At 34.6% G+C, this 72,089-nt stretch overlaps 2 protein-coding genes and 2 pseudogenes across 2 annotated transcripts; all 4 read right to left on the bottom strand.

Moving 5' to 3' along the window:
- Nucleotides 1–8,073: 8,073 nt before the first annotated feature.
- On the bottom strand, nucleotides 8,074–8,179 carry LOC137813191 (small nucleolar RNA R71; annotated as a pseudogene).
- A 15,524-nt stretch (nucleotides 8,180–23,703) lies between these two features.
- On the bottom strand, nucleotides 23,704–28,337 carry LOC137810691 (TORTIFOLIA1-like protein 4). The gene is made up of 5 exons (XM_068612081.1): nucleotides 27,204–28,337; nucleotides 26,951–27,053; nucleotides 25,980–26,545; nucleotides 25,068–25,570; nucleotides 23,704–24,257 (listed from the first exon to the last, which is right to left on the bottom strand). Exons 1-5 carry the CDS (start codon nucleotides 28,035–28,037, stop codon nucleotides 24,245–24,247), a joined length of 2,019 nt encoding a protein of 672 aa, XP_068468182.1. The 5' UTR covers nucleotides 28,038–28,337; the 3' UTR covers nucleotides 23,704–24,244.
- A 5,321-nt stretch (nucleotides 28,338–33,658) lies between these two features.
- LOC137809051 (uncharacterized) lies at nucleotides 33,659–34,768 on the bottom strand. The gene has a single exon (XM_068610193.1). It carries the CDS (start codon nucleotides 34,766–34,768, stop codon nucleotides 33,659–33,661), a length of 1,110 nt encoding a protein of 369 aa, XP_068466294.1.
- A 32,395-nt stretch (nucleotides 34,769–67,163) lies between these two features.
- LOC137810690 (ultraviolet-B receptor UVR8-like) lies at nucleotides 67,164–69,618 on the bottom strand (annotated as a pseudogene).
- Nucleotides 69,619–72,089: the final 2,471 nt, after the last annotated feature.

Below are 72,089 nucleotides of genomic sequence, written 5' to 3'. Positions count from 1 at the left end.
TATGAAAAGGCATCATTGTGGGAGGAAATTGTAAACACTAAGGAGGAAGAGGGAAGGAATTTGTGGTGTCTAGTGGGATATTTTAATGAAGTTAGATCAACTGAAGAGAGAAAAGGTGTTAATCAGGTTGGTTGCAATAACAGGAGAGAAATCCAAGGTTTTAATGTATTCATAAATAGATTGGAAGTGTTGGATATACCTTGGCTGGTAGAAAATATACTTGATATATAAGGCTAATGGATTGACTAAAACTATATTAGACAGAGTTTTGGTGTCTAATGCTTGAGAACAAAAATGGTTAAGAAGTACAATGAATGTATTCTTTTGAATAAAAGTATATCAGATCAATGTGCTTTATTGTTCAAAGTTGTCAAAGTAGATTAGGGACCCACACTGTTTAAATACTTAGACATGTGGAGGCATGATAGAGAATTTAAAGGTTTTGTTAAGTTAAAATGGAAGAATTATGAGGTTTGGGGGACAAAGATGATGTTGGTCAAGGAGAAGTTGAAAAGGCTCAAATATGATCCGAGGTTATGGAAAAAAGATGTTTTTGGTGTTATACTAAAAGAAAAACAAAGGTTAGTGGAAAAAAAATTAGTGAATTGGATAGAAAGGATGATGAAAGAAAATTAGAGGAAGACCTAAAAGAGCAAAGGATAAATCTTTTGTTAAAATTGGAAAAGACTAATCGCAGCCATGAAACATTAATGAGACAAAAATCTAGGGTAAATTGATGAAGGGGACCTAAATACTAGATTTTATCACCACACCACTAAATGGAGAAATGTTAGGATATTGATTAAAGGATCAAGGTATAATGGGTATGGAGGGAGGATCCTAGTGAGGTAAAAGAAGAAGTCAGGGGCATTTTGAAAAGTGGTTTAGGGAGGAGTTATATTTTGATATCAAGCGAGGCAAGGTAGAATTTAATACAACAGGGGAAGAGGATAACCAAGTTCTGCCTAAAGAGTTTACTAAAGAGGAAATTAAATTGGTTGTGTGGGAGTGTGAAGGCTCCAAAAGCCAATATGGTTTCACTTTATCTTTTATTAAGCAATTTTGGGAGACAATTAAAGGAAATCTAAGCGAATCATTTTTATGGTACAGGTAAATGTCCAAAGGATGCAATGCATTGCTCTTTTCCCAAAGTGTCAAAACCATCAAAGGTGAGTTTAGAGTCATCCACTATCTTAGTGTTGGTAAATGGGAGTCCAACAAAGGAGTTCATTCCTTTTAGCAAGCGATATTAGATATGGAGAACCTTTAACCCCTTTTCTATACCTTATTGTGGCAGAAGGTCTGGATGGTTTTCTTAGACAAGCTTTAAAGAAAAATATTTTGAATAGAATTAGGATGGGGAGTAAAGGGACAAAGATGTGTATGCTATAGTACGCAAATGATACATTATTTTTTGTAGAGTCAAACACACAAAACTTGCTAATTTTAAAAGGCAATATAAGATGCTTTGAATTGGCTTCGAGATAAAAAGTTATTTTTTTTTCAAAAGCAAATTAGGGGGTGGGAGTAGAGGATGATGACATATTGAGGCACATGGAAATGATAAACTATAATATAATGAGAATTCCTTTTACTTATTTGGGCATGCCAATTGGTGCAAATCCTAGAAGATTTCAAACCCAGATACTTGTGGTAGAAAGGGAAGGAATAGATTGAAGGCAAACATCTTTTCTTGCAAGGAGAATTTGCTTACTCAAATTACAGTCCTTTCTATTTTCTATCTATGTTTTTTTAAGATGCTTGTAATGGTTGAGAGGGAGATAAAACAAATACAAAGAAAGTTTTTATGGGGTTAGGGACACGAAGGGAGAAAGATCTCTTGGATTAATAACCTTGGATTAATAATGATGGAGGCTTGGAATGGGAAGGGAGAGGTTATGGAAGGAGATAGTTGAGTCCAAGTATGTTACTTTGAGAGAAATTTGTGTTAGGAATCACCCTACTAAGGAATTATGGTGGGGGAGAGACTACAAATGAAGGTGTGAATGATGATTAGTTTAAGCAAAATGTAGGATGGAAAGTAGGAAAAGGAAATACAATCCAGTTTTTGAATGACAGTTGGATTGAAGGAGAATCATTAATTCAAAGATACCTAATAATATATAACAATTCCAAAGAAAAATATGAAAGAATTGGATAGGTAGTGAGATGGAACAATGGGCTTGAGAATGGGAGTTGGAATGGGGAAAGGGTTGGTCCTAGTGGAAGTGATGTGAGTTGATTTTAAGATTGCACATTTTATTGATTTCTCTTTGTTTAATATTTTTGATTTAGTAATTATGGTGAGAACCCTAAGAAGATTCCCACTGGACACGAATTTAACCAAGTGGTTAAGTAAGTGTGAAGGTTCACTCCAGAAGGGGAAAAAGAAAAGACAATTATAAGGTGAAAAATGATTCAACAAAATTAAAGACAAGGAACAATTAAAGAAGAAGAACAAAGTAAAGAACAAAATTAAAGATCAGAAGAAGACATGTATGGAATGGAAGAAGGTGTAAATAAAATATAAAAGAGGAAAAGATGAAGATATCTTATGGGAAGAAAGGAAGTCATGCCACTTGGAGTAGAGGGACTCCAAGATGAGTGATGCAAAAGCCGCCACTTGAGATATTACCTAACCAAGATAAGACCCATATAAATTGAGCTGCCACTTGAGATATTACCCACCAGAGATAGGACCCAACATGAGAGCTCACAAGTCTCACAAAATCACTCCTGCAAAGTTTCTTTACTATTCAAAATCAAGTTGAAAATACATGAGGCAAGATACCTTATTTATAAGAAGTGGTGCCTTGGTGGGAAAAATGGGTAAATGGTAGAAATGGCAAGGGTGAGGGGTTGCCTAGGGTGTTGACCATGGTCAAAACTGCACCTTTAAGCGTAGCTTCTAGAAGGTAGGTTAAAAACCCTAATTCTAGGTGCCTTGTCTTGAAAAATGGGCTTGGTACAAGCCCGTTTTGCTAAGTACACTCCCTTTTATGCTATGTGAACCTACTCTAGCCTATTTTACTATTTGGACCCCAAAAGTGAGTCCAAATTATTTACAAACATGTTTTTGTCTTTTAAGAAGATCAGAAGAAAGAACAATTGATGTTCTGGTCTATGTCAAGTTCTTCTCCTAGTGAGGTCCGTCTGATATTTGGTGGGGCCTTGAATTTATTGTTGAGATGATTGCTCACAGTGTGAATTGTCTCTTGAGTCCTTGGTCATCTTCTTGGCTACTTGAATTGTATCATACCCCCCAAGTTGGAGAGAATTCGACCTCGAATTTAGAACTCCTGCAAATAACATAGTCAGTTTGTTCACATATAAAATATTGCGAGGTGGGGTATTTGAAGTAAAATTAGGTTCATGAAGCTTTGAGAGTTCATATGGGTAAGTTCTAGATACAAGCCATTTTTTGGAAAGAATGTTTGGGGGATAAAATGACTTTTTGAAGATAATCCTCTTAAAAGGTGAGAACCTTTAGGAGTTGTTTGAATTGCATCCCAAAACTTCTTTGTCCAAGATGTCAATTATTTAGATTTATTAGGTAATGAAAAAGACAAGGAAGAAGAACACCTTGGAGGTGTAGGGGTCAACATGATTGTTTTTATAGTGTAAGGTGGGATATTTGGACCCGGTTATCTTTTTATTTCTTTATCTTTTTCATTTTCTCTTTTGTTTTTCATTTTTATTTGGTCCTCATGAACTTCTTTGGGAGAGAGGGGTTTTAAGATAACCTTATGTCCTTGGAAGTTGAAAGGCATTTTATTGGTATGGCCATTATGTAAAACTTGTCTATCATATTGCCAAAGTCTTCCCAATAGAATATGTGTTGCTTCCATTAGCACAACATCACATAAAACCTCATCTTTATACTTTCCTATAGCAAAAGTTATGAGGAATTGTTTAGTAACCATGATTTCACCTTCGGCACTAAGCCATTGTAGTTTATAGGGCTTTGTATGAGAGATAGTGGGTAATACAAGCTTCTCCACTACTCTTGTCCTTGTCACATTAGCACAACTACCCCCATCTATTATCATGGAACATAACTTGTTGATAAGACAACGATTGTGGAAAATATTTTCTCTTTGGGTGTCATCCAAAGGTTTTGGAATTGTCCCCAACATTCGCCTACCAATAAGTCACATTCACAAGGTATCTCACATTCATTTTCACAAGGGGTTTTAGAAGGGGAAGGGGAGTTAGACCTAGAAGATTGATCACTATGGTCACTTACTACTTGTCCCCTCTTAACCATCATGGTTCTTTTGTTTGGACAATTGGCAAGTATGTGCCCAAACCTAAATATTTAAAACATTTTGTACTTGAGGTTTTGGTTGGGGATTTATGTTGAACTTGAAGCTTTGATGTCACCAAATACATAAAGATTGCTTGAAGACAAGGTTGCTGCTAGTGGGCATGGGTTCTGGGTAGATTGGAATTTTTCAATCCACTCTTAGCTTAATCCAAAACTGAATTTTCAAAAGAAAAGTGTTTTTTTAAAGTAGTGAAAAACAACTTGTTGATTCGTCGTTTCAATCGGTTGTTTTACACTTGGTGATTTTGGAAAGGGTTTGAAAAAGCTGAAATTGGCTGACCTCACAGTCAAGGTCAATTCAATCGGTTGAATCGAGCTTTCAATCAATTGTTTTTTAAAAAATCTTAACAAAATTGGTTAAGTCTGTTAAATATGTTTTTCATGATTCAAATTTGTTTTGGCCTCTGATTGAAAGTCTAAAACAACTATTTTTTAGGCTATATAACTGGTGTTTACATCTCTAAAATAAGAGAGATATCAGATTACCAAAAGGTTAAAAAGTTTTCCAAGATTGCAAGATTGTTTTAGGCTTTGCTTTGGTTAAGTGTGGAATAGGAACTACTGTAATCCTTTTGTATCAGGTGTGATCTTTCCTATTCTTACTTGTACTTCATTTCATATTTGTTAAACTTGAAAGGTATTGGTGTCTATAGTCAGAGGGTGTTCTGACTTGTAGTGTTTGTGTTTCAGAAAGGGTGAGTGTTCTTGAAGGGTTCAAGATCACCTCTTTGGTGTTTGTGTCGTGTAATTTGTGGTTGATTACCAAGTGGAATACCTAGGGGTTTCTGGGGACTGGATGTAGCTCAGGTAAAGAGTGAACCAATATAAGCATTGAGTGTGAATCTCCCTATCCCTCACTGCTTTAAAATTGTTTGATCCGTGTTTTTGTAGACTACTGATAAAAACAATCGGTTGATTCACACAAACAACCGATTGATTTTCTGGAATGAATTTAAAACAGTTTTGTTTCTTGGCTGATCTGATTGCTTCTTCTGTGATTCTGTATTAATCTTCATTCTTGTTCAGAATTTTCGAAAATCTTTCATTAAACAATTCACCCCCTCTTGTTTAAAGCCTTTAATTCTAACAATTTAGTCTTAGAAGGAGAAGGATTTTTAGAAATTTGTGGGGTAGATTCTTTGGAAGGATTATCTGGATTATCTTGTTTTGAAAATTTATTTTCACCCTTCCAAGATGAGTCATGGAAGTCATCATTATGAGTATGTTTGAAAGATGTTTTCTTAAAAAGTTGTGATTCAACCTTAATGGCTAGGTGAACCAATTTTTCAAAAAATGTATACTCATAAAGTTCTACAAAATTTTGAATTTCTCTTCTTAATCCACTCACAAATCTAGCAATCTTTGACTCTTTAGTTTCATGCATATTAATCTTTGTCAAAGTTACTTCTAAATATTTGAAGTATTCATTTACACTCCTAGGTCCTTGTTGAAGCCATTGGAGCTTTGATAAATGTCTAATTTTAGTAATATTTCATATTAAAATATAGACACTTGTGAGGATTTATTGCTAATTTACATATAAAATAATCCCTAATTTATGAATTTATACCTTTTTACATTTTTATGATCTTTATTTGAATAAGAGTATTTTATTCCCAAATTTGGTGTTAATTGCATATTTTTAGGGACGATTGAAGATTTGGAATAAAGGAGAATAATTTGAGCTAAAAAGAGAAAGTTGGAAGGTCCCAGAATGGCAAAAGATGCAAATAAAGATTGAGCATTTTTTTTATGTTTTATCACTTAGCCCATTAGCGCGACCCAGCAAGCCACCTAACCCTAGAAAATTAGGATAAATAGGGGGCTAGAGGTTCAACCCTGGTGTGCGGGATTGAGAGGAAAACACCATAGAGTGAATTGTAACCCAATTGGGAGAATGAAAGGTGCTAGAAGTATGCGTGGCTAATTCTACCCCTTGGAATTGGGAGTAATCTGCTCAAACTCTCTTATGTATTGAGGTGATATCTTATATATTAGTATTCAGTTCTTGATTGATTATTGGTATCGTTGTTTTACTTTTAATTTTCCGTGACAAATTGAGAATCTTAAATCTGACCGGGAGGTATTTTTAGGGTTTGGACCTAAACAACAATACTTAGCATATTTGAGTGCTAGGAATAGACTTGACATGTTAATTGCTATTAACGTCTGAACTTCGTTCTAAGTTGTTCTTATAATTATGCAAGAGATCGATAGTTAGGGAACATTCTTAAGAATTTTATATGCGAGGAATTGATATAAATGATTTTTATACGGGCATCAATTTCAATCAAAGAACTTAATACTGACATGCTAATCAAAATATATGAGAGTGAGATAGATGAAACCTAATCCCTATTTTTTCAACTTGAAGCAACCAATTCTTTGTCTGTTTTCTTATTGATCATCGTCAACCCAACCACTTTCAATACACTTTTAATTGTTTTGTTTTATATTTAGCGATTATTGAACTTGATAATTCACTGTTCCTTGTGGGATCGATATCCGTCCTTAGGGACAATTATTACTTCTGACAAACGCGGTGCACTTGCCGTAAAAAATCATCAAGTTTTTGGCGTCGTTGCCGGGAACAGGTTTGATTTGTTGAGTATAATTTCTCTAAATATTGTGAATATTTTAATTGTTTTGATTTCTTTTAATTTTGTGTTTATATTATTTACTGTTTTTATTTTATTTTAAACATATTTGTTTTTATTTTATTTGATTTTATTTTAATTTGCTGATTTCCTGCTATTATTTTAATTCTTATTTTGATTTTATTTGTTTCTATTTATTTTCAGATTTATTTTGATATTTATTTTGATATTTCTTTTGATTTTGTTTTGTTTTTATTATATTTTATTTTAGTTCTTTTTAGGTTTAGTTACGTAGTTTTAGTTAGGTTTAGGTAGTTTTATTTATTTATCATTACTAGTTTTAGTTTTTATTTTTACGTTAGGTAGTATTTTAAGTAAGTTGGTTAGTTTTTTACGATTATAATTATAATTTTTTGTTTTATTTTGTTTTAGTTTTATTTTATTTTGTTTTTATCTTATTCTTAGTATTTATTTATTTGTTTTAAGTACGTTATTTCTTATTTTTATTGTTTTCTTTTATTCTGTTTTTAGTTTTTATTTTATATATTTTTTTTCTTTTCTGAATATTTTTGTTTTATTTTCTTAGTGTCATTTTAGAGTTTTGTTTTTGTTTTTTTTAAGTTTTAATTTATAGTTTAGGCAGTTATTTATTTTATTTTAGTTAGCAATTTAAATTTTTGTTTATTTAAAAAAAAAATCAAAAAAAAAAAATAAAATAAAAATATACTCTATTTTTTTTCTTTTCCACTAATATTTTAGGAAAGCAACATGGCAGAAGAACAAGCCAAGAAGACACTTGGAGATTATGTCATGTACCAAGGACCAAGACATTATTCTAGTATCGCAATACCTATTACCGCTATGGCCTTGGAAATAAATCCCATTTTTCTCACTCTTATCAGTGCCCATCAATTCACAGCAATGGAGCATGAAGATCCATATTCACATTTGAATACATTTTATGAATTGGTGGAGTAATGGGCTTTTAATCAGATGATGTTGATAATGTTTGTATGCGCTTGTTTCCTTTTTCATTGGTAGGAAAGGCTAAGGATTGACTTAGTTCACTTCCAAATCAGAGCCTCATGAGCTGGAAGGATATAGAAGAAAAATTTCTGCAAAGATTTTGTCCAATCTCTCGCTACATTAAAGCTAAGTCTGAAATATCTATGTTCAGACAAGGAGCAGAGGAGTCTTTTTGTGAGACATGGGAAAGATTTAAGATGATATTGAGAAAATGCCCAAATCATGGGTTTGAAGACATTGCTCAATTGAGCATATTCATTAATGGTCTCAAATTTGATATGAAGATGCTCTTAGATGCCGCAGCTGGTGGCACAATGATGACTCTTGATGCTGAACAAGCAACGAGAATTATTAATGGATTGGCATCAACAGATTCTCAAGACCAGTATGATGGACGAAGTACTTGGAAGAAAGGATGGATTGAAGATACATTATTGGCTCAAAATCAAATTTTGACACAACAGATTGAGCAGTTAACCACACAAATGGCGAAATTGCCTCAACAATTACATGTTATTCAAAGGCAGAATCAAGAATTAAGGTGCGAACTGTGTGGAGGTGAGCATTCTAGTGAGCAATGTGCTTACCAAAATATTTCTTTTGAAGAAAAAGTGTTTTACATGGAAGATCAAGGAAAGCAAGGAACTTTTCAACAACTCCAACTATTAGATCATGTGCCCCAAGAGAGAATGAGCAAAATGGAAGATTCTACAGAAAAATGTACACACACCATGTTGGTTGCGCAGAAGAACGTTGAGACACAAATTAAGCAACTTACACAAGAGTTGAGGGAACTCAGGGAGAAATGTAAGTCAATCACTACAAGAAGTGGAGTAGTTGTAGGAAAGGGGATTGGTGATAATCTACAAAGTAAGGAAAGAGACATAGAGAGTGAGGAAATAAAAATTGATAGGGAAGAAAAAAAAGAAGAGGAAGAAAAAAACAAGAGTGAAGAGGGAGAAGTGAAAGAAAAAAATGAGAGGGTACAGGAAGAAAAGAAAAAAAAAAGGAAAAAAAGAATGAAAAAAGAAGTGTTCCAATTGTAGATTTACCTTATCCACATGCTCCCTCCAGAAAGAATATAGAAGGACAGTTTATCAGATTCTGTGAAATTCTAAAACAACTAGAGATAAGTATTCCGTTCACTGAAGCTTTGGAACAAATGCCTACTTATGCCAGATTTATGAAGGATTTGTTGACCAAGAAGAGAAGATTAAAAGAACAAGGAATTGTGGAGCTAGAAGCAGGATGTAGTGCCATTATTCAAAAATCATTGCCACAAAAATCTAAAGATCCTGGGAGTTTTACTTTGCTAGTCACAATAGGAAATTTTACAGTGGCCAAAGCATTACTAGATCTTGGGGCAAGCATAAATCTGATGCCACTATCTATGTTGAAGAAAATCGAGGATGTTGAAATTCTGCCTACAAGGATGACACTGCAATTAGCTGACAGATCAATAAAATATCCACATGGGATAGTAGAGGATCTTTTGGTGAAGGTAGACAAATTTTACTTCCCAGTTGATTTTGTGATCATGGACATAGAGGAAGATGTTGAAGTACCTCTTATTCTTGGACGCCCATTTATGAAGACTGCAAAAATTATGATTGATGTGGATGAAGGAAAGTTGAAGGTTCGAGTGCAGGATGAAGAAGTTAGCTTTGATGTATTTGAAGCAATGAAACATCCGATTGATCAAAATGATTTTTTTAGGATGGATGCACTGGATGAACTGTATTTGGAAAATCACAGAGAAATATTTATAGATGATTCATTGATGAAAGCAGTCTTAAATGATAATGAAAATTGTGAGGACTGGGGGGAGAAGGAAGTCAAGGAATGTTTGTTAGAGCTGGGAAAGGAAAAAGAAGTTCAACAAGGGATTTTTGATGAATTAGAACTGAACAAAGCCAACACCCCTCAGAAAATAGAGTTGAAACAGTTGCCAACTCATTTGAAATATGTTTTTCTTGAAGAAAATGGGGAGAAGCCAGTTATCATAAGCAACCATTTATCCAAAGAGGAACAACAAAAGTTGATAAAAGTGTTGATGACAAATAAAGAAGCTATAGGATGGACATTTGCTGGCTTGAAAGGTATAAGCCCAACATATTGCATGCATAAAATTCACATGGAGCAAGATTTCAAACCTGTGGCTCAACCACCAAGGCGCTTAAATCCTTCCATGAAGGAGGTTGTTAGAAAGGAGGTACAAAAGCTTTTAGAAGCAGGAATGATTTATCCCATTTCAGACAGTGCGTGGGTTAGTCCGGTACAGGTGGTACCTAAGAAAGGAGGTATGACAGTTGTTTATAACGAAAAAAATGAATTAATTCCTACAAGAACTGTTATAGGATGGAGGATGTGCATTGATTATATGAAACTGAATCAAGCTACGCGGAAATATCATTATCCACTACATTTTATGGATCAAATGTTAGAAAGATTGGCAGGTAAAGCATATTATTGTTTTTTGGATGGTTATTCAGGATATAATCAAATTGTGGTTAATCCAGAAGATCAAGAGAAGACATCATTTACTTGCCCATTTGGCGTTTTTGCTTATCGGAAAATGCCATTTGGTTTATGTAATGCGCCAGCAACTTTCCAAAGGTGTATGTTTGCTATTTTGGTAGATATGATTGAGAAATGCATTGAAGTTTTTATGGATGACTTTTCTGTGTTTGGATCTTCTTTTGATGATTGTTTAGCTAATCTTGATCTCGTACTGAAGCGATGTGTGGAGACAAATCTTGTGCTAAATTGGGAGAAATGTCATTTCATGGTCACTGAAGGAATTGTCTTAGGCCATAAAATTTCTCATAAAGGGCTGGAGGTAGATAAAGCACAAGTTGAAGTCATTGAGAAGTTACCTCCACCAGTCAACATCAAAGGAATCAGAAGTTTTCTAGGGCATGCTGGATTTTATAGAAGATTTATTAAAGATTTCTCCAAGATTTCAAAGCCCCTATGCAACCTTCTTAATAAGGATACTCCTTTTAAATTTGATGATAATTGTTTAACTGCTTTTAATATCTTGAAAGAAAAACTCATTTCCGCACCTATCATAACTATTCCTGATTGGAAACTTAATTTTGAGATAATGTGTGATGCTAGTGATTATGCAATAGGAGCAGTTTTAGGACAAAGGAAAGAAAGAATTTTTCAAGTAATACACTATGCAAGTAAAGTTTTGAATGAAACTCAAAGTAATTACACCACAACAGAAAAAGAATTACTAGCTATAATGTATGCACTTGAGAAATTTCGATCTTATTTGATAGGTTCTAAAGTCATTGTTTTCACTGATCATGCTGCAATAAAATATTTATTGAATAAAGCAGATTCTAAGCCAAGACTTATACGATGGATACTTTTGTTGTAGGAATTTGATTTGGAGATCAAAGATAAGAAAGGATGTGAGAACAATGTAGCAGATCATTTATCAAGACTAGCAAATGATGAGGTAACCACATTAGAGCCGGAGGTTCTTGCTGAATTTCCAGATGAGAAGCTACTGATAATCAAAGAGAGGCCATGGTTTGCAAACATGACCAATTTTAAAGCTACTGGAACAATCCCGGAGAATTTGGACTGGCATCAAAAAAGAAAATTTTTTAAGGATGCCAATCATTATGTGTGGGATGATCCTCATTTGTTTAAAATTGGTGCAAATAATTTGCTGAGAAGATGTGTTTCTTCAGATGAAGCCAATAAAATTATATGGCAATGCCATAATTCAGCATATGAAGGACATTTTAATGGGGAAAAGACAGCTGCAAAAAATTCTTCAATCAGGTTATTTCTGGCCTTCGTTGTTTAAAGATACACAAGGATTAGTACAAAGATGTGATAGGTGTCAAAGGACAAGAAGCATTTCTAGAAGACATGAGATGCCATTACAAAATATTCAAGAAATTGAAGTCTTTGATTGTTGGGGCATTGATTTTATAGGGCCTTTGCCATCTTCTTTTTCAAATGAATATATACTAGTGGCAGTTGAGTATGTTTCTAGATGGGTGGAAGCAATTCTAGCACAACATGCAAATTCCAAGACAGTCATCAAATTTCTTAAAAGGAATATTTTTTGCAGATTTGGCACTCCAAGAGTATTGATAAGTGACGGTGGGTCTCATTTTTGTAATACCCAATTGAAGAAAGTGTTAGAGCATTATGGGGTTAGTCATAAAGTAGCATCAGCCTACCACCCACAGACAAATGGGCAAGCAGAAGTTTCTAACAGAGAAATCAAGAAAATATTAGAGAAAACAGTGGTTGCATCAAGGAAAGATTGGTCAATCAAACTTGATGAAGCTCTGTGGGCGTATAGAACGACTTAAAACTCCTACTGGCCTTTCCCCATTTCAGCTGATTTATGGGAAAGCCTGTCATCTTCCGGTGGAATTAGAGCATAAAGCATATTGGGCATTAGAAACACTAAATTTAGATGCTAAAGCAGCTGCGGAAAAGAGAAAATTGCAAATCCATGAACTTGAAGAGATGAGGTTAAACGCATATAGTTCCTCAAAGCTTTATAAGGAACACACAAAGAAATATCATGACAAGAAGATTGTGGAAAGAAATTTTTACCCTAGGCAATCTGTGCTTTTATTCAACTCTAGATTGAAACTTTTTCCTGGAAAGTTAAAATCTAAATGGTCAGGTCCTTATGTTGTGAAAGAGGTAAAACCTTATGGAGCAATAGAGTTAGAAGAACCAAAATCACACAGAAGTTGGGTTGTAAATGGTCAGATGGTAAAACCTTACTTGGGTAATGAACAGGAAAAACTCACTACGGTAATCCTTTTAGATGACCCATAACATAGGCGTCAAGCTATATGACGTTAAAAGAGCGCTTACTAGGAGGCAACCCAGTCCACATTTTAGTTTTATGTTGTTTTATTATCTTTGCTGATTTTATTTAAACAATAAATAAATAAATTAAATAATATAAAAAATAAAAAATGAAATCCTATATGCCTCCTAATCATTTTGCAGGTTATGTATTTTTGACCTGGGGACAAGTTCTATTATTCAGGGGGCAGATCCAACAAATGAAGCAAGACTGTAGATAACGATTTTAACAAAAAGCTGGATGACTTCTTAGGAAGAGAGGATTGAGCAAAAATATGGTTTTATCTTTCTAATTCTCTTTTCTTTTCAGTTATTTGAATTTTGTCTTATTTTATTTATTTTATTTTTCGGTTATTTTGTTTTCTGTTTATTTGCTTATTTGTTTAGTTTGTTTTTATTGCTTATTTTGAATAAATTTCCTGTTTTGTTAGTTTTAAGTCTTGAATTATCTTTCTTGAATAAATTTCAGTTTTAATTTGTTTGTTTTCTAGTTTATTTTTTTCAAAGAAAAAAAAACTAGAATATTAATTTTGAATTGTGGAAAAAAGAATTTGTGTTTAAATATTAAATAGTGAGATGAATTAGACACAGGTTAGAAAAGAAAATATGATTGAATCCCTATTCAAATGTAGTTCAAATTATGATACATGAAAATTTAACAGGATGATTGATTAGGACAGATAATGACAAGACAAGGAATGAGACCATTTAAACCAAGTGAGTGTGTGAACCTTAAACAATTTTGAGAGTTTTACTGATGAATTGATAGTTGTGGTTGCTTAATTTTTATTTTTGTTGCATCATAAAAGAGCATGAAGATGATTGAGGCATTTGTTTGTGTTAATTAGGAGCCAGGGCCAAAAAGCCAACCTTTATATTAGAATTCCATTTTTTTTATATCCCCTTTGGGCCAAGAAATTTTTTGTTAATATTGCACCTTAACCTTTATTGATATAATTTCCTACCCTTTAACATGTTTAAGGAAGGAGAACATAGATGCAATACATATAGAAAAGGGAATGGTTGGTTCTGATTGTGAAAGTCAAAAAGTTGAAAATAGGAAGAATCTTTTCCTATTATTGAAAAGAAAAAAAAAAGGAACAGAAGAAGAAAAAGAAATAGAAAAGAAAGATAGAAAAAATTTCATGAAAATCATGAAAAGTCAGAAAGAAAATGAGGGAAAAGGTGACATCGAAAGAAAGTGGTAATTAGATAACATATATGTTCTCTATAATTGAATTGTAGGTATGTTCTTCTTCTTTAATATGTGTATTTTGTTATCTAAGAAAAACCAATATTTTTTGGAAGCCCAGCCTCATTACAACCCTGGAAAAGACCTCAAGATTCATGTTTCTAATATGTTTGTGATTTGAAGATGAAATGAAAAGCAACTGTGATTTGTTACGATTCAGTGAAAATAGAGAGAAACACTTACCCGTGAGCATATGAGAAGATATTCCTTGATGAATTGTCATTTATTTGTTTTGATTTGATCCTGGAAATTGAATGTGTCTATATTTTTCTATATTTGAATTTGGAAGCATCATAAGTTTCTAATTTGATATGTTGTTTAGTGAATTAAGCTGTTTGATATTTAAATTCAAATATATTCATTTACTTTGCTTGAGGACAAACAAGATTCTAAGTTGGGGAGAGTGATAAATGTCTAATTTCAGTAATATTTCATATTAAAATATAGACACTTGTGAGGATTTATTGCTAATTTACATATAAAATAATCCCTAATTTATGAATTTATACCTTTTTACATTTTTATGATCTTTATTTGAATAAGAGTATTTTATTCCCAAATTTGGTGTTAATTGCAGATTTTTAGGGACGATTGAAGATTTGGAATAAAGGAGAATAATTTGAGCTAAAAAGAGAAAGTTGGAAGGTTTCAGAATGGAAAAAGATGCAAATAAAGATTGGGCCTTTTTATGTTTTATCACTTAGCCCATTAGCGCAACACAGCAAGCCACCTAACCCTAGAAAATTAGGATAAATAGGAGGCTAGAGGTTCAACCCTGGTGTGCGGGATTGAGAGGAAAACACCATAGAGTGAATTGTAACCCAATTGGGAGAATGGAAGGTGCTAGAAGTATGCATGGCTAATTCTACCCCTTGGAATTGGGAGTAATCTGCTCAAACTCTCTTATGTATTGAGGTGATATCTTATATATTAATATTCAGTTCTTGATTGATTATTGGTATTGTTGTTTTACTTTTAATTTTCCGTGACAAATTGAGAATCTTAAATCTGACCGGGAGGTATTTTTAGGGTTTGGACCTAAACAACAATACTTAGCATATTTTAGTGCTAGGAATAGACTTGAAATGTTAATTGCTATTAACGTCTGAGCTTCATTCTAAGTTGTTCTTATAATTATGCGAGGGATCGATAGTTAGGGAACATTCTTAAGGATTTTATATGCGAGGAATCGATATAAATGATTTTTATACAGGCATCAATTTCAATCAAAGAACTTAATATTGACATGCTAATCAAAATATATGAGAGTGAGATAGAGGAAACCTAATCCTTATTTTTCCAACTTGAAGCAACCAATTCTTTGTCTGTTTTCTTATTGATCATCGTCAACCCAACCACTTTCAATACACTTTTAATTGTTTTGTTTTATATTTAGCGATTATTGAACTTGATAATTAACTGTTCCTTGTGGGATAGATATCCGTCTTTAGGGACAATTATTACTTCTGACAAACGCGGTGCACTTGCCGTAAAAAGTCATCAAGCTTCAACAAAAGTTTCTTCGTATAGTGAGGAGGAACAAACTGTGCGCTCATGCATTCCTTTAAAGCATACCAAAAGACCATGACTAACCTCTTGCTCAAACCAATGTCCATTACAACTTGATGTCACCACTGCATGGCATAATTTAAAAAATTCTAGGGTAGCTAACTTAACCTTTTGGTCCTCTTGGACCTCATACACATTAAAGATATGTTCTACTTTAGCTTCTCATCCTAAATAAACATTTGGGTCATTATCCCCACTAAAATTAGGTAACTTTACAAAAGGAAAATAATTCTTTGGTGGTGGGTGTTGATGGCGCCTTTCTTCAAAGTTATGCACTCTCCAATCTTGGTCTTCTTCTTAACTCCCATAGTGCGTGTAACTTCAAGAGGCTCTTCTTGGTTCCCATCTCCCTTTCTTTAATTTCTCTCTCTTGTGTCACTTCTAATCTTTGCAACTTTTCCACTAGTTGCCTTTTAGGAGATTGTGACTTTGAAGATTCTCTTGAAGACAAATGAGTCATACTTTGCACAAAAAGGAAACAAACAATTAGTGAAAAAAAATAACAATCTTATCCACTCCTCATGTGTATCACTCAGCTATTTAGTAAAGGAAGGAAGAATTGTAATGCACTCAAGAAGGATTTGCACTCTAAAAACAAAGGTCTATACTTGGTAGCAACACCTCAAGTGAAAGATGATAAAGCTCTTATACTTGCTCACCAAAGATCCCCACAACAAAACTTAAGAAAATTTGAAAGATAAGTAAGAAAAACTTAAAAGAAAGAAAGCTAAACCAAATGAGGAAAAAGATAGTGACAAAACTTTGAGAAGACAAACAAGAAAAGCACGAATAAAGACTCGAAGGAACTTACTTAAACTTTAAACTATGAAGTTTTAATTTTCTTAGATATTGTAAAAGTTAGAAAGATAAAATTCCACAATTATGAAAACAATTTGCCACATAAAAAGAATCCTCTTTTTAGTAATTTTGAACTTGAAAAGTGAATTGCACAAACTTTTATTTTGTTTTTGCTTTTGTTTTATTGATTTAAAATGTCCATAATCTTGGCATGCATATTATAATTCACTTTCAATTTTCACAAATAGATTGAGATTCGATTCATATGATGACTTGAATTCTTTGTTTGGAACTAAATCAACTTCTACTCAAACAAATTTCTAGTTGCTTTTAGTTCTTTACAATTAAAAGTAAAATAAGTATAAAGGATTTAAAGACTCCTAGAACACTAAGAACATAAGACTCAAGCAAATGAGGTAAGGAAAAAAAATTTACAAAAAAAAATTCAACAGCGGAATTTAAAATGCTTAATGAATAAAATTGCGAAATTGTAGATGACAAGAATTTAAAGGCGGAATTAAAATTTCTTGAAGGTAAAATCAATAATTTAAATGTGTTAGATTTTAAAGGGCCGAAATCAACTCAAAGCAAATAAGCACAAAAGAACCATGCTCTGAATACCACATGATGTGAGTTGATTTTAGGATTGCACATTTTATTGATTGCTCTTTATTTAATAATTTTGATTTAGCAATTATGGTGAGAACCCTAAGAAGATTCCCACTGGACACGAACTTAACCAAGTGGTTAAGTAAGTGTCAAGGTTCACTTCAAAAGGGCAAAGAGAAAAGACAATCAAATGATGCAGTGGAGTTAGAGACAAGGAACAATTAAAGAAGAAGAACAAAGTAAAGAACAAAATTAAAGATCAGAAGAAGACATGTATGGAATGGAAGGAGGAGTAAATAAAAGATAAAAGAGGAAGGGATGAAGATATCTTATGGGAAGAAAGGAAGTCACGCCACTTGGAGCAGAGGGACTCCAAGATGAGTGATGCAAGAGCTGCCACTTGTGATATTACCCACCCAAGATAAAACCCAAATGCGAGCTCACAAGTCTCACAAAATGAGATGACTTCTCACAGTTTAAATTGTCTCTTGAGTCCTTGGTCATCTTCTTGGCTACTTGGATTGTATCAGGGAGCTACTGCAACTAAAAGTTTTGTTGGAGGATATACAAGGCCATAATCTAAACCATGAAAAAGAAGGACATATGGGTATGAACAACAAAAATATTAGAAAAATATTCAGTGAAGTTTGCCTATGATAAATTACAAGACACAGGGGAGATGTGGGGGTACTTAGAAAATTTTGGGAGGTTAGGGCAGTGTGTGTTAGAATGGATGGCTTTAAACTAGAGGGGGGGGGGTGTGAATTGTTTAAAGAGGGTTTTCGCAAACTTTTAAGTCAAGAATGAAATTATCTTAAGAAACAATTGATAAAGATTTTAGTTTGCCAAAACAGCAAGCAAAAACTGCAGTACCAGAAAAACAATCGGTTGTTTCACAGAAACAATCGGCTGTTTATACCAGCAAACAACAAACAAAACCGAATTTAAAGAGATTAAGGATAGAAAGATTGCACACAAATGTTTATACTGGTTCACTCTAAACCAGAGCTACATCCAGTCTTCTCAGAAACCACTGAGGAAATCCACTAAGCAACCACACCTTGATCACTTACACCACAACCAAGAAAGTGACCTTGATCACCTCAAGACACACTCTTCTTGGCCAACACACCAACACTAAGATTGTTGATCTTGATCCCCTAAAGAACACACAACCAATCTCAGCAAACACAGAAACGAAACTTGTTTCACAGAGTACAAGGATTACACTTGTTACAAAAGATAATCTGAAATCAATACAAGCAGAATCCTATTCCACACACTTTGATCAATCACAAACTCTAAGCAATCTTAGCTCTTTGAAAAACTCAAAAAAATCTCTATTAAAAAACCTTGTAAAAGATTGTTACTCAAATCTGTTTTTCTGAATTTATTCAAAGATGTTGTTTGTTATTAAATCTTAACAAACTCTTAAATTGCATTTAAAGATTGGTCAAAACATTTAATGACTGGAGCGTAAGCAGTTAAATCATTTAAAGCTCAGTTAAAGATAAAACAGTTTTTCTGTTATGGTCCCAAAACAAACAATCGGTTGTTTCCTCGAATCAATCGGTTGTTTTGGTTTTAACAACTTAACCATTTGAAAAACAGTTTTCAATCTTTTCTAAAAACATCTAAGTATAAACAATCGGTTGTTTCGACAAAACAATCGGTTGTTTTTAACTTAGTTCGAAAAACATTTTTCTTTCAAAAAGATTGAGAATGCCTATGCTTTGGATTCAATTAAGAGGTGGATTACATACACAATCTACCCCATATCCTAACTAAAACAACACAGCAACAGCAAGCACAACTAAGGCTTCAACATCCTTCAAAGGGTTTGGATTCTTCAAAACTTGAACACCACTTGGTTCAACAGTGTCCTCTGCTCAAATCTTTTCTTAGAGGTTGGTTATCAACAAATTGATCACTAAGGTTAACCTCGATAAAAAGGGAATTTCGTTGAATAACATATTATGTGTCATGTCTGAGCAGGAAGTGGAATAACATGTTAGGTGTTGAGGAATTGTTTCCTAGAAAGATTGTTGAATACTTGTTTCTTGTAAAGATGTTCAATACTTGTCTTGGAGAGGTGTTAAAACTCGTTTTAGTGAAAACTCTTAAGTGGTTTGCTTAAGAAGATTTGACATATTCCAAGTTGTAGGGTGAACCAATATAAACTTGTGTCTAATTTTCTCTTCTCTCTTCTCTATTTGACTCTACATTTTTTTTTGTTATTTTGCAGACTGAGTTTAGTCTTATTCAACCCTCCCTTATAGAGCCAATTACACATTTGTTATTAGTTATAACCAGTTATTATGTTCTTCATGTAACCCACAAACCATTTTGACTCAACATAACTATTATTTTTAAACATTAATATTTTTAATCTATTTGCGAATGTGAGGTTTTTGAAATTTCTTAACATAATCAATTTTTTGTGAAACATGTGAAATCAAAATTTGATCAAGATAATTGACTGTTATTTGAAATAATCAATTATATACTTAACATAATTAATTATTTTCAAGTATAGAGAAAAACAACTTTGATTCAACAAAAGATAATTGATTATGCATTCAATGTAATCGATTATATGTTAATGAATAATCAATGAGGTGCACAATCATCAAAATATCAACACACTAAGTTTTGCCAACAATCCCTCCTTTTTTATGATGGTTAACCAAAATCAATTATTTGTGTTAATCTCAAACCATAACTTTCGTTCCTAAAGGTGGACTTTAAGCTTAACTCAACCCCTAAAACCGACTCATTCGGACAGATGGATTTGATTCAGAACTTTGTTCTATATCATGATTTTCATTGAGGTTTTGGTCTATATGGGAACAATCTACGTCTGAAACCTCAATTTGTGACTATCAATTATTATCACTGCTATTTTCAACATTATCACAAGTTGTATTATCACAAGGTGCAAGAATGGCTTGTGATGGCTGCAAACAAAATTTGATCATCAATATCGGAACTGTTAGTTTCATTACTAGTATCTTGAACCCTTTGGTATGGAAAAACATGTTCATAAAAGACAACATCCCTAGACACAAAAATTTCTCTTGATTGAATATTCAACAAAATATATCCTTTTGTCCCCCTTGGAAAACCAATAAAAACACATTTTGATACTCTTGGATCAAATTTTCTTCTATTTGTTGACAAAGTGCTAGCATAACATAAAGAACCAAACACCTTTAATCCATTAAAATCTGCATCAGTTTTGAAAATCATTTCATGAGGAGAAGAATAGTTTAAAACAGGTGTGGGAAGCATGTTTATAATATGCGCAACATGTATCACAGAATATGACCAATAAATTTTTGGGTAAATGAGATTGTATCATAAGAGCTCTTGCTACATCTAATAAATGACCATGTTTCCTTTCAACTATACTATTTTGTTGTGGAGTATTAACACATGATGTTTGATGTATTATTCCTTTACTGACAAAAAAATTAGTCATGAAAAATTCAGTTCCATTATCACTTCTTAATATTTTTATTGTTGTCTCAAACTGTGTTTGAACAAAAATAACAAAATTTTCCAAAACCTTAACAACTTCAGATTTTTGTTTCAAAAGAAAAATTCATGTGTACCTCGAATAATCATCCACTATGGTCAAAAAATATTTATGACCATGAATTGATGGTATTGAGTATGGTCCCCAAACATCTACATGAATCAAATCAAAACATTTTTTTGATTTAGATGTACTAATAGGAAAAGAAAGTCTTTTTTGTTTTGCAAAATGACAAACATCACAAACAAAAGATTTGTTATATTTAACAAAAGGAAATTTATTCTTGATAACATCAATACATTTATTTGAAATATGACCCAATCGAAAATGCCAAAGGGTTTCTAGATCACTAGTACTGACATTAACAATATTGATGGTGTGTGTAGATTCAAGGGATTTGATTTGAAATTTCTGGTAAGATGGGATCCTGAGTATATAAAGTCTATCTTGCATCTTAGCAGAACCAATTATTTTCAAGGAGTTTTTGTCTTGAATGTGACAACCATTAGAATCAAAGGTAAGAACACAAGATAGTCTATCAATCAATTTTGTTACTGAAAGAAGATTAAAAGTGAAACAAGGAATATACAAAACATTGTTTATGACATGATTTTGATTGAGAAAAACACTTCCAGAATAATTGGCAATGACTTGATTTCCATTTGGTAATTTGACATAAATAGGATCAATTTGATGATATGAAGTGAAGTAAGTTAAGGATGAACAAATGTGATCAGTAGCACCACTATCAATAATCCAAGAACTATAAGAAGAAATAGAGTTATTACCAGTTTGTGTTGTAAAAAAGCTAACAATGTTTGATACTGCTCAGGAGTAAAACCACGCTTTATATAGCATGTATCAATGGTATGCCTTGTCTTTCCACAATAAGAAAACGAGAGTAACAGCTCGTGCGTGGGATAACATATTATGGGTGGTCCGATAACAACCCGATAGGCCCAACAAACACTCGCTAGGATAGGCTCGAAATGGATCTGATACCATGTTACAAAGTGGACTTTAAGCCTAACTCAACCCCATAAAACCGGTTCATGATGTTAAGGTTTGCACCCACTTATATACAATGAAATGTCCTCATTTCTAGTCGATGTGGGATCTCCAACAAAAACAATTAACACAAATACCTTTCTCCCCATTTGGATGAGATAAAAAAATAATAATTAAAGCAGAAATATAATATAATAACAAAAGAAAAGTGACTCTCGATAAATAAGTTTTAATGGAGCAATAGAAAATTTTGAAAAGATAAATAATTGGAGATAATGAATGATGAAGTCACGCAATTTAATATCATTATTCCACATAAAATATTCTTCCATTTTAGCTAATATTTATTAATGTATTAGAAATTTAACCCTCTTTTAGGACGAGTACAAAAAAAATTAGAAATTTAACACTTGTAATGTTAGCCAAATTGTTCAAAGTAATGGTAAACAATTATCTTATTTGACTACAATATACTGTAATGGGATGTTTCTGTGTTTGTGTTGAGAATGTTTGGAGAATCAAATGGATTTTGTAATCCATCAATAGATGTTGCAATTCAAGGAGATCTTATACTATATGCCTCACTTGTGGATAGGGAAACTCTGTAGGAATATCTAGCTCTAGAAGGGTGGTTGGAATGGAGCTTAGACTCTATTCACAATGGATGCAAAATATACAACCATAATCTTTAACACAAGAAATGAAGACCACAGAGAAGTAGATTTTGATATTGGTTCACCCTAAACCTTGGACTATGTCTAGTTCTCTCTCAAGCATACTACCTAAGATATTTCACTAATCAAATAAATGAGTACAATGAGTACATCAATCTCTCCAGGTTACAGTGAGTACACAAACCACTCTAAGTTATAATGAGTATGCAAATCTCTCTAGGTTATAGCGAGTACACAAAGCTTTTCTGGTTATACCGGTCTTAATATATTCCTGAGACTGAGACCTCTCAAGATACAATAAAAGTACTATCTGATAGAGTATAATAAAAACTCATTGGATATACTTCACAGTATGAAGAATAACAAAGTTTATACATACAACCCAAAAGACTAGATGCTCTAAAACAACATATATGAAAATCTCGTGTATGTTGGATCTTTTTGTACAAAGTTGTTCTTGTCTTCATCCTTGTCTTGTAATCCTTTATATAACTTTGTTATAATGGTTGTTTGAAGCTCGAAATACCAAGACTTGATGTTGCACTAATTTCACTCGATATATCTTCCTTGTTTTAGTAGTAGAGGCTCAAAAAAGAAACTTCTACTCTGATAGTTTTAGTGAGTCCTAAATGTTTGTGTACTTATGGAAGCAATACAAATAGATTCGTAATCTATTGTAATAAAAGAAATTCAAATTGATTAAAATAAAATCATTAATTTGAAAACTAATGTTTTTGAAATCTTATGTTAACGTTGTATTTCGAAAACTGCAAGATCGTCTAACAAATTTAACATAAGAAAATTGTATGTTTAACACTTGTGAGATCGTCTAATATGTTTAACATAATGAAATTGTTTAACATGTTTAGCATTGGAAAACCGTCGAACATGACTGTTTAACATGTTTATCTTAACACTACACATAAAAATCAAATTTTTTTAAAAATCTTTATACATCTTAAAGCTTTTGTTTATAGAAATCTCATAAATTTACTTATACACATAAGCCCGTCTAGTAGGATATTGGATCATTTAGAGGAGACTAGACCATCTAGTATCTTAATAACCATAAAAGAGCATCTAGTATCTTGGCTTGACTAATTGATCTCAATACTTCACTCACATAATTACATAATGTAACAGATGATGAAATGTCAAAATAAGATATCTCTTCCATGACACTCTCTTATCACAAGTATCTTGGCTTGACTTACTTAAAATATCAATTAAAATACCATCCTCACCAATTGCTTACTTAAAATATTATAATGAAACTTCATTCTCCTTAAATGAAACACTTATTTGTTGTAATTATTGAAATTGTAAATTAATTTATATAATTAAATATTTTTACTAAATATTAAAAACATTTTAAATTTTGACATAGCTGATGTCTAATTTATATAATATATACATTGTATTTAAAAAGATTAATAAGCTTCTCTCGATCCACAGAATGATCAAATTTTAAACTTTCATTTTTTCCTTCTCAAATTCAACCTCTGCTTGTTCTGCTCAACCTACTTTCATGTCTAGACAATATCTATTTTAGGATCAGTTATGGCAGAGTCTGAAGAGCACATAATTTTTTTATCCTCTTTAGAGGATGCCAAGGGCCTATAATTCTTTCTGATACATACCAATATAACCCCAAGCCTGCATCACATGTCTTACTCTAAGCTACACACTACTAATACTCCTGCTCCTATATTACATCCGAATCCACATGCTGCGGACTCAGCCTCTATAAGGATAACTTAGGAGAAAATAGTCATCTCTGTCTAAATAATAATTTACTAATCATTGCTACTCTCCTGCACTGCAACCTGGACCAACTAGACTGACTTTTGGAAGTTCATCTACAAACTAGTGATACGTGACACTTCTGCAATAAAATAGCCACTGAGAAATCCTGTCTTCTTCTTGCTGCAATAAAATAGCCACTGAGAAATCGTGTCTTCTTCACGGATGTTCTGATGAAGTGCAAAGTTATACGGATGATCTGATGAATTGCAAAGAAGAAAGAATATAATAAGTTATGTCTTACATATACAATTAACGCAAAAACAGTTAACAAAACTTCTTATTCCTTATGGTTTCCTCTGTGTTGGGTTTTAGGTTTGTTCTTGCATAGGTTTGCTCTAGTATGTTCACATCCTTTCCTTTGTCTGGTGTTCTAAGTTTGTCCTTGTATGGGTTTGTTCTAATTTGTGCAGGTGTGAACAAATTTGCACAATCTTATTGTAAATTGTTGTTGTGTGTGTCTATATCTATCTATACATATATATATATATATATATATATATATATATATATATATATATATATATATATTTGTTGTTGAAAAAAATAAAATTAACAGAACTTCAAGTGTAAGGGAATGGATGCAGATAATGATAAATGATTACCTAAAGAACTAAGTGAATGCTGACATTACAACCCAGTTTACCCAGATACAGTTACAAACTTGGCTAGCTTAAACTAATGTCCAGAAAGGATCACTAAAGAGTGCAGCACAAATATCAGACCTATTGGTATAATTGTATATGTAGTAAATGGGTAGTCATACAAACTGTAACTTTGTAAATCCACAATTACCATTTTGAATTTGCAGAAAGGGTGATTTACCAGTTACAACATAGCACATATAATGAATTAATAAAGGTCAACAATAAACAGGTCACAATACCTACCTATAATTCAGTTAAATATTTGAAAGATAAAAGGAACAAACTACTAAAATTTGGGACAAAAATATTGTTTTCTAAGATTATAATTTAACTTGAACCAAAATCTGACATAATATAGTTACCTAACATTCTGGTTCCTCCGTGCTTCAGTAGCTGGGTGAATGCCATCATATCTACTGGCATTACCAGTTTGTGCTGTCATGGCATCTTGGACCCTGTTTTTAGACATTTTATATGTATGAAGCCCTTTAAAATTGCTTTGAACTTCAGCCATTTGGTTCACAAAATATCCACCCTTACCATGCTGCAATCTACTGTTATTTGCATTTAATATTTCTTTGTCTCCATCTTTATTGGTTGTTGCATTATGCACACCATTTGTGGATGCTATGTTTCCTAAAGAGAACTTTGATGTGACATTCCGACCTTCTGTTTTCTTCCAAAATTTAGAACTCAAAAAGTCAGTACCAGGTAGCTTGCAGCAGGTGTCATCTGTGACATCAGTATAGGAAAACCTGCCACTTGAAACTGCCATGTCATATGAAATTTCATCCAGGGCCATCTCTAGACCATGTACTCGTGACTCCAGAGAATTCATACCACTTTGGGAGCTTCCAATAAATCTCTACACTCAAATGAAGATGAAGTCATGAGTCAAAAATATATATTTATTATTGTGAGAGACCATGTGTGAACCACAATAAGAAAGTGTTCGGACTATTAAAATTTCAAGATTTTAGCTAAAAGTATATGGTAATCTACTTCTTGGTTTCTATAACATATGCAGCTTGTTTATATTTTAAATTAACTAGTCCAAAGATGAAAAATATTGTCCTGAATCAGAAACTAAAAATACACGCAACTTTATAAATGTCAAAAAGGAAAGTATGAAAATTCAATCTACCCAACATGTTAGACAGTCAGAAGACTAGACCTATGAAAAATAATTCAAAAGCTCAATACAAAAAGGTTAAATTAGATAGGTGTAGTGCTGATTTGTACTCTGAAAGGCATAACAAGGCACAAAAGTATACCTGGAGAACATCTAATAGATTTGATTGCTGGTTTTCAATTTGAATAAGTTGTTCCCGAATCAAAGAAAAATCCTCAACATCTTGTGCATTGTCACAAACATCATTTGCACCATTGTCTACAACATTTGCATCAAGACCATCACCGTAATATGGAACCACACGAGATTTTGAACCACTGAATCTCTTCACCTTTTCATCAGACATCTTGCTAAAGAGAACCCGTTTTATCTCTGCCCTTGAATTTACTCCATTTTGATATGGGGTTGTTGGACTAGAATTTTCTAAATCGCACCTTTTTATAGCATCTTCCCTAGACATGTTTGAGTAGGAGGACCTTGATAACAAACTTTCAAGTTTATCAACTGAGGATTTCTCATGATCATTCTGATGCAATGTTCTCATCCTTGAATTCTTCTCATTACTCTTTGAATAAATTTCTCCTTTTACGGAGGACATGAACGAAACCCCAGATGGAGGAGACCTGTTGGCAGGGATTCTTTTAAAAGACTTAGAACCAACACTGGGTGAACTTTTAGTGACAGACTGACCTTTGTCATCATCTGTGCCTGCACAAAACTCCAAAATAGTAAGGAATTATATTACTTCAGCAGCATTTATAAAAGCTACATCCCTTAAAAATTATTATTAAAGTATAGAAATATTGTGAACTCAATTTCAAATTCTGAACTGGAACAATTTTTGGTCAATTTGGTGTCTTACACAACAACAAAAAAAAAAACAGCAAGTTTTATCTGACACACAACTATGATAATTCTTAATCATTGACATTCTTAAAATAAATTCAGTCAAACTCAATACATGTTTTCATGGATTTGATTTATGTGAGAAGAAATACTACAACAAATAGCCTGTACATGAAAACATCATGTGTGTTTAAGGGTTTGATGCGTATAAGGGTTTGAAAGTAACTTCACTTGAAAACTTAGCACAATGCAAAAATAAAGCCTTACCACTGACAGAATCACATTCAGACTTAATCAAAGTGGGAGTATCCTCAGCTACCTCCCTCCAAGCCTCCAAAGCTCGGTTCATAGTCTCTCGAACTACTTTGATCTGTAACAAACAACAGGAACACTCACTTCAATCATATCGACAATCCATCAGTATTATTAATCATCATTATTACTATTATTATTGTAGTTTTTAATTATTTTAAATTTCACTACCATTCCAAGGGTGAAAAAAGTTAAATTGGTAATTTACCTTATCAAATCTCCTATTCTGCAAGGAATCCAAACAAACAACCTTGTGCTGAGAGGCCAAGTCTCTCTCCACCGAAGCCACCTTAGACAATGCCTCCGCTGCGGCTTTCCTCACCGTCCAGTCCTCACTTGCGAGGAACTCGACCAGGCAGGGCACAAGCCAGCTCATGGCGCCACGGCTTGACGCACCGCCAACGGTGATCACACTTCCGATCAGCACTAACAGAGCCGCCCGCGCTCTGCACACGTCGCTCTTCACTAGCTTCGCCAGCCGCGGCAGCGCGCTCCGCCGGAGGGCCTCCGTATCGGGGTCCGGCGCCGCCTCAACAGCCGTGGCGAGGCACAGCGCAGCGCCGATCTGCGTGTTGGCTTCCTGTTCCTGCACCAGCGCATCCATGAGCGGCCGCAGGAAGGCGGTGGCAAACGGCAGCCGCGTGATCCTCGACGACATCGCCGCGACTGCGTCCACACATGCAGATCGCACGGCGGAGTCGGTGTCACGGAGGCGACGGAGCACAGTGGCAAGCATCCTGGGAAGAAACGAGGAGAGAGCTTCGCCGTGGAAGCAAGAGAGAATGTTTAAGAGATGAACACATTGTTTGCGAACGGGAGATTTGGCAGAAGAGTCAGTGTTGTGAATGCAGGAGAGGAAAGAGGAGAATGAGTCATGGCTTAGGGTTCGGGCAATGGACTCAAGTTCCGCCACTGCCCCGGGGAGCGTGTCCCGGTCGGAGAGTTTGTTGAGGCACGTGATGACTCGCTGTCGGAGATTCTGAACCGACTCCGTGGCGGTGTTTGGCAGCGGTCCGCCGAGCGAGTGGCGCCTGGAAGACATTGTGGCTTGTTTTCTTAAGTAAGCAGCGGGCAAGTCAGCCACTCGGCATTCAAGTATCCAAAGAGACAATGGAGAAGAAGCCTAACTGTTAAACAGTGCGTTGAGAGTGATTTGGCGGCAGAGTTTGGAAGAGTTGAGATGAGAATGGCTTAAAGGAAGTTTGGTTTTCATTGTTGTTGGGATTTTATATCAACACAGTTCAAGCTGTTCTGTGCACATGGATGCTCAAGTCTTGTTCAACTCAGATTAACAACTATCATGTGAAAATCTTTACTGCAAACATATCTTTAATTTTTATCCTCATTTTACTTCTCATACAAATATTTATTTACACTCTTCCAATCTCAAATTCCGACTATTTTTATTATGTTTTTTTTTTAAATTGTGTTCTTCATTAATTCATAATACTTTTTAAAATATGAATTTTTAATCTTTATACGTAAGGAAATGTTTAATATGGTGAAAATGTAAGATTATAATGAATTATCCATTATAATTTTTTAATACAATTATTTTAAATTTGTAAGATTAAACTTGTGTCAGATAAATTTTTTATAATTAAACTTAAAAAGTAATTACATGGTTAAAGATAAGATCACAAATATATTTTCATTGTATGCAACTATGGAAAATTGATAAATTATTTTATTGTAAACATTTTCATTATATTTAAAAAGTTGTTCTGTCTTTTAAAATATTGATGGTGATGTAAATATTTGTAATTATTAAAATAGATATTAAATATTTTCTATAATTATAACTATTGAAACATTTTTTTTTCTTATTTATAAAAGAGAAATTCATTAACATTATCAAAAAATGTATGTTAAATTGAGAATTTTTTTTTTCAAATATTAATATTCACTTCTAAATATTAATATTCACTTCTAAATATTTATATTCATTAATATAATTCACTGTTCATAACATAATTTACTATGGAATATTATAAATTTAAATTTAGATAGAAGGAAGGTTTTCTTGAGAGGGTTTATATCTCAGGAAGTTACTGTTCCGCAACTTACTAAAACAATGTTCTATTTTCTTTAAAAAAAAAGTATGCATATTTAATATTTAATCATACATTATTTACCCAAAGAACATAATTGTTAAAAAATATTTTATAATAATTTTAAAATAATTATTGTAAAATTAACAAATTTATCATTTTAAATAATCTCAAATTTTTCATCTCAATAATTTATATATATATATATATAATGAATATTGACTTGAAAACAAAAAATATATGATTTTGAAAGTTAAACTTAAACATCTTGATTACTCATTAACAAACATTTAAAGTAATAGTCCTATTAAATAGTGATCAAGGAAGAATTAAAGATTATATAATTTTGTTCGTAGATCAATAAAAGAACAACTAGAGATACATAAATAGATGACAATTAAGTACGGAGAATTCATTATTATGTTATGTGTTTTGTTTAACCACTAACTTGAATGCTAAAGTATTTTTTTATATAACTCTAAAAAGATTTAAGTATCTTCTATGCTCTTCTATATATATATATGAAATCATATTATTTCATTCTAATGTCTGAAAAAAAACTATTTTTTTATGGGTAACGGTAATGCATCCGAATGCACTAACATGTAAATGAATTGTTCCCTTTCTTGAATTTATCTCCAAGTTATGTATACTTAAGTGTCTTCTTTGATTTCTTCTTCACAATCTCATACACACATTCAGAAATAAAACAGTAGCAGTAATAAAATAAAATAAAAACAGAATGATGATTAATAGGCATCCTTAAACGTAATTTTGATAGCTAATTCTCCAACATTAAGATGAGTTCATAATGTACCTTATAATTCATTTTATAAGGAAAACTTAGCATTGGTCAGCATATGTACCCAAGAATAGCACATGATGAAACCACATGTAGCACAACACCATCTGTTGTTTCATGTGAAAGTTAAATTAATTAAAAAAAAGATAAAAAAAAATATTCTCTTTCTATAATAATAATAATAATAATAATAATAATAATAATAATAATAATAATAATATAATGAGAAAAGTATATTGTAAATGTAGTTTAGGAGGACCAAATATGGAGCATGTGAATGGGGATATACATACACACTTTATTATTTAAAACACAGTAATCAACTTGAATCGGCATCACGTGACCCTTGAATGTGTACATGAAACCACTGAATAACAACAATTTATTTATTTGTTTTTCTTGTAAGAAGCAAAAACATTTCTGTACCTGAGTGGAGAGATGGGGCTCAGGCACGGTCGGTTGACGTGGTGCAATTGCTGACGTGTTGACCTTCTTCTCCTCTGGTCGACTGTCCTTTCTTGCTGTCTCCTTTGGTCGGTCGTCCCTTCGTGCTATCAACTTCGGTCGGGCGGGGGAGGGTACCTGCGAAGGCACTCCGACGCTCAAGTAAGTATGAGATTCTAAGCGCAGTTTCGTAAGTGAATGAAAACGTACCTTTCTCTGGCTTGAGCACAGTATTTATAGGATTGCCTAATGGGCTTTCTATCCCTTGGGCTCAGGGTGGTTATGGATATGTCTTGTCAGTCGTGCTCCGGAATACCCGGGGAACATATCTTCTCTAAACGCATATTCCTTATTCTTCGGAGGTGTATCTTAACCACCTTAGCTTGTCACATAAATGCCCTTACATTTATTGTGTATACGGCCGGTCGGCCACGTGCGTTCGTTTCCATTTAGTGTATAAGGCCGGTCGGCCACGTGCGTTCGTTTCCATTTAGTGTATAAGGCCGGTCGGCCACGTGCGTTCGTCCGGTGCCTACCAGTACACTTGCCCCCCAGGCTCGAGGTGAATAAAAGCCGAAGAGTCGTAATAATTGTTGTGCCTTTCGAGTTGTCAGACATTAAATTTAACGGAATGACGGGACGTTCGCATTAGCGAAGAATATTTTCGGTTAGGCATCGGACAAGCGGCCTGCCTGCATGGAGCACCCCTGGAGGACGACCAGTACGACAGAAAAAATAATAGTTGATGGAAAGCTGGTGCCGATCAACCCCGATGATAATTTAAATGAGGAGGCCGAGGGGGAGACCCCTGGCCCACAGCCTGACGCCTCTTTTGAAGAGTTAATGAACAATGTGGCATAGAAAATTGCTGGACCCGACATGTGGGCAATGCACACTTGCATAAATAATTCTGATTACATTAAAGTAATAAGATAATTCTAATGCCGGACGAGGCATAAATAATTCTGATTACATTAGTAATAAGATAATTCTGATGCCGAACGAGGCATAAATAAGTGAATAATTCTGATGCCGAACGAGGCATAAATAAGTGAATAATTCTGATGTCGAACGTGGTATAAAAAAGTCTGATTACGTTAAGGTAATAATTCAGATGCCGAACGAGGCATAAGATTGAGTAAATAATTCGGATGCCGAACGTGGCATAATAATTATGATTACGTTGAGGTAATAATATAATTCTGATGCCGAACGAGGCATAAATAAGTGAATAATTCTGATGCCGAACGAGGCATAAATAAGTGAATAATTCTGATGCCGAACGTGGCATAAAAAAGTCTGATTACGTTAAGCTAATAATTCAGATGCCGAACGAGGCATAAGATTGAGTAAATAATTCGGATGCCGAACGTGGCATAATAATTATGATTACGTTGAGGTAATAATATAATTCTGATGCTGAACGAGGCATAAATAAGTGAATAATTCTGATGCCGAACGAGGCATAAATAAGTGAATAATTCTGATGCCGAACGTGGCATAAAAAAGTCTGATTACGTTAAGGTAATAATTCAGATGCCGAACGAGGCATAAGATTGAGTAAATAATTCGGATGCCGAACGTGGCATAATAATTATGATTACGTTGAGGTAATAATATAATTCTGATGCCGAACGAGGCATAAATAAGTGAATAATTTTGATGCCGAACGAGGCATAAATAAGTGAATAATTCTGATGCCGAACGTGGCATAAAAAAGTGAATAATTCTGATGCCGAACGTGGCATAAAAAAGTCTGATTACGTTAAGGTAATAATTCAGATGCCGAACGAGGCATAAGATTGAGTAAATAATTCGGATGCCGAACGTGGCATAAATAATTCTGATTACGTTGAGGTAATAATTCAGATGCCGAACGAGGCATCAGATTGAGTAAATAATTCTGATGCCGAACGTGACATAAATAATTCTGATTACGTTGTAATAATTCAGATGCCGAACGAGGCATATATAAATCCGATAAATTCTGATGCCGAACGAGGCATAAATAATTATTATTACGTTAAAGTAATAATTCTGATGCCGAACGAGGCATATAAAATTCTGACTACGTAAAAAGTAATAATTCTGATGCCGAACGAGGCATATATAAATCCGATAAATTCTGATGCCGAACGAGGCATAAATAATTATTATTACGTTAAAGTAATAATTCTGATGCCGAACGAGGCATATATAAATCCGATAAATTCTGATGCCGAACGAGGCATAAATAATTATTATTACGTTAAAGTAATAATTCTGATGCCGAACGAGGCATATAAAATTCTGACTACGTAAAAAGTAATAATTCTGATGCCGAACGAGGCATATATAAATCCGATAAATTCTGATGCCGAACGAGGCATAAATAATTATTATTACGTTAAAGTAATAATTCTGATGCCGAACGAGATATGAATTGAGTAAAGGACTAGGAGATTTGGATTTTAATTTAGTGCCTCGTTAAAACCTTTCCGGTCGTAAACCCTCCTTAGGGAAAAACCGACTAAGCGAGGAAAGAGTTCAACTGTAATAAAATTTGAGATGTGTGGCATTCCACGTTCTCGGTATTTCCTTCCCAGATAAATATTCTAAATAATAGGCTCCACCGGCTGCCGTATCAGCTATGCGGAAAGGTCCTTCCCAATTGTTGGAGAACTTGCCTCCTTCCTTCTGTGCGCTGCTCCGCATTCGCCATACTAAGTCGCCTTTGTGGAACAATCTTGGTTTAACTTTGGAGTTGTATCGTCTGGCCGCCCGAATTTTGCATGCTTCTTCTCTAATTCTACACTTGTCCCGGAGTTCGTTGATGAGATCGAGACCGACCGAGAGGCTTTCCTTGTTTAGATCAAGATCAAGGGTTTGCCGGCGGAGAGAGGGTTCGCCAATTTCGACGGGGATCATAGCTTCGGTGCCATACGTTAGGCTGTACGGCGTTTCTTGTGTAGTCGTCTGAGGAGTACAGCGATATGCCCATAATACTTCTAAGAGTTCTTCAGTCCAGTTGCCCTTTGCTGGGCCGAGACGTTTCTTCAGTTCGTTCAAAATAACTTTGTTTCCAGCTTCTGCCTGTCCGTTTGTTTGCGGATGTTCGACTGAACTAGCGATATGTTTGATGTGGAGCTTCTCGTAAAATTCAGCTAACGTTCGGTCGGTGAATTGCCGACCGTTATCGGTGATGATGATTTGTGGAAGCCCGAAGCGGCAAACGATATTTTTCCATACGAAATTTTGAACATTGCGGGCGGTGATTGCAGTCAGGGGCTCGGCTTCGATCCACTTGGTGAAGTAATCAATTCCGACTAGTAAGAATTTACACTGGCCTTTACCGGGGGCGAAAGGACCAATGATGTCCATACCCCATTAGACGAACGGCCAAGGTGATAACATAAAATGGAGTTCCTCAGGCTTTTGATGGGACAAAGTGCCAAACTCTTGGCATTTAAGACATTTTTGTACGAAATTGGTGCAGTCACCTTGGACGGTCGGCCAGTAGTATCCACCAGCCCGGAATACTTTGGCAGCCATTGTCCGTGCGCCGGAGTGAGTTCCGCAAATTCCTTCGTGCAACTCTTTGATGACATAGGAAGCTTGGTCTGGTGTCAAACATTTAAGGAGTGGTTGGGTATAACCTCGGCGATAAAGGTCGTCGCCGATTAAGACAAAACGGGCGGCCTGCAGCTTCATGGTTTTTTCGCCGAGAGGACTACATGTGCCGTCGAGTAAATATTGCTTGATTGGGGTAATCCAAGTAGATTCCGTGTCGGTCGTCAGGCATTCCTGTAGGTCGATGCTTGGGCGTGCAAGCGTAACATGGATGACCGACCGATGCATTCCTTTACACTTCGTGGTTGCTAACCGGGACAAGGCGTCCGCGCGGGTATTGTGATCGCGTCGAACGTGCTGCATAGAAATTTCAGAAAAGGTGCTCATCGACTGTTTGACTAAGTGATAGTATCGCTGTAAAAAGCTTTCTCGGACTTCATATTCGTCGTTAAGCTGACCGATGACAAGCCGGGAATCACTTTTGCAAATTAACTTAGTGATTTCTAATTCTTGAGCGAGACGTAGACCGGCTAATATGGCTTCATATTCGGCCTGGTTGTTTGAAGCTTTGAAGTCGAATTTGAGGGCTTGCTCGATGACAATCTCGCCGGGGCCTTCCAAAACAACTCCAGCGCCGCACGACCTCTCGTTCGAGGAGCCATCAACATATAAGATCCATGATGAATGTTCGGTCTCGGCTGAAGAAGTAGTGAGTTCAGCTGCGAAGTCGGCGAGAGCTTGCGACTTGATCGCTCCGCGTGGTTGGTACTGAATATGGAATTCGGATAGTTCGATCGTCCAACCGATCATTCGTCCGGCTAAATCTGGTTTAGTGAGGATCTTTACAATAGGGTAATTTGTCCGAACAATAATCCGATGATTCTGAAAATACATACGCATTCGTCGGGCGGTAATGATGAGGGCCATGGCTACCTTTTCGATCGTCTGGTATCGGATTTCGGCGCCATGAAGGGCGCGGCTGACGAAGTAAACCGGCCGGCTGAAGAAGTAGTGAGTTCAGCTGCGAAGTCGGCGAGAGCTTGCGACTTGATCGCTCCGCGTGGTTGGTACTGAATATGGAATTCGGATAGTTCGATCGTCCAACCGATCATTCGTCCGGCTAAATCTGGTTTAGTGAGGATCTTTACAATAGGGTAATTTGTCCGAACAATAATCCGATGATTCTGAAAATACATACGCATTCGTCGGGCGGTAATGATGAGGGCCATGGCTACCTTTTCGATCGTCTGGTATCGGATTTCGGCGCCATGAAGGGCGCGGCTGACGAAGTAAACCGGCCGTTCTTCAAAATTAATTTCTTGCACTAAGACTGAGCTGACGGCTTCGTGTGAAACGGCGAGGTAGACTATGATGGGTTCTCGTGCGTCCGGTTTCTGGATGACCGGCGGGGTTGATAAAAAAGTTTTCAAATCGAGGAAAATTTCCTCACATTCGGTCGACCACTCGAAGCGGAATGCTTTTTTCAGTAGTCGGACGATTGGCCTCGTTCGTTCGGCGAGTTTAGGAACAAATCTGGATAGTGCGGTGAGTCGGCCGATAAGTCTCTGAATTTCCTGAATGGAGTTGGGACTTCGCATTTCGGAGATAGCTTTGCACTTCTCGGGGTTAGCTTCTATGCCTCTATGAGTTAGCATAAAACCTAAGAACTTCCCCCCTTCGACGCCGAACGCACACTTGTCCGGATTGAGTCGCATCTGGTGTTGGCGGAGGGCCTGAAAAACTTCTTTTAGGTCGGCAATATGTTGTTTGCATGAGTCGGACTTGACGACGATGTCATCGACATAGACTTCAACATTCCTACCAATCATGTCGTGGAATACGTGGTCCATTAGTCTTTGATAAGTGGCTCCGGCATTTTTGAGTCCGAAGGGCATTACTTCATAGTAGAAATTGCCGGAATCAGTCATGAAGGCCGTCTTCTTCCGGTCGGCCGGGTGCATTTGGATTTGATTATAGCCAGAGTAGGCATCAAGGAAGCTGAGGATGTGATGCCCGGCTGCACCGTCGACGAGACGATCAATGGTAGGCAGAGGATACGAGTCTTTTGGGCAAGCTTTATTGAGGTCTGTGTAGTCAACACACATACGCCATTTTCCGTTCGCTTTCTTCACCATAACCACGTTGGCTAGCCATGTGGTGTAATGGGCCTGCCGAATGAATCCAGCCTGTAACAATTTGTCGGCTTCCTCACGTGCGGCTTGACGTCGTTCCTCGCCTATATGTCTTTTCTTTTGAGCTATTGGTTTAGCTTCTCTATACAGTGATAATCGGTGAGTGATAACCTGTGGGTCTACGCCAGGCATATCAGCGGCCGTCCAGGCGAAAAGATCGGAATTTTTAACAAGTGTCGTCCCGATGGCCATTCGGTCGTCCGGTTTCAGCGAAGTACCGATGTGCGTAGTGTGGCGATCATCGCGAAGCGGGAATGGATGCAAGTCTTCTCCTGCTTCCATACGGGGATCGTCCATGCGAGGGTCGAGGTCAACAAGGGCTATCATTTGACGACGGGACATGTGTCGTCCGGAACGCCGTGTGGGGGAACGTCCTCGTTTTTGCGGGACTCGGTCGTCCGTATTGGTTGTATAGAGTCGTCGAGTTGGCTCACTTTTCAAACTTGCTACATAGCATTCTCTAGCGGTTTTTTGATCGACATGGATGGTTGCAATGTCGTGGTTAGCCGAGGGGAATTTCATGGCTAAGTGTGGAGTGGACACAATGGCTTTTAATCTGTTAATGGACGGACGACCGAGCAGGATGTTGTAGGAAGTTTGTGCGTTAACCAGGAGGTATCGTACGTTTATTGTTTTATGGAGGCCGTCTTCCTCACCAAAGGTTGTGTACAAGTCTATGTACCCCTTAGTATCGACCCGTTCACCTGAGAACCCTACAATTTGTTCGTTATAGGGCTGAATATGTGCTTCTGGGATGCGCATTTTCTTGAAAATGTCCCAATACAATATGTCGACCGAGCTACCCTGATCTACCAAAGTCTTGGCAATTGCGAACTTGTCAATTTCTACAGTGATGACCATGGGGTCGTCCTGGGCTGGATCTATGGCTGTAAAGTCTTCGTCAGTGAAAGTAATCGGAGGTATATGTGGACGCTTCCTCGTGGTAGCATGAGCGGACTGGATGTCACGAAGATGTTTCTTTCGGGCGGAATTTGAGCACCCGCCACCGGCAAATCCTCCAGCTATATAATTTGTTTCGTGGTTCGGTTCGCCCAAGTTAACGGGTCCAGCAATCATGTTGATGACTTCGCGGACTCGTTGGCGAGGTCGGGCGTTTCGGTCGGGACTTGTGCTACGGGGGCGTGTACGCCGAACGGGGCTTTCGCTGCGTTTTCGCGAAGTCTGGCTACGGTCAGTGTGGCGTTTGTAATCGTTACGGTACGACCGGTCGACACCACGGGAAGGACGGTCAGTATTCCGTGGTGGGGATCTTGAACTCCTTGTCCTCTTGACGAACTGCCGTAAATGGCCAGCTTGGATGAGTTCTTCAATTTTATCCTTCAAAGCTTGACATCCTTCGGTCGTGTGACCGAAATTCTGATGGTATTGACAACGCTTAGCAGTATCTGCATTCGGTGGTGTTTGATACTGCTTCAATGTCGGGATTAGGTCCGTTTGTAGTGCTTCATCTAGGGCTCGTCCTCTCGGCACAGTTAAAGGGGTGTAACTGTTAAACCTGGGGATTCGGCCTCCCCTATTCCGGTCGGACCTCAGAGTGGTTCGGACGGTTCGTTCGGTTTCGACTTCTCTTTCTTTACTTTGGGTTTGGTCTTTAAGGGCTCTGAATCCGACAGCTTTGAACCGTTGATGGTAATCAATGTGTTCTTCGATTTGCATGAATTTGGTTGCTCGAGTTCGAAGGTCCTCCATGTCTTGAGGTGGTTTCTTGATGAGACTTTCAGTGAAACGGCTCGGTCGGATGGCCGAGACCAAATGGTGCAATGCAACCTCTTGTTTGAGCCCTCGGATGTTCATGCATGCTTTGTTGAACCTATCTAGAAAGGTTCTAAGAGATTCACCTTTTTCTTGTTGTACCGCTAGGAGAGACATGGAGGACATGTGATGCGGTCGGCTAGTGGCATATTGAGTGGAGAATTTTGCGGCTAGGGTGTCAAAATCGTTAATGGAGTTTGGAGGCAGCTCTGTGAACCAGGTAAGAGGTTCTCCCTGGAGCGACGTGGGAAATACTTTACACCACACATTGTTATCTGTGGTATACAAAGTCATTTGCGTCTTGTAGACATTTAAGTGTTCGTCCGGGTCGGTCGAGCCGTCATAGAGTTTAATGACGAGGCCTCTCCATTTGTCAGGAAGTGGAGTGGTGATAATTTCGTCTGTAAAAGGATGACCCCTTTTCCTTGACTTTCTTTCGACTGTTTCAGCTCTGGAAGCAGGATTGGTATTGGCAGGTGTAGGTATGCGAGAGGCGGTTCGGTCGGCCATATGGGATTGGCCTTCTCGTTCGGGATTATCGACCTGTTGTTGGAGTCGTGCATTCTGCTCTCTTAATAAGGCGATTTCTTCTTCTTGGCGGCGTCTATCTTCTTCTTGGAGGCGTCTATCTTCTTCATGTTGACGATGGTCTTCCATCCCCTTTTGTCGCAGTTCCTCCATCTGAGCTTGGAGGATTTGAATCATAGTCATCTGTTCTGCCATAGCGTCGTTGTTGTTTCTTGTTGCAACCATTATAGCTTCAAAAATTGAAGATTTGCCTCGGCCCCACGGTGGGCGCCAATTGTACCTGAGTGGAGAGATGGGGCCCAAGCACGGTCGGTTGACGTGGTGCAATTGCTGACGTGTTGACCTTCTTCTCCTCTGGTCGACTGTCCTTTCTTGCTGTCTCCTTTGGTCGGTCGTCCCTTCGTGGTATCAACTTCGGTCGGGCGGGGGAGGGTACCTACGAAGGCACTCCGACGCTCAAGTAAGTATGAGATTCTAAGCGCAGTTTCGTAAGTGAATGAAAACGTACCTTTCTCTGGCTTGAGCACAGTATTTATAGGATTGCCTAATGGGCTTTCTATCCCTTGGGCTCAGGGTGGTTATGGATATGTCTTGTCAGTCGTGCTCCGGAATACCCGGGGAACATATCTTCTCTAAACGCATATTCCTTATTCTTCGGAGGTGTATCTTAACCACCTTAGCTTGTCACATAAATGCCCTTACATTTATTGTGTATACGGCCGGTCGGCCACGTGCGTTCGTTTCCATTTAGTGTATAAGGCCGGTCGGCCACGTGCGTTCGTTTCCATTTAGTGTATAAGGCCGGTCGGCCACGTGCGTTCGTCCGGTGCCTACCAGTACAATTTCTATTGGTACATAAATTTGTTTCTGTTCGGTCGAATATTTTTTTGTCTTTTTATAGTAATTATCTTTCTAAAAAGCAAGGATCCAACCAAACTTAACTTTGATTCTTCTGGTGAGTAATTGAACTACCCAAAAATTATGCCACATACATGAAAGGTGAAATTAAGAGGGTGAGAAAAAAAAAATGTAGAAAAAGCTAAAAAGTGTTATGATTGTAACTACCATCCTAGCTACTTGGTGTGGAAAAGACTAAAGAGATTTATCCATCTGCTTCTCCGTGATTTAAGTTAAGAGGCAGCAACGATTGAAAACATGATAAAAGGATTGGTTTTGGTATCTGCTGGAACCTACAAAGAGTGTTTCATTATTATACATTGAAGAGTATGTATGATATGCCTTATAATTCATGGAATAAGAAAGGGACAAGGAATAAGTTGATGAATGCATGTGACCCATTTGCATTTCCTTTTCGTGACCAAGACTTGCCAGTTCTTGGTTTTGTGTTGTAGTTATCACATTGTGACCACCCCGTTTGGATAATTAGAACAATCATATATAGAAGAATCTGGCATCTTTTGTTATCATCAATGTTAGTGTGTTTACCTTTCTCCTTGCACTTGCACTTTAGTGGTAAAATTTCTCAACATCTTTATCAACTCAAAACGGCAAAACATTAAGGTACTCGGATTTATAAGTTTGTTTATAAATTCTTCAGCATGTTCTATGTATTTAATTGATCTGGTGATGCATTAAGATGAAAAACTATTGTAGAGTTATATTACTATTTCCTATAGTAAAAAAAATCATTGATCAAAACAAAACATGTATTTTTAATATAGTCTTTATTTTTATTCGATGTAATACACGCTCTTTAGGTTGAGACTATCAATTCGTATGTGACCTAATAAACTCTTATTATAATAGATTTTAAATGATTCTAATATCATATTACAAAGTGAACTTTAAGTCTAACTCAACTCTATAAAATCGTTTCATGAGATGAAGTTTGCACCCACTTATATAAAATGAATTGTCCTCGTATCTAGTCGACGTGGATCTCCGACAAAAATATTCTTATTTCTAATTGATACATCTTCAACAACATAAAATATCATCAAATATTGTAGTCTTTTTTAATCTAGATTAGAGGGTCATGTTTTAAAAATCAATATATGCAGCATTCAGCTGTAGCATAGTGTTGGAATCAACTGGTCTTATTGCTTAGAAAAAGAACTTACTTTTGCATAGAGATTCAAGGGGCAACATAATGAAAGTTCAGAACAAAATCTAACTACTGTGCCCCCCACAAGTATAAATAAAAGTACAGGAATTGTTGTAGGAGGTCAAAAATTCTTTTGGACAGATACTTGGAACAACTTTAAGAAACCCTTGAATAATAAGTTTAATTATTTAGTTAAAGTTATTCCCCTGGAGATACTCTCAATAATTTTAATTATAGTCCATTCCTGTTTAGTTTGAAGAAAAAACTGGCATAAGCACTTACACTGTAGCATGGCATTAACAATAGTATATTTCTTGTTTTTTCACTCCACCATGGGACTGAAAAACTTAGTAGGAAAAAGATTGTTTTCCCCCATGCATTGGTAGCAATGATAGGTTTGGAGAGGAGAATTGAAGAGATGATAAAGATGTGGGCAACAAGAGGAGGTGGATAAACAGTAAGTATGATGTTAGATGTAGGGTTTTGATGAGTGTGTTTGTGAGGATCATTGTATTGGCCCAGGTCAATGTTGTTTGACTGAGAGGCAAGACCCCATCTATTGAGCTTGTCTTAGATTCAGAAGGCCCTTGAGGATTTCACATGGGGAAGGCCGAAAAGGTGGACCAAAACCATCAAACACTTGGCATGCATTTCACTGCGCTACCTTCATTAACCATGTGTGTTGTGTTTTCCTTCTCAAGGGACACCTCCACATGCACCCTCTGCTTGGGGAAGAAGAACATTTAACACCGCAATGTACATTATTAATTGGGGAGAGAAATTTGGTGCAGAGAGAGGGAGCATCTCCCTCGAAACATTCCCTTCATTCTTCAATTCCCTCATGCCACCTAACACTCGGCATGTGCCCAATAAATTTCGACAATGTGTCCTTTTTCAATCCAAGCAAAATTGTACTCTTGGATAACCTACACACAATTCTGGAATATGTACCATGACAATTAGATTCATTTCTTTCTTAATTTAATTCCCATGCCAAAGTAATAAATACTACTTTCTATTCTTTTAAATTGTTTTTGTGATCACCTATGATGGCATAAGACTGTTTTGGTTTGCTTAACAAACTACTAATTAAAATTAATAATATGAAAACGGGACTTTGTGATGAGAAGTGTTGTTGTGAAAAATGATGAGTTATTTGTGGTGTTTGTTTGTTTTTCTTATTGTGTCCATGATTTAAAAGTTTGATACGGTTTATGGGTATTTTGTGTATCAGAAATGGATTCCATATGACAAGAACATGGGAAGAAAGGTACAAAATATAAGAAGGTGGGGTTGATTCGGGATGCTTAACTAGTCATGCAAGGAGGTGAGGCTAATACAAGAGAATGATAGTTTTGGGTGTTTTTCAATAAATTTAACAAAAGTGGTCCTAAAAATGAGTTAAAATCCTCACTACAGAATTAACGTGGGATTGTACTTTTTGTTTCTTATTAATCATGATGTGATGTTTTTAGATAGTTTCTTCACTATTTTCCAAACCTTCATATTATTTAATGCTTTATAAACATCTTATTTCCTTCATCTAATAAAATGTTTTTTAAATAATTAACCTAATAATATTATTTTAACTGAGCTGAAGTGAGATTAATTTTAAATTTCAATAAATTTAAATTTTAATGAAATTTCGACTGCTTGAGTATATATTTCATGTTACTTTTAATTAGGTCGACATCGTAATATTGTGTGGGAGTCTGTCTACTTGATTGTCGGGGTCTCCTTCCTCCACTTTCAACGGCTTTGTCATTTGACCACAACTCATCCATAAGGTAGTAATGGTGAATGAAATTGGCACACCATTTAGTAGTAGAGGGCTTGACCTACAAAGATGTCAAATACTTACACTTTTATAGTTGTGGTTTATTTAAGGAAATGGTGTTGACATTATTGATTACGTTACCTGGATTAAACTATCTTATACTTCGTCTTTTGCCTTAAAATGTTTAGTGACTTGGTTCTTTGTAAAACACTAAGATCGTTAAATAAATCGTGGACCTCCCTCCGCATGTCCTTCAAACTTTTTTTACATATGCGAATTTCATGTCAAAATCACAAGCTATGAATACGTTATGAGTTGTTCAATCTTTTCTACCTAAAAAATGAAGTGCATCAACACATAGGATCCTAACACGTGCACGAGTTTCATCTATGACACCTAAACAATTCTAATGGAAACCAAAATTTATAATTTTAATAAAACTCAAATACAAAAAAATTATGACAAATTTAAATGAAATTTTTCATAAACAGACCTTAAAAGTAGGGATAAAATTGATTGTTATTTAAGATTTGCAGTTGGACAACACTACCATGTGGTTGATTTAAGAATAATCCCTCCAACATCAAAATCCCATTAAATACATTATGAAAGTGATGGAAAACTGTTTCTCTGAACCGATGGAAGAAGAATGAAACACTTTGATTTTTCACGTTATTTCCAATAATGTAAAGAAGTTTAGCAACTTTTTCTTCCACGATTGATCAATATGCATTCTTAACAAGTCTGGTTTCCCTAATTTGTTCACACAATTTAATAAATGCTTATAGTCTCATGCGAATAATGTCATGACAATGTTCAATGTGCACCAAGTACTCCATCAACTCTTGTTTGCGACGCTCTTTTCGTGGTTCAAACTTAGTAATAGATTTTCTTGTATCACTTAACATACGTAGTAAATTCAATCTAAAAGCAACGATGCAAAGGATCATCACTGATGCAACTTGTGTGTTTTGTTTATTTGTTCTTCTATTTGTGAAATTAGATTCATGTCCACACGAGCAACATCGTTATAAATTGCAATTGTGTCTTCAAAAATTTTAACCTCCTCCTTCTCAAAATGTAGACGCGAATTGCTATCGTTATCCATATAATGTTTATCTTGTCATTGACAACCATGAAACACAATTTACTTCAATAACATATATATAATATTCCTCATGTCAAACATTTTCGTGACGGTTACCGTTAACCGTTCATGGTCAAGGTAATAAGTACGATTCGAGTTATGGTTACCTTAAAATAGTGTTTATACTACAAGTAACTTTAATCATTTTCAGTTGGAGTTACCCTAGTAGCATTATTGTTAATGGTAGGGTAATTTTTTTATGACCATATATTATGGTTATTATTTGGGGAAGGGTAAAGGGCTAAGGTTGGGCTAGGGATTAGCTTATGGTCAGGGTTAAGACTAAGATTATGGTTATGACTAAAGGGATGTAGGGTTAAGGTTATGGCTATAATTAAGTTGATGGTGAGGGACAAAGTTATGTTTATATTTAGGGCAATGGTTATGCTAAGGGTTAGGGGTAGGTTAGGTAAAGGTGTAGGGATTGTGCAAGGAGTGTAGTTAGGGTTAGAATTATGTATAGACATAGGGTTAATGTTATGATTAGGGATAACTTTAAGGGCAGGGTTACTAGGGTTACCATCATAACTAACTATATTAAGAAAAAAAAATTATAACTAAGTATAACACACAAATTCATATTCATGTCAACATAATTATAATTCACACAAATAAAATTTTAACTAATTATAATACACACTAATACAATTTTAACTAACTATATTGCACATAAATAAATTTATAATTATTTATAATACACATAAATAAATTTATAACAAATTATAATACACACAAATCAAATTATAAATTATCACAAAACACAAAATAAATTAACAACTAATTATATTACACACAAATAAAATTATAACTATACACACAAATAAATTTATAACTAATTATAATACACACAAATAAATGAAATAAGTAATTAAAATACACACAAATAAAATTATAACTAATTAAATTTTAACTAATTATAACACAGAAAAATTATTTTGTAAGTAATTATAATATAGAAAAATTAATTAATAACTAATTCTAATACACAAAAATAAAATTTTAAAGCATAGGGTTAAAGACCAAAGGACTCAAAGTTAACAAATAAATTTATTTATTAATAACCTAAATTAATTATGCAACCAATTATATACAAATCTACAAGTTTCTAATTATTAATTGAAATATAATTTTTTTTTAAAATTATTTAATAGGCATTAATTAAATGTTTAATTTTTTTTTAAATACAACCACAAATTCAGTAATACTTTATTTAAATATTTTAGAGTACTACAATTTTTTTAAATACGAGTAAACATATTTTTTAACATCTAAAACACTTTAATTACATAATTTTTTTTCCAGTTCCCAAAATTCAAAACCCTAAACCCATGAACAACCACATCACTCCACACCAAATCATTGCTAACATATTCATACAAACAAACATGCATGTACTCCAAATCATTTCAAAAATATGCTACACAAATCCATAAAAATAAATAAAAAACTTACTTGTTTTATGAACGAGCCTCACAAAAAGTAATGTCAAGAATCCTAAATTTTTTTTCAAACCTCCACACCACAACAAGCTTACAAGCAAGAGGACCTAGAGAACACATCCCACCAGCCAAGAAGGAACACCACTAAAGTCAAGAACGAACACCAACAACTCAATAACAACCTCAAACCAAGTCAAACAAAACAATTGCAATGAGTAAGTTTACAAAACATAAGCATAATTGAGTATACCTGAAGATAAAGATTGAACATAATCTATTAAAGGTCTTAAATTAGCTAGTAATCAATTATGATTGAGGTTAAAGGCACCACATAAACAATTTTGCTTAGAAAATATAGGACATAATTGATTATCTTGCATATGTTTTCTCATACATAATTGATTATCTACTAGAAAAAATGTTAATCGATTATGGCCTTTGTGTATTACTGCACCTAATCGATTATGACTCACATAAACCCTAAACCCTAAACCAAATACGCTTCATCCGCACTCACCATTCCTCATCAACAATATAACTGTGGAAGCAAACAAATCATTAATCAAAGTTGTGTTCGTCAGATGTTGTTTTTTTAACTTATATCAAATACATACTTTTTTTTTCTTCATTTATGTCCTAAAATCATTTTCAATTGATGTCACTAAAAAAATCCAACAAATATCAATTATAATTGTTTATTTATTTACTAACACATGTTGAAGTAGTTTCTTAATATGTGTTAGTTAATATTTTTCTATGGAGGAGTACCTCTTTCCTAGTTTCATTGATATCAATAGGAGTTATTTTTTATTTTTATTGTGAGGTTTAATTTTCTTTGTTTTAGACCATTATCTCTCGCTTTATATTAGTTAGAGTTTTTTCAATGAGAATTCAAATTTTTCAATTAACATCTTTTGTGGTTATTTTTTTAATGTTTCTAGTGATTTTTCTATAAGAAGATCAATGTTATCTTTTACCAATCATTTTGTTAGGATTTTTTTTTTCATGTGTTGATAAAGAAAACTTTCAACCAACATTAATTAAGTTTCTTTAACCAATGTCAACCAAAGAAGTTGTTTAGCCTGAAAAAAAAAATGAGACTATATTAATTGAGAAAAAGTTTTATTAACGTCAGACAAATTTTTTGAATAAATTTTAATTAAAAAATAACATTAATCAAGATAGAATAAAAATTATTATCAATATTATAATTTTTATATTATTAATACTTAATAATTATTTATTATTTTAATTCATTTTTAATCTAGTGGTAATTTAAATACTTTATTTAAATAAAAAAATTAAAATTTAATGGTTAAATTTTTATTTGAAGAAAGTATTTGAAAAACAAAACATATCAATTCAAATTTAATATATTGAAATATTTTTAAAAATTATAAAATTTTCTTAAGGTAAATATTTCATACAACTAGTTAAATAATATAGCAAGTTTTTATTTTATAAAATTCATGCTAGACAACACGTGTATCACATGGAAAATAGCATAAAACTAAAAAAGAAAACATAAAACAAAAACATAGAGAGACAAGACCAAACCCATGCGAACAAAAAAAAAAAAAAACAAAGAAAGTCTCAAGGTCTAAACAACTACATTGAGAGTTTAAAACAAAAAATGAAAAAATTAAATAAATACTAGAAGATAAACGAGGGAACATTCTCTAACGTGTAACTCCCATAAAGATAACAAGGAGAAATGATTGAATTCTAAAACTCATATCAGATTAACCCTCAATTATATTCAATAACGGTAATAAAATCATATGATATTGATGCACATCAGTACCATTACTTTTTCTTTAGTTGACCTATTTTGGAGGTCAACTTATTGGCTTTTATTATGACTTGAGATGAATGTCACACTCTTTTGGAGATTTGAACCGGTTCATTGTCTTCACTTAATGATTTCTCCTTATCCATCTTTTCAGCCTTAAGCTTAAAGATCAAATTGGCTTCTTCTAAGAAAATATCAGTCAATGTAAATTAAACTATATCTACTGCCAAGATGATCGGACATGACTTTTGAGTCTCTTGTTCATCGGCTGAAAGAGATTCAAAAACAATTTTACAAAACTAAATATTAAAAAACAGATTTGGAAGTAACTCGTTTGAAAACAATTAATTTAGGGCTTGTTCCATTAGTTGTAGATTTGAGATAAGAGAGTCCTTCTAAAATATCGGAATTTTCAAGAGGCAACTAGTTTTTTGGGTAGCAACTAATTTGATTCATGTACATCCTCCAAAGAGAACATATCAACAAAATATCATCCTAAGATCCTGAATCAACTCCTATATCTTCAACAAACTTCTTAAATTTTTTACCAACAAGAAATTCAGCCTTCACTTGATCAACAACAACAATACCAAAATCAATAACAACTCTCTCAACTTCCACCATCCAATGCTTATTCTAACTATGAATAATTACAATTAAATTTTGCAAACTTAAAACTATTACATGTAGGATTAATAAGAATTGGGTAATGTAAAAGAAAAGAATGAAGTACGGGTGATGAAAAGGAAAAGGATAAATTAAGCCAAAAAGAGAAGCAAAATATTGAGGAATATCATACTATAAAAATTATTATTACAAGTATTAAATGAAAAGTTAGATGATGTAACACATCATCTATATCAAAACAAAACTAAAAGTGTATGTATACTGACTAAAATTTTGATAAACTAAGTTTTTTAATAAGCACTTTCAAAAGGTAAAAAATATTTTTTCTATATTCTAAAATTAATTCATGTAAAAATTATAAAATATATATAAATAAATTTTATATTGAAAATACATGTGACCTAAGAAAAGATGACCATGAGGCAGAACAATTTAATTCAAGAAAAACACAGAAAATTGTGTTTGAGTTGCATGTTTGGATCTGAGTGGTGGTGGCCCTTGTTCTGTCATACTTAGGTGTTAGTTCTGTCCATATTCTCTCAAGAAACATGGTACTGAATAATTAGTTGGCATTAAATTTATATATTACGTTACGTTATATATCAGCTAATCTTCATAATTCCACATGCAACCTGCAAAACTTTTTTAATTTCAATTTCAGTTTGAAAAACGACATAAAACATGATAATATATACTCGTAAAGCTGTATCTGAGAGGAAGATGAGTTCAAAATCATTGGCTATGTCATAGTCAACAACAAATACTTTATTATAGTTTTAAAATCATTTAAAAAACTATAATGATAATTCATCTAGATAAGGGATAATCTGTTTTTTTTATGAAATGATAAGATGTCGAATAAATATTTTATTAATTAAGTATTTTTTTTTACATTGTCAACTATGATTGTAATAAATGAGACTTTAAAATACGAACATTTTTCGAGGTGTGAGTGATCATTGTCCGTAAGAATTTATCCGCGGTGTATTGCGTAAGTCCTTCAGATATCAGAGGAACTTTTTAGAAATTTTCGAAGATCAGAAATAGCAAGTTACTCTTTAAAAGAGTAATAATAAACCCAAAAATATTATAATAAAGTAAAATATTAAATGATAAGGGAGAAAGAGAAAAATAAGGAAAGGTAATAGGAAGAACAAAGGATCTACTGAGGTGGGTGAAGAATATGAAGAAGGTGAGTGAGAGAGATGCATCTTCAAAAGCAAATGAATGTGATATTTATAGATGAAGAAATCACAACTACTGCACTTTCAAACCCTAGGTGAGCGTAACTATTCCATAGTCATGATCGTCGAAAACGGAACAACCGCTGGTGATGGAGGAAGACCTGCGTGAATAGAGTAACCAACTTTTCTCCAAATTACTTGAGAAAGAAAGGAAGTTAGGAAGTTGAGCGTCCCTTCCATTTCTGCGAATGTAGTTTTAGGGTTCAAAATCCCATTTGCAATATCTTCATATAGGTGTTCCATTTACAATAGTCATAACTTTTATAATTATTAATTTAAACACCGTGTTTAGAGTAATTGGAAAACCTTTTTCACCAATGCTATATGGAAATTATCTTTTAAAAACACTTGCTGAAATGTGTAAAACGGAATAGTTCTCTTTTATTAGAAAAATGACTTAAAGTTAATAAATGTGACATTATTTATATAAGAACCGTTGTTTATATAGTTAACATTGCTTAAAAAGTATTTTGTTTCGAATTAAATTTAAAGAAAAGATAAATGAATATTAGTATGAGATCAATTTTAAAGCTTCACAAATTGAGTTAAATACTTATTTAATAATATTTGAGTGAATTTTTATGTAGAGCAAACTTATAACATTTTAAGGCCACAAAATTAAAATAAGTAACTCACTCAGGTAAGCATTATTATGAATGTTTTTAACAAACTAAAAATATGTGGGCATGCTTTGAGTCGAGTTTTTAAAATACTTATAAAAGAAAAGAAGAGTAAAATCAAATAAATTGATTTTTTTTCATAAACCAAAACACAATCTATACACTTTAAGTTTTAGAAAAAATAAATAAAAAATCGAATTCATTAATTGATTTTATTTATAGATATTACATATGTGCTTTTGGATGTCTCATTTCAGAACATCCACAGTTTTTGTATGACAATTACTTCCTGCACCATATAAACACCCAATTTTAGTATGAAAAGAAGAAAATATCCTTAAATAAATAAGGTTATACATTACGAATATTCTTTTCTGGAACGAATTATATGTATTATGGATTTTTTTTTATCCAAAATGAGATTTTGAATTTTGAATTCTAGATATACTTTTTCGAAATGTATTATTTTTAGTTATGGATTTTCATTTCTGGAATTAAGAATATTTTCGAAAATAAAAAATTTATGTTGGGTGAAGGTTAAAAATGATTGGGTGTAGGAAGAAGTTGTCTTTTTCTAGTGAACAGGCTCATCAACAAGTTTAAACTTTGGGTATATAATGAACAGGCCCATCAACAAGTTTAAACTTTGGGGATTGCTTTTTCAATCCCTCTTTCTTTAAGTTCACTCCTAATTTTCTTTTCATAAAATGACACGAAAACATGTTCATATCTGCTGTAACAACTTGATTTCACAATTTTTTTTATGTAATAGATAAATAGACACTCAGCAACTTTATTTAAAGTGACTAAAAAAAGAAGAAACAAAAACAAAAGTGAACAAAATAATAAATAAAGTCACAAGGGAAATTATTTATATTGTATATTTAATTAAGTATAGAAGCTACTTTTTAAAAAAAAATTAAATTCTAATTAAAAAATAAATTAATTGTGATATAAATTATCTTTATATTTGAAATCAAATTAATTATGATAATAACAGCACAGGTTACTAATTTTAATAGTAATCAAATTATCTGTAATCTTAATTCTTAAAGATTAAAATTGAATTGATGATGAGACAAAGTGTAACAATTAATTCAGCTACTGTTAAGAAAAGTAACTTTATAATTAAATGGTAATTAATTCGTTTTAATAAAAATATACAATTTTTGGATATTAAATTTCACTGCTATTAAAAGGAGATATTATTTCAACTGAAATATACAAATAAAAAGTTGTGCCTATTGTGCTACATTTTTTCATAGAAGCTTAATAGAACACAATTTCCTTAAGTGAAATTTTAAACAAATAATTATTCTTACGGGAAAAGAGTATTGGTCTTTCCGAAGTAGAAGATGATTTACTTGTCTACGAGTTATCACTATGAAGTATGATAGTTAAGTTTTGTCGAAAAGGATGAGGAAATATTTATTTGTAGAAAATTTTTCTAACACTCAAATAAAAACATAAAAAATTATAAGTTTATAAATAAATATAAGAATTGAGTGAGTACGGTGAGATTTATCTATATCTATAAGTCCTTTTGGGTTTGTACTGAGATATTTAAAATACTTAAAAATACAATTCAATTTTTTTTTCATTCAATCAGTTATTACTATATAAATATCTAAGTTATACGATTGTATTTAATTTGATTGTGTACTTGTATAGGGTCTAGATAGTACCTATTACTGACTTGAACAATTACCTCTCGTCCCTCAGTCGTTCCTTCTTCTGCTTCCTTCTCGTACTCACTCTTCGGTATTCGGTCGGGAGTAAACCTGTAAAAGGTTCTCCAACGATCAAGTAAGTGTTCTGTATAAGAATGAATGATATATTGATAAAAGCGTACCTTACTCTTGTGTGACGATGTTTATTTATAGTGCTCATAATGCGCTATTTCGTTTATGGACTGTACTTAGTGCAATCTTTTGCACATCTTTGCCAAAACAACATTACTTGATTTATCGCGTGTTACTGAATTTATACCATATTACCTGATTTATCATGTATCTCTTTATCTTATCTTAATGTATTGAATCTATTTGACTGGTCGGCTTCTGATACTAAGTGACTTGGTCCACTCGACTTTAACCGGTACACTTGGCTCCTAGGCTCAAGGGAGAACCTTCCAGAAGAGCCTAGATGTGATCGTTTGGTGTCTCGAGGTTGGAAGTGAAAATTTTGATCATTAATGGTTTGCAGTGTCAGTGGTGATTGGATGTATGTCACTCAACACTTCGTTCGGGTTTAACCTAATTTTTTATCTAGAAGATTTAAATGTTCAGCTAACTGTGTCGTTTCGTGCTCCAACCATTTGAACTCATTGGATTAAAGTAAATCCAACAATTGAGAACAAGACAACGTTTCATCCTTTCATGATAAGAAATCTATAAATAACGGTTCATTTCGAACTTTTCTAGGTTTTACTCTAATCACTTTAATAAGTTGAATTCTGATTGTTTGCTTTACCTTACGTTTTTCTTGTTTAATGATCTGACCATGTAGGTCTCATTAAAAACCTTTTTAAGGTAAGTTGTTGGGAGGGATTGTTGTTTCAAACAAAGCTTCCTTACCCGAGCTAACTATTTGGTTTATCACTATCCGAGAGGGATTGTCATGTTGAGGCAAAGCTTCCTTAGTTGTAGTGTAGAGATTTTTAGGCATCGGAAGGGATTGTCGATTGTTAGGAAAAACTTCCTTAATCGTGCCAAGCCTTGGGGCATCTGGAGTGATTGCCATGTTAAGGCAAAGCGTCCTTGACCGAGCTGAGTTTTTGGGCATCAGGAGGGATTGCCATGTTAAGGAAAAACTTCCTTAATCGAGCTGAGTCTTAGGGCATCGGAAGGGATTGCCATGTTAGGGCAAACCTTCCTTGACCGAGCAGAGCCTTGAGGCATTGGGAGGGATTTCCATGTTAAGACAAAACTTCCTTGACCGATCTGAGTCTTTGGGTATTGAGAGGGATTGTCATGTTCAGGCAAAGGTTCCTTGACCAAATGGTGTTCGAAATTTCATCATAATTGAAAATATCCTAAATGTGTGGAAGTCATAATTAGATGGGAGGGGCCTCACCTGTTGACAATACTCCGACGATCAAGTCAGTATGAGCATAAAATATATCAGTGTAGTATGTATTGCATAAAATAATACTTATCTTACTTTTTGAGGGTCATCCTCTATTTATAGAGTTTTTGCTGATCTCATTCGTCTTTTTTCACCCGAATAATATCACAACAGATTTAAATAATAACAATCATATCTTTTATCTTCATAATCATATCATAATAGATTTAAATAAAAACAATCATATCTTTTATCTTCAGAATCAAATCACAACAGATTTAAATAATAACAATCATATCTTTTATGTTTAGAATAATATCACAAAAGATTTAAATAATAACAAACATATATTTAATATTTAGAATAATATCACAAAAGATTTAAATAATAGCAATCATATTTTTTATCTTTAGAATAATATCAAAACAAATTTAAATAATAACAATCATTTTCTCGATTACCTCACATCGAGTCTACATTTGATTAAGATCATATCGGTCAATGTTCAAACCTTTCCAATTAGGAGGAAGTTGTGCTTCCATGATTTGATCAATAAAGGGATGTCTCTTAGGTTTTTCCTCCAAAAAAATAGTGTGTTCCGATTGGTGAAGCCTGGATGATTGATGAGTCTGAGTTCATAGAATGGTTGTCCTCTCTTGATTTTGTGTGTCCTCGGATTATTCCGGGGAGGCTGGTCTTCTGGCTTCCGAATTTGGCCTTTGGGGCCTTGGTTCAGGTATGATCCCGACCATTTGTTGCTTCATTTGATCATTCTATTCTTGGAGGATTTGTATCTCCTCCTCGTTCTTCTGCCACATGATTTGCATCTTCTCCTTGTTCTTCCAGCGCATCTCTGCCATCTCTCTCTATAACATAGCCATTTGCTCGACCTCGATCATTCTCTCGCTTGTCATCTACCTTGTTGATACCATTTGCTGCTCTTCAATACTATTCCGGCCCCACGGTAGGCAGCAATTGTACTAGTATAAGGCCTAGATAGTATCTGCTACCGGCTTGAACAATTACCTCCCGTCCCTCGGTCACTCCTCCTTCTTCTTCCTTCCTATAGTTTCTCTCGCGGTACTTGGTCGGGAGTAAACCTGTAAAATGTTGTCCAACGATCAAGTAAGTGCTCTCAGTATAAGAGTGAATGATGTATTGATAAAAGCGTACCTTACTCTTGTGTGAAAATGCTTATTTATAGTGCTCATAATGGACTATTTCACTTATGGGTCATACTTAATGCATATCTTTCGCATATGTTTGCTAAAACAACATTACTTAATGTATTTAGGAATGAAAAAGCGGGGCGGGCCATGTGGGCCGGCCCGCGGCCTATTAGTGAAAAGCGCGGGGCGGGCTCACATTTTCAACCAATTGACTCATGTTAGTCCGCCCTACATAACCCGCACGATCCAACAACGGGGTGGGGCGGGCTGGCCTACTAACCCACGAAAAAATAATAAAAAGATTATGCTGACTTGGCAGTGGTGGAGTGGAGAAAATAGTTTTTTTCATACCTTCCAAAACGCTAGGTTTTCTTCCTCTGCACCGTTTTCATTCATTCCATATATTTATTCCATTTCGTTTGCGTCACTCTGCCGCCTCCTACTCCGCTCCACTTGCAATTCTGCTTTGCACCGCCTACAACTCTACTTCACTTCGCTGCCCGAATGCGGGTTGGCCCTTATGCGGGGTGGGACAGGAATCCAGCCCGCGGTCACTACGCGGGGCGGGCCAAGTGCAAGGCAGGCCTATGTCGGGCGGGCTGGCTCGCTTTGCCATCCCTAAATATATTGAATATATCCTATCGATTGGATTCTGATACTGAGTGACTTGGTCCACTCAGCTCCAACCGATATAGATTGGATTGCATCCGATTTGATTGAACTGCATTTGATTTGATTGAATTATATTATTACATGTATCTTCGTATATCTTGGATATGGGTAGGAATATAACTCCCCCGAGTTTGAAATCCATAAATAAGGTGCATGTGGATTGATTTAATGAATGAACGAGTTCTAGTGTTTTGCAATTGTTCATTAGATTATTTTGATTTGATGATATTTTATTTGTTGCGAGTTATATTACTTTGAGATGGTCGTTTATTTCAAAAAAACTTGTCGGATTATGATAGTCATGTCATTTCTTTTCAAGAGATTTTGTATAACTTTGTTACAATATTTGTTTGATCTTGGATAGCGATTCTATATAGCTTGGTTCCAATGATCGTTTGATCTTAGATAATGATTCTATATAACTTTGATATGATGATCGTTTGATCTCAGATACTGATTGTGTATAGCTTGGATTTGATGATCATTTAATCCAATTATCGTTTGCTCTTAGATGTTTTTTTTTTCAATGACCGTTTTGGCTTGAATAGCAATTTTTCCAATAATCGTTTGATCTCGGTTAGCGATTTTTCTTCAATGATTATTTGATCTTGGATAAACACTATTATTCTACTGATCGTTTGATATTGGTCACTGATAACTTGTTTCCAATGACCGTTTGGTCTTGGATAGTAATTGTCTCAAGATCGTTTGATCCTGATTAATAATTTTGTTTCAATAATCGTTTGATCTTGGATATGCATTATTATTGCAAGGGTCGTTTGATCTCGAACAATGATTATGTATTACTTTTTTCCAATGAACGTTTTTTCTAGGATAATAATTATTATGATGATCATTTATCTTGGATAGATATTGTTGTTCTAATAATCGCTTGATCTCAGTGAGTGTTCTTTCTATGACCATTTAGCCTTTGATAACAATTGTTATGATGATTGTTTGATATCAGATAGACATTTTTGTTCCGATGATTGTTTGATCTTGGCGAGTGATGGGTACATTTATGTTCACTCTTAAAGCGTATATCATTAGTTTCTTATAGTGGAACTGAGAGTAAAATCCAGTTTTTTAGATGAGATTCCCGTAACTGGATAAAATTGGACCATAATTAGAATCATTGCTTAAATATGACTTTTAAAAACATTTTGCTCTCATCTTAATCTTGATCATCTATAAAGATTTTGGACCTTATTAATCTCATGTGAAGAATTACAATGTGTTGAAGTTTAGAAAGTCTCATTGAAGAAAGACAAAAAGTCTCCTTAGAGAATCTAATGCTGAAAAGTTGCTTTGAAGAGAAAGATTCGAATTCATTTATTCTTAGTGTGTAATTATTTTACTTTAAAGATTGGAAAACTTGGTTATGGAAGGATTAGACACTCTCTATGTTTGAAGCCATTAGACGGTCTTTTCGAAAGCGTGTACTAATGGATGCTTCATTATGGGAAAGAAAGATATTGATTTGGTGATTCCATTATATTATGAGGAAGAAGGAATTGAAACCAATTCAACCTTATTTGAGGAGATTCTCTCAAATTCTGCGATAAAAAACCGCTTTGTAAAACGTGTTAAAAACAAAACAAATATCCTTTGAAGATTTTATTCACATAAATCTTTTGCAATATCTTTCATAGCAATGCTGAGCTTAATTACAATCAATGCGCAAATCTAAATCAAGTTTGGAAACAATACATTTGGAAGATAAACGAGAATGAGATATACGACTGAATGGGAAAGAAGATATCTGCTTAAAAATTTGAAACAGAGAAAGGAAACATTTGATAATTGTAAAACAATATCCTGAGATAGATTCTGAATTCGATTTTGTGCAAATAAAAAAAAAATTATAAAAGAGACTTCAAAGGAAGAATATGGGTATCAAATTTCCTAGCCAAATAATGCTCGTAAACCTAGATTTATTTCTCTTTTACTTTCGTCTTTCTCATGGAAGGCTAAACCTTTTGAATTAATTCCCGTTGAATTTTGAGGTTCTGTTCAATAAAGTTTTGTTCTTTAATTTTTTTGTAACAACTTGTTTTAATCCTCTAGTGTTTTTGAATTCTAGTTTCTATCAAAGGAATTGATTTTTCAACGCTTGTTGAGAATTCAATTATTTTCGTTAATTAGAATTCTTTATTAGTTCACTTAGTTCTAATTAATTTCTTGTTTGCTTAGTTTAATAGGTAAAAGAAAAACACCTCACAAGGTAGATGCTTGGAAACGAGTGAAATACTAAATGCATCAATTAGAGGCTTATTTTATTGATAAGATTATGTTTAACTTTATTGACACTTGTTTGATTAAGTTTTACATTTGTGTGAGAATTGAAGGATGATAATCTTGGAATAACCAAAGAGGAATTCTTGGTGAATAAACTTGGAGTTAACCTCCTTGCTCAACTATTTTTTATCATTTACTTTACTTTTTTGCACAAGAAATTAAATATCTCCCTTTACTTTACTATTATTACTAATTTTATATGTTATGAACAATATTTGACTGAATTTACAACTTGGAGTCATTTGACCATATCTACACTATCATTTTTTTTTTGGTGTTAGACGATCTAACATTGTTGTTAGATGGTCTTTGCAGTGGAACTTGAATTCCTTTTAATTTGAATGCAAACTGACTGCTATTAAATTTGAAGATGTTGCTGAGGAATCCAATTTGAATTTGGTTATTAGTTTTCTTCTTTATCTGCATACTTTTTTTATGTATCTACATATTTTTTATTTTTTCTACATATCTAACTCTATTTTTCCCACTCTACTTGTATAGTTTTCAATTTTATCACTAATCACATTATTATTAAAAAAATATATTTTCAGAATAAACAGTATAATGATAAAGCGTCTAAATGTTTTTCATTACATATTTCTCCCGATTTTGATTCTGAAATTGATATGGATTTTGTTTCTATACTAAACCATCTTTCATATGGAAATTATTTTTCACTTCATCATGATCAAAAGTACAACAATGAGATTCATTGTGAGTCATATTTGAAGCAACCTTCCCAGTTTTATGAGAATCATTTGCAACACAGTGAGGCTTTAAGTACAAGAAAATCATTAAATAGAAACTAATTTTCGAGACAAAAAATAATTAGCTACTTTAGTAACTAAGTTAGATACTATTTTATAAACTAAAAAATTATCGGTATCTAAAGTAGTTTCTATTTTTAATAAAAATTTATAAACTAGTTTCTAAATTGACATCTAACATTAGCTACCAAGGTTTTAGCTATTAACTACTTTAGATTCTACATTGGTATTTAACATGAGTGAAATGTGAATGGTTGGAGCGAATTAGAAACATACCTGTTAATTTAATTTATCGATGAGCGGTTTGCCATTAGCTTGAGCGAATCTTGTCCAGAGATCAACCTTTTCATCTGATGATAGTTTAGCTTGAGCGGATTTGATGTTCAACAAAATTTCTTGGGTTTCTATAAACAACTTGATGAATCTGGTATTTTAAGGGTTTGGGGACCTAGAGAACGATTACTCCTATTCCTATACTCGGTAGGCCTGATACTCTCTAAACTCCTTAATATGCTCACACTTCCTGATGTGCTTCGTTCCTCTCGGTCGTCCTGCTCCGCAGGTGGGGATGGTACCTGCAGAAGGCACTCCAATGCTCAAGTCAGTTAGGGTGTTGGTATATGGATATGAAAAACACATTCTTGAATGGTTTCATCAATAAAGAAGTATATGTCTCTCAACCTTTTGGTTTTTGAAAATCACAAGTGATCATGTCTTCAACTTAAAAAGGCTTTGTATGGATTGAAACAAGCTCATCGATAATGGTATGAAAGGCTTAGCAATTTTATTTTATCTCATGAATATGAGAGAGGAAAAATTTATAAGATTATTTTCATTAAAAAGTCTATTTTTGATATTATCCTAGATCAAGTTTAGATTGATGACATAATTTTTGGAGCCACTAATGATAGCCTTTGTGAATAATTTGTATCAGCTATGCAAGGGGAGTTTGAGATGTCTGTGATGGGGCACTTCATTGGACTGCAGGTCAAACAAATGAAGAATGACATCTTCTTGAGTCCAACCAAATATTGCAGGGACATTCTGAAGAAGTTTGAAATGGAAAACTTCAAAGAGGCTGCAACACTTATGTCTACAAGTTGTTACATGGATGTTGATATTATTGGAAACTTTGTAGATCCAACTAAGTTTAAAGGGTTGGTTGGATCTCTTATTTACCTCACTACAAGCAGACCAAACATCATGTTTGTTGTATGTCTATGTGTAAGATTCCAATCAAATCCTAAAGAATCTCACTTCATTACTGCTAAAAAAAATCCTTAAATACCTCAAAGGAACAAACACTGTTGGTCTATGGTATTCTTCTAATTCTCTTATAACTCTTATTGGATATTTTTACAAAACCTCTTCCTAGAGATAGATTTAATATCTTACTAAATGAATTAGGTATTCCTGATTATCAAAAACATTTCCTAAACACTTCTTTGATATTTTCTCTATCTATTTGTTGAAGGTAAAAGGGAGAGAATATTTGGGATGTTGGTTTGTAATATTTTAAATTATTTTTTAAATTATGCATAATTTTGCTATTGTATGGTTTATGTTTGCAGAAAGTGTGGTTCAGCATAATCTATGTTTGGATGTCATGCTATGCTTGTATATTATGGATTGCTTGATCTTTCCTTCTATTTTGCAAGATCTCCTTGTAGCAAAATCTACAACACAACACCAGAAGTTTTGTCTTCGTCAAATCGGGAGAGATTGTTCAATAAAGAAGTTTTGATGATTTCCAAATTTGTCTTGAAGATCTATTGTGTGTATGTCTAGTTAGGTAGATTTTGTTGTATAAATTCACATCTAAGTATGGTCCAAGTAAACCTGATTTGAAATTTCATTTAAATGTTTTGTTTTCCAAATATGTGTTTATTTTAATTAGTTTGATTCGTATATTAATCAATTGAAATTACTTCTATTGAAGTTTGTTGACTATAATAAGTATTTTAACAGATTGATTTATCGTATTAACTAGTTGAAAACACTTAGGGTTTTTAAAGGATTTAAAAATGATTTGTTTTCTTTGTGTGTTTTCTGTTAAGTGAAATCAACCAGTTATTTCGCTAGATGAACCAGATTTTTTATCTAGAGATTTCATCTGTAAAAGAAAACAGTTAGTTATTTTCATAATCAATTAAATGATTTAAACAAAATTATGTTATGTTAATCAAATTGTTTTTAATTTATACAATTGATTTTATTAAATGATCAATCTGTTTTAACAATCTTTCTTTGCTAATATAAATATGTTTTCTGAATATGTTTTCTGAATTTGTTTTTGAGAGAGAAAAACAAACTATTTTAAAATCATTTTGAGATATTACATTTGGATCTTGGATCATTGTTGTGATGTGAAGAAGGTTTTAGGGCTATCAATTTTGTTGTTCTTCATTTGTATTAAACTCAAGTGTATTCAAACTTCATTCTTGTTTACTGTATTGTGTTGTAAACAAATTCAGATAGAGTTTCTTAATCGGTGTGTGGTTAAGAGTGTTGTTTGTTATTGTAAGGCTCAAGATCAACAATCTTGGTTGTTCTTGTAATATTTTTTTATTGTTTTAGTAAAAAAAATTTATTGAAATTTGTGAATGATGTGATGGTTAGAAGAAAATATTTATTATTCATATATTATATAATTAATTATATTTATTTTATTATAATATAAATATAAATATGAATAAATTAATAATATAAAAATATAATATTTATTTTATATAATAATTATAAAATATATATTTAATATATATATATATATATATTATTTTTTTAAACAGTAATTCTTTCTAAATATTCACATATTTATGAAGAAAGAAAATTAAATTATTATTACCTCGTTTTCTATTTTCTATTTTTTTATTTTAGTAATTTCTGCACTTAGTTTCTTTCCCGTAACCAAATGGAAATTTGTGGTAGCTAGTAGCTCGTACACTTGGCCAATTAAATATCGCAGTTCAATGTCTTAAACTTGCAGACAATGCTCTCAATTTAATGTCAAATCTTCCTATGAAGCCTCTCCTTGGATCCTAAACTAGTCGCTACATATAAGGCAGATGAAGATTGGTAAGGCTAAAAAAGCTTTGCAAATGCTGAAGACTACTTGTGTAGTTTCGACAACCAATGCTCACTCTTACTTCCTGCACCTCCATGTCTTCTTGTATCCCAAATGTAAAAATATATTTTTATTTTTTTTATGTCACATCCATACATAATCCAGAAGATGTTTTCAGATCTGTTCTTTACATTTATAAAATTAATTCGGAAGTTCTTTTTGGATTTGAGATAAGCTTATGAGTTATGTAATCTGAATGTAGTCCGGAGGCTAATCTCATTCATAAAAGATTTCCACATTATGTAATTTGGAAACTAATCACACATTTGAAAAAAGACTTTTGAATTACATAATCTGAAAGCTATGTTGATTTTGGCTTAATCCCAAGTCCCACATCGGTGGGTTCATTGTTTGGAAAGGAGGTTTGAGGGTTATAAATTAACATATTCTCCTTCTCTGTTATATATCCCAATTTGTAATATCTTCTCCCATAATATTAAAAGTGAGTTGTTTTTGCTGTGCTCGGAGATTAGGCTAAATTGGCCGAACTCCGTTAACAATTTTCTGGTGTGTTTTTTTCCTCTTTATCTCTTTTATTATTCCGCTTTATTTATTCAATATTATTTGTCGGGTAGCTCTGTTAAGGTTCTGTTTTAGTGGGAAAATTACCCGTTTTTTCCAACAAGTGGTATCAAGAGCCGAAGGTTCGCCCTTGGGTTGTTTGAAATTATTTGTAATATTGAATATTATATTTTGAGTTTGTAATGTCAAATCAAGAAGAAGAAGCGAAGGATGTATCCAAAGTGTCGGGCTCCTCGTCATCATGGTCGAGGTTCCCGGTGTCCACTTTGAAATTGGCGGTGGAAATATTTGATGGCACTGGACATTTTGGCATGTGGCAAGGAGAGGTCTTGGACTCTCTTTTTCAGCAGGGTCTTGATATTGCTATTGAAGGAGAGAAACCAAAAGAGGTAGAGGAGAAAGACTGGAGCATCATCAACCAGTTGGCATGCAGAACTATTCGATCCTGCCTGTCCAGAGAGCAGAAGTATGCTGTAAAAAATGAGACTTCTGCACACAAACTGAGAAAGGCATTGGAGGACAAGTTTCTGAAGAAGAGTGGTCAGAACAAGCTCCTGATGAAGAAAAGGTTGTTCCGATTTGACTACCAACAAGGTACTACTATGAATGCACACATCACTATGTTTAATCAATTAGTAGCAGACCTGTTGAATTTAGATGTGAAGTTTGAGGATGAGGATTTGGCTTTGATGTTGTTATCATCTCTTCCTGATGAATTTGAACATTTGGAGACTACGCTCCTTCACGGGAAGGAGAATGTGTCGTTAGATGCTGTTTGTTCTGCTTTATATAGTCATGAATTGAGAAAGCAGGATAAGATGAAAACCAAATCAACGACATCAGAAGAAGCATTGGTGGCAAGAGGTCGTCAACAAAGCCAAACAAAGGGGAGAAGAGGGAGGTCTAAGTCTAAAGGTCGAGCCGTTGCCAAAGATGAGTGTGTTTTCTGTCATGAGAAAGGACACTGGAAGAAAGACTGTCCAAAACTGCAGAAGAAAGGGAAGGCTCCACAAGATGCAAATGTTGCAGAATGCAAAAGTGATGTGGAATCAGATATCTCTTTAATTGTCTCGCTTTCAGCATCATCGTATCCAGATGAGTGGATATTGGATTCAGGTTGTACCTATCATATGTGTCCCATTCAAGATTGGTTCTTTGAATTTCAAGAACTTGATGGCGGGGTTGTTTACATGGGTAATGATAACCCATGTAAGACAGCTGGGATAGGTTCAATCAAGCTGCAGAATCATGATGGATCCACCAGAATTTTGCGGGATGTACGGTACGTGCCAAAGTTGAAGAAGAATCTCATCTCATTGGGGGCTTTAGAATCTAAAGGCCTAGTTGTGACGATGCGAGATGGAATTCTTAAAGCAACTTCAGGAGCACTGGTGATGTTGAAAGGCGTGAGGAAGAACAATTTGTATTACTATCAAGGTAGTACAGTGGTGGGGACAATAGCGGTAGCAACTTCTAGCACTAAGAAGGATGTCGAGGCAACGAAGTTGTGGCATATGAGGTTGGGACATGCTGGAGAAAAATCCTTCAAATTCTTACCAAGCAGGGATTGTTGAAAGGTACGAAGGCTTGCAAACTTGAATTTTGTGAGCATTGTGTTCTGGGAAAACAACGAAGAGTGAAGTTTGACACTACAATTCACAATACCAAGGGTATTCTGGATTATGTGCATTCAGGAGAGTTTTGTCACTTTTGTGGATGATTTTTCCAGGAGAGTTTGGGTGTTTACTATGAAGAACAAAAATGATGTGCTTGAAATTTTCCTTAAGTGGAAAGCTCAAGTTGAAAACCAGACAGGAAGGAAGATTAAGGTAGACAATGGAGGAGAATACAAGAGTGATCCGTTCCTAAAGGTATGTCAAGATTGTGGCATAGTTCGGCACTTCACTGTTAGAAAAACACCACAGCAGAATGGGGTGTCGGAGCGTATGAACAAGACACTTGTGGAGAAAGTTCGTTGTATGTTGTCTAATGCTGAGTTAGGCAGAGAGTTTTGGGCTGAGGCTGTGACATACGCTCAACATCTCGTCAATCGTTTGCCATCATCTGCTATAGATGGCAAAACCCCGTTAGAGGTATGGTCTGGAAAACCTGCAACTGATTATGATTCTTTGCATGTTTTTGGTTCTATTGCATATTATCATGTGATTGAATCAAAGTTGGATCCACGGGCAAAGAAAGCTCTTTTCATGGGCTTTAGTCCTGGAGTGAAGGGATACCGTTTGTGGTGTCTAGAGGCAAAGAAGACGATTATCAACAGGGATGTTACCTTTGATGAATCTGTCATGTTAAAGAAGGTAAATCCAGACGAAGCTGATAGTACTCCGCAACAGGTGGAGTATGCCCGGAAGCAGGTGGAGTTTGAGCCGACAGTGGTGATCCCAATACGAAATACCACAAGTGACTCTCCTATGGCAGAAGAAGAGTCAGATGAGGAAGAGTTTCCTACCCAAGAATCTCAACAGCAATCTGCGCCAATTGCAGTTAGAAGACAGAGACGAGATATTCAGAAGCCTGCTCGTTTCATGGATATGGTTGCCTATGCACTTCCAGTTGTTGATGACATTCCATCCACTTACCCAGAAGCCATTCTGAGTTCAGAGAGTGGTAATTGGGCAGGTGCGATGGAAGAGGAGATGCAGTCTTTGAAGAAGAACAAGACGTGGAAGCTGGCACAATTACCAAAAGGTAAGAAGGCAATTGGGTGCAAATGGGTATTTGCAAAGAAAGAAGGATTTCCTAATAAAGAAGATGTTCGCTACAAGGCAAGGTTGGTTGCTAAAGGCTTTGCTCAGAGGGAGGGAATTGATTATAATGAGGTATTTTCTCCAGTTGTTAAACATTCCTCCATTCAAATTTTGTTGGCCTTGGTAGCACAGTTGAATTTGGAGCTTGCTCAACTTGATGTAAAGACCGCGTTCCTACACGATGATTTGAAGGAGGAAATCTATATGACTCAACCAGAAGGATACAAGGTTGATGGTAAAGAAGATTGAGTTTGTAAACTTAGCAAATCGTTGTATGGACTGAAACAATCTCCGAGACAGTGGTACAAACGATTTGATAAGTTCATGAAGGATCAAAAGTACAAGAGAAGCAAATATGACCACTGTGTGTATTTGCGTAGACTTGAAGATGGTTCCTACATTTACTTACTCTTATATGTTGATGATATGCTGATTGCAGCAAAGAGCTAAGTTGAGATTGACAGGTTAAAGACTCAGTTGAGTAAAGAGTTCAAGATGAAGGATTTGGGGGAAGCCAAGAAGATTCTCGGCATGGAGATAAACAGGGACAGGGAGAGGGGAAAACTTTGGCTGTCACAGAAGCAGTATTTGCAGAAGGTACTACAACGTTTTGGTATACATGAAGATACAAAACCTGTAAGTACCCCACTTGCTCCTCATTTGAAATTGAGTAGCCGTTTATCTCCGACGACTGATGAAGAACGAGAATACATGGCGAAAGTTCCATATGCAAATGCAGTTGGAAGCTTGATGTATGCAATGGTGTGTACAAGACCAGATATTTCACAGGCTGTGAGTGTTGTTAGCAGGTACATGCATAATCCGGGCAAGGGACATTGGCAAGCTGTGAGATGGATTCTACGGTACCTCCAAAATACCTTAGATGTTGGATTGACATTTGAGCAAGATGAATCACTTGGTCAATGCATAGTTGGATATTGTGATTCTGATTATGCAGGTGATTTGGATAAGCGACGGTTTACAACTGGCTATTTGTTCACTTTAGCAAAAGCGCCAGTTAGTTGGAAGTCTACCTTGCAGTCTACGGTGGTTTTGTCTACGACAGAGGCAGAGTATGTGGCGATTACAGAAGCTGTGAAGGAAGCAATTTGGCTTCATGGGTTGCTTAAAGACTTGGGAGTTGGTCAGAAACAACTTGAGTTATATTCTGACAGTCAGAGTGCTATTCATTTAGCAAAGAATCAAGTCTTTCATGCACGGACAAAGCACATTGATGTTCGCTATCACTTTGTGCGTGAGATTCTCGAAGAAGAGGAGATTGTTCTCCAGAAGATTCACACTACGGAGAATCCTGCAGATATGCTCACCAAGGTGGTTACAAGGGCCAAGTTTGAACATTGTTTAGACTTGGTTAATATCTTGCGCATTTGAAGTTGGCGCCCGGAGGCGCAAATTTGAAGTACTGCAAAGTTTGTTTTTGTTATGTTTTGAGAAGATTTGTTTTAGGTGAGACTTGAAATTAAGCCAAGGTGGAGATTTGTTGATTTTGGCTTAATCCCAAGTCCCACATCGGTGGGTTCATTGTTTGGAAAGGAGATTTGAGGGTTATAAATTAACATTTCCTCCTTCACTGCTATATATCCCAATTTGTAATATCTTCTCCCATAATATTAAAAGTGAGCTGTTTTTGCTGTGCTCGGTGCTCGGAGATTAGGCTAAATTGGCCGAACTCCGTTAACAATTGTCTGGTGTGTTTTTTCCTCTTTATCTCTTTTATTATTCCGCTTTATTTATTCAATATTATTTGTCGGGTAGCTCTGTTAGGGTTCTGTTTTAGTGGGAAAATTATCCGTTTTTCCCAACAAGCTAATCTCATATTTAGAAAAAAAATTCGAATTATGTAATTGAGAAGCTAATCATATATCTAAAAAAAAGACTTACACATCACATAATCCGGAAGTTAATCTCATGTATAGAAAAGACTTCCAGATTATGTAATCCAGAAGCTAATCACAAAAGGTTTTCAGATTACATAATCTGGAAGCTGATTACGAATCTAAAAAAAAAATTTAAATTATGTAATCCAAAATATTAAAGAATAATATTTTTTAAAATGAAAAATTTATAAAAGTGACACAAAAATTGTATGAAAGTGCAGGAAGAATCAGTCACCTATGCTTCAGAAGTACTTTTAACAGGGTCATTTGATGGTTGGTCCAACAAGGTCTAATCTCTTTTGAAGAACTTTATCCTTGGGCTTTTTAACGGAATTGTTTAATTTTAGAAAAAAAAATTACGGAAATGGCAGATTTAGAAAACTTTACCCATATAATTTGTTATTTTTTGTATTTTTTTTTTTAAATTGCACCAATTCAGGTAGTTAAAATAACTTATACTTGTTTTCTAGATATTACAGCCTGCATGCTTGTACGTTTTTTTTCTGAAAAATGTTTTTTTAAAGATGTTTTTAATATTTAAAAATATAACAAAAGAAAAAAGCATTTTGTGTTTTATATCATAAAAATGCTTTACCATTAACTCTACCATACTGTATTACAAAATATCATTGGGGTAAATAGGTGTTATAAAGCTATTCTTAATGCGACTTTTTTTTCTCTAGATGCGTATTTTACATTTTTTTTATTTATAATTGTAATTTTACATTATTTTAATTAATTAACATGTGCACAAGATTAATTAATATTTTTTATTTTTTAATAAACAAAAAGTAAATTTGTAATCTTATAATTTACATCATTAAAAATAATTTAAAATATCCTTACAACCATCACATCACTCACCTACTTCAATACATTTTTCTCACACATCCATTTTAACATTTGAGACTTTCTTCTCAAATCCCCATACTCACACCCTCACTTTCCGACATCCTCAACTTTACACTTCCCAAATCAAACAAAACATTAAAGATTTGTCCATTTAAATGGGTATGGATTCATAAACCACTATTTGCTTTCCTAGGTCAATTGTTTGTGGTTGATTGATAAAATTAAAAATTAAATTGCTTTCCTGTCAATGTATTTTGCAAAATGAATTCTGATTCGAAATGATCGAATGCGTACTTAAGCATAACTAAATTTTTGTGTATATAGATTGTGCTGGTGCTTTTCAGATTACTTTATTGAGCGTAATTGACTTAAATGCATAAAATATTAATAGATAGTAACTATATTGCAGAGAAAGATGGAGAGATTAAGCAGTGGTATATTTTCTGTGAGCTTGCAGCTGTATCCTGGAAGATGTGAGGTTAGTTGTATATTATCTGCAAATAACTTAACCTATTGATGCAAGAGAAAGGTTAGCATGAGATAATATCTGTAGAACACAGGAGGATGACATGCTCTAGGTTAGTTACCATTTTCCCCCCATTTTTTAACTTTCCTACAAAATATTCGGTAAGAAGTTCATTGATTCTTTTACTCAGTCCATGTACTACTTTTACATGTAGATATCTTGATTTATATACCAACTAATCCCATTCCATCATTTTTAACATGTTCATATAATTGTGGGAGTGGTGCCTCATCGTATCAGTCCAACTAAATGTTGGTAATAAGGTTACATACCTTTACTGTTTTGAATGTTGTTCTTGACGTACTTTCTGATCAATTGTAAAAGATGAGAAATGGTTCAATGCAGCATATTTTTACAGTTCTAGAAATTAATGCTTTGAGATCAAGATCTAGTATATATTTTTCTTTTCTTTATTTATGCTTCTTCAATTGATGAGCAGTGACGATGGAAGAAACCATATTTGACATTCTAAAGTCCCAGTCAATTCGAATATATAACAAGAAATAATACCTTTCACTTTCTGTTGCGAGAATATCAGGCATTAAATGGACTAAAAATGAGTTTTAGCAAAGTCCATAAATCGGAAAAACTTATCTGTCATCTATTTTGTGGTTGAAAAGAGGATCACCCATATTCCCTTCCCTTCAAGGTTCTCCAAAATAATATTTAAGAAGCAGATGGCTTTCGTGGAATGTACCAATTCTATTACTGTCACTGGAAGTTCAGAACAAGGCCAAGCTGATGGTGAATGTAACTTCTTTAAGCATGCATATGAAATTAGCGTTTGATCGAGTTTGAGGAGAATTTAGAGCATGGTTGCAGCAAAGGTGAACCCACTTCCACAGAAAACTTTAATTGATTCAGCTCCATTCAAATCATAACCTAGACTTACTGTAACAGGACTGATTTGGTTGCAAGTATCTCCTAAACCAAGTTGACCGTGCTCACCCCAACCCCATGTCCTTATTTCTACATTATCTGAAAATAGAAGGAAAGAAGTCAGCCAGAACTTTTATGTGATTCAAAACTCCTCAAGAACGAAAAGAGTACATCTTGCCTGTGACAATGACAGAATGCTCGGCTCCGGCAGCAATATCAGTAATCTTCATCCCATCAAGGCCAGGGACTTTCTCCAAATTGACTTCTCTTAAATCTACTAAATATAAGAGTAAAGTAATGCTATATAAACATTCTCCATGACATAAAAATTCGCATTTTTCTCACCCCCAATAAATTACCAATGAATTTATGCAGTGCCGTGATCTAATAATTTTACGCATTGGATGACTCTTTGGTCTCCAGAATCCATTGAGAACTTTACAACTGATACACTCAGTTTACGAGACTTCTTTTGCATTTAACTAATATACAAGAATTCGGTAGTGTGGCCAAGGTTGTGTATGATGGTGACCGCTAATCGACAGTTTAAATCTAGTAATATGGAACTAGATCGCAACAAGTTTCATTCTCAATTATTAGAGATGTATGCTACAAGAAAGTGCGTAAATTATGATGTCTTTATTGTTCAACGTTAACTCAAATGCCTTACCAGGTAAATGCCTAGGGTGGGGGCTTATGTTCTGAAGATCACTAAGCACCCCAAGGTGGTTTCCACCTAGCATATAAACTTCTCCCTCACCAATATATACCACTCATAGCTAAAGCATGGTTCCATCCCAGAGCAACTTTGATAAATTTCAATGAAGAGCTTAAGCAATGAGGAACATGAGCATCTTCGAAGCCCTTGAAGCCTCTTCCCCAGGTATAAACTTGCCCATCAACTGAAGATATTAGAACCATTTAGAGAACAATATAGTGCCACGGACGTCATGAAGGGGAAAGTGGTGGTCCTACCAGATACTGCTGCACTATGATCTCCATTTGCAGCAATTCCAAAGATTTCAACACCTTCAAAGCCACTAACAACTCTTGGAACATTAACAGATTTGACCTTATCGTTGCTGACACCCAGCTGACCATGCTTCCCAGAGCCAAATCCATAAACTTGATTTCCTATACAATCTGCATCACAACACCCTTTGCTAAATAAAGGAGAAACATGGCAAGTCCTAAGTGAGAGACAAACACATTCTAGGCACCAACTAAAACCAATCCAATACCTTTCAACAAGACAAGGGAATGGCGCATTCCACATGCAACCTGTACAGCACGCTGATCAACAAAGCATGACAATTTGACAGGAGAACACTGTGAGGCATAATCACCATGACCCAGTTGACCAAACGTGCCATCCCCACATGTGAAGACACACCCAGTATCTGAAAACCAATCAAGTAACCACTTTCAGCAGAAAACCAAGTAACCTCAACATTCACAAAAACAGTGAAGACATAGCCAGAAGAGAGCAAACCTGAAACAAAACCTGAGTGGCTCCACCCAGCAGCGACATGGGTTATGAAGTAGCCATCCAATGACGTTACAGCCTTGGGAAACAACGCGTTACTCAGAACCTCCCCATGGCCTAGTTGCCCAGAATTTCCCCTACCCCATGAAAGTACCTTCCCAGCTACAGATTATCATCATCATCATTAGTTTAACATAATATTAACATGAAGAAAAATTGCAAATTAGAAGAGAAAAGACGGAGGAAGAAATATGGCGGTGATACCAGAGGTCAAGGCTATGACATGAGCGCCGCCACATGCAAGAGAAGAGATAGAAGGGAGAGAGGGTTGGTGAAGGAGTTGAGGGAAGACCTCATCCTGAACACTCTTTGTTCCCAACTGACCCTCGGTTCCAGCACCCCAACTCCACACAACTTTTTCTGATTTTTCATCCTCTTTCTCTGATTTTTCGGATTCTTCCATCACCCTTTTATTTCTCTGCACTGTCTTCACAATCACACTGTTATCCCTCCTACCAATCACACTCTTCTTTGCGCCTTTACTTTTAATCTTTCATCTTATAATTTACATTGTCTTAAATTTCAGGGTTTTGCATAAAGTGACAAAAATACCATAAATACCATTTTTTCATACCCTGAATACCAGATGATATACTGGAGTAGGTTGTTATTATTATTGTAATATTTATACTTAATTTCTTCTTTTAATTTTTTTAAAATTAATAATTAAAAATTTAAACACCCTCCCTCTCTCCCAACACTTCTCTTTTAATGGACATTCAAAAGTGAAAACAAAAATGAGTAAGTGAAAAAGAGAAACTAAAAACTCATTCAAATCTTGAATTAAAAAAAAATAACGTTATGATGGGTGGTGGGTTTTCTTTTCAAATATAATATAATTCTAAGTTGTTACTATATGAAATAAAATATTTCATAAAGAAATATTGTTTTGCGACCACTTTTAAGTAGTAATTTATTTCAATTATCAATAGAGTTAATTATAAACTTAAAAAAAAACTATTTGGATTCATCTTAAAAATATAAGACATCATTTTTGAACTTTTAAAATATAAGAAATCAAACTAACTCAACCTCAAAAATGAAAGACTTAATCGTTAATTTCATCTTAAAAAAATTAGATTTAGATATTATTCTCGTCTGCTGATCTTAGTTGGATTTGAAAGTGGATTTCGAGTATGTTGATCTTAGTCAGATTTAAAAGTGAGTTTGGAGTTGAAGTGACTTTCCTTTATTGTTGAATCGAGATGCTAGCGAAGGGGTTCGACTTGTTGATCACACTTCGACGATCAAGTCAGTGAAAACATTCAAATTATAAAATATGTATAAGTGTAGAGTTCTCAAAAAAACTTACCTTTACTCAGGGTTTTAAACCCTTCTATAGACATTCCTTCAACAATTTCATCAATAAGAATATTTCGTTAATGTATACCTTTATTTTTCAGGTATAATGGGACATTATTCCTAACAGATTTTATTTACATTGAAAATATATATATGCTTAACTACTTCAGTTATTCATCATGTTGTTTCACTTTTAATTACCCTTTTAATATGGACTGCTAAGTATCTAGGCTGACCTCATGACACATCATTAGGCCCATTATTCACCTTAGGTCGAGCTAGGTATCCTCCAAATGGGCTTGCCTAGCCGACCTATTACACTCAAGTGCTTGAGTCGAAGACCCGAGCTCGTCCGTCCAGTACACAACCCCCTAGGCTCAAGCCGAGCTTGACAAGGCGCAAAGGTTCTCTTGCACCGACGACTAACATGACATTTCTCACAGGGGTTGCTGGGACACGGTTACTGAAACGTCTCGTGACAAGACATTTCACCTTACTAAATATGGAGCGTACATGTTGCGCTCGCATCGACAGTGAGAAAATCCTACCGTTCCACTTCCCTCTTTCGAATATATCTCTCTCTTTCTCTCCACGCTCATCATTGTGCTCCAGCTTTCTTCCTTTCAAAAAACTTCCCTTTCCTTCTACACACCACCTCACACCGTCGTTTCTCACCAGAAAACCATGTATGCTTTATTCGCTTAATTTCACTAGGTGATTATCATTTATTTTATTGACTATATCTTGAGAAATGCATCTTAGTTTTACATCGATTCGATTCATTTTGTGTGTGCCTTACCCTGAATTGTGTTCGTATTATATCTTTGTTTATGCTTTAGTTGTCTTCGAAGATGGATTATAGTTCTGCTTATCCCTAGGAAAAAAAGGAACTTCTTAAAGAGACCTCTGTTTATACCACCCGTTTGAAAATTATAGAGCTTAGGGAATTTGGGGGGTTGTCTAAGCAAAAAACATGAAAGTTTAGTAAAAGTAATAGAGTGTAAGGAATGGGAGCCTATATGTAGTGACGAGTCGTCGAAACCTGATGGTCCATTTTGCTTTTTCTACGCCACATTCTTCACCAAGGTCCTACTTCACCTTCCCTTGTCGATCTTCAGAAAATAACTATTATCTAAGTTGAACGTGGCACCCACCCAGCTACATCCAAATAGTTGGGCGTTCATCCGAGGTTTCATAATTTTGTGTTCCTAGTGTAAGAATTAATGGCCTTAACAATTGGGGGTGAATTGTTTAAGGGAAGTTTTTCGCAAATACTAGCTAAGAATGAAGATTGATGTTGATTTACAAATCAAAGAATCAGATCAGCCAAGAAAACAAAACTGTTAAAACTGTTATCAGAAAAACAACCGGTTAAAAATGCGTTTTAACTGATTGTTTATGGCAGCAGAGATAAAATCACAAGTCAAACAACAACACACAACCTCCTTGACTTTACACACACACAGTCAGAATAATCCTCTGACCTTATAGTTACACAGTTTACAGAATACAAACTAAAGAACAATTACAAGAGAATATGGAACAGATTACACCTGATTATAGGAAATCACAGTTGCTCCTAATCCTCTCTTTAACCAAAGCACAGCTCAAGGCAATCTTGCTTTCTTGAATCCAAATTTTCACTCTAAAACATTTTT

The sequence above is a fragment of the Phaseolus vulgaris genome, chromosome 2 (assembly GCF_000499845.2).
Source record: "Phaseolus vulgaris cultivar G19833 chromosome 2, P. vulgaris v2.0, whole genome shotgun sequence".
NCBI lineage: Eukaryota > Viridiplantae > Streptophyta > Magnoliopsida > Fabales > Fabaceae > Phaseolus > Phaseolus vulgaris.
The sequence above is the reverse complement of the archived record's forward strand: the minus strand, read 5'-3'. Positions and strand labels throughout refer to the sequence as shown.

Bases quoted from the DNA above. Each gene is read 5' to 3' on its own strand.
- LOC137810691 (XM_068612081.1), bottom strand. From the start codon at position 28,037: ATGTCTTCCAGGCGCCACTCGCTCGGCGGACCGCTGCCAAACACCGCC. The intron at 26,546-26,950 runs GTAAGGCTTTAT...AGTTTTGTGCAG, and splicing joins TGAATGTGATTCTGTCAGTG to GCACAGATGATGACAAAGGT. The intron at 25,571-25,979 runs GTATACTTTTGT...ATTTGAGTGTAG, and splicing joins ATCTATTAGATGTTCTCCAG to AGATTTATTGGAAGCTCCCA.
- LOC137809051 (XM_068610193.1), bottom strand. From the start codon at position 34,768: ATGGCCCTCATCATTACCGCCCGACGAATGCGTATGTATTTTCAGAAT.